We start from the raw sequence: 72,089 nt of genomic DNA, 5'->3' as shown, positions 1-72,089 counted from the left end.
GCATAACTTGTGAAATCTGCATAATTAGTAATTATTATATATCTGTATATGGGTCAAAGACTGAAATATCTATTTTTAGTACAAAGATTAATTCTGTACTTTTATTACTCTTTTTCTACTTTTATTCTTTTGGAGAAATAATGTTAGACTTGTAATGCAGATCATTATTCTGATATTATTTTGCTTTGGAGAACTTATTGTTTCTACTGTTAATATAGATTTTATCATATAAATTTCTATATTTAATAAAGTTTTTTTTTCCTTTTATAGCATCTTAATCTTAGACCAGTGGTGGCTCAGCGATTAAGGCCCACGACCTGTTCAAGCCCCAGAGCCTTAATCATTGAGCCACCACTCCTGGCCACTGTTGGGCCCTCGAGCAAAGCCCTTAACCCTATCTGCTCCATAGGTGTGTTATCATTGCTGACCCTGTGCTCATTGTGCTGTAATGTATATGTGACAAATAAAGGCAGGGAAAAAGACAGCAGGGAAAAAGACGGCAGGGAAATGGGAGCGGCATGATATTTAGACACATTTAATAGTTTTCTACAAAATTAACAGATTTAAAAAGTATTTGGAGTCATTTGATCTTTCTTGCTTTTTTTATATACAGTATATAAAAAAAACTTATACCCTCTAAAATAGATTCAAATAATTTCTTTAAATTTAAATCATGTTAATAATATGAATAATTTTGTTTGAGTACTTTAACACTGTTTAGATAGATAGCCAGACTGATCGTGTAATTGGGGTATAACAATGTGGTCTGTAATGCTGCTCATTTTTGACCATTTTTTTTAAAAACACACACACAACTAAAGTAAATTTTAAACAAATAAAATAACTTAAAATATAAAAAAAAAAATTCTCACTTAAAAAAAAGATACAGTTGCAGTCAAAATGACTTAATCCCCATTGCAAATCGGGTTTATTGTCAAAATTTGCAGACTTTCAGCTGTTTGCAATGAACAGACCAAACAAAAGCGATTGGAATAGTTCTACACAACTTGCTTGAGCTGTAACACATGAAATATCTGAACAGGCTAGGGGCAGAAAATACATGAAATACCTGCAAGCAGATTTCTTAGAAGGCAGGTTGTGAAAAACCCTCGAGTGACTGCAAAAGACCTGCAGCGAGACTTGGTGGCAACAGCACTGAGGTTTCAGTGAGCACAGTAAGGTGTGGATTATACATAATACATTATGATTGTTATTGTTATTATAAAACAAAAATAAAATAGCTCAATAACTAAATATTTTACTTACTTTTGTACAACATTTATGCCAAGGAATATTAAGTAATGAAAAAAAAGGTAATCGCAGTGGTACAAAGTGGGCTTGTGATGGTAACTTGCATATGTCAAAAGCAGAGTACATGCTGCTCACCTCCAAATAGAAGAATGATGTCAATTTCTTCCAATCGTCATTAATACTGATGACAATCAACGTTGTATGTGGTTTGTGGTTTGCATGATTTCCTCCCTCTGCAGGCTCTCCACATATAAGTGCTTCTCTTCAGAGTTGCCAGAGTTCATTCACACAGCCTGCAGGAGCCACCTGGGATTAGCTGAAGTGTTCACAGATCAAAGCAAGAAACACTGAAGGAAGGTGAGCACGATTTATTCTCTCCTCTTTCAATTCTTTTATATCCGTTGGGTCTGTGATTATATTTTTATTCGTTCTAGCATTGCTCCACTGGCTATGAAATATTATTACTAGTTATTACAATCTCTTAATAACATGAAGCCTTCATACGTCTCTGAATGCCTGATCATCAACGTTCCAAATCATGTGCTAAGTATATCTAGTGTTAACCTTCTCCATGTTCCATGTAGGAAACATTAAAAAGAGTGATGAAACAGCATTTTGTTTGTGCGCACTAAAGATGTGGAACGTTATCATTGAATATTTGTCAGAACACATTTATTCATTTCAGCTTTTAACTAGTTTTTAGTTTATTTTCCTTACTTTTACTGGCACATTACATTTACCTTTATGTTTATATTATTTGAATGATTTCACTTGTATTCTTTTTTTTTATTTTTATTTTTTTACACATTTTTATAATAATTTTATCATTTATATAATTCGTATAACATATAATTTAGTCTTTTTTTTGTGAAATTAATTGATTGATTGATTGAATGATTTCAATGTTATATTTTATTACTAGTTCTTATAGTTATCAGCCTGTCTGACTGGTCATTTGAATTGAATGAGTTTAATGAAAACCTCGATAACTCAAAAACAAGTACAATGTACAATGTCCTTTTGTGTTCGGGAATAAAGCGCACCATCGTTCCAACAAATTACTGCGGCACACATTTGAAAAATAACCTTTTTCCGTTGATGATCTCTCTGTGTCTTGTTTGAATCGTCTTAATATGCACGGCATGGAGAATGTGCTCTGTAGCGGCCTTTCTCCGAGATGAAAGAGTCTTCCCTTGTCATTTTTAGACATCCGAAGCACATTGATTAACACAACGCATCTCACAAATAACGCCACATAAACCAACTGTGTCTGATTGATTGTAGCAACTCCATCCTCAGTGTAGTGTAAGCTATGGGAAGCCAAACAACTCAAAAGCTGGTCCAAACTGAGCTACACAGAAATAAACACACGTTTATTTTGAGTTGTTTGGCTTCCCATAGTAAGCAGCACATAAAACAGTAAATAGTTTGGTTTCAGTGCATTTCTTTGTGCAATACATCTATCCATCCATCCATCCATCTTCTATACCACTTATCCTTCCTTTCAGGGTCACGGGGAAACCTGGAGTCTATCTCAGGGAGCGTCAGGCACAAGGCGGGGTACACCCTGGACAGGGTGCCAGTCCATCACAGAGCACAATCACTGTGTAATACAGTTGAGTGCAAAATTTAGCATGCGCTGTGTTTGTGAAAAAAGGCAGGTGTACCTATATTTTACAGTTTAACTTGTAAAAAAAAGAAGAACTCAAAAACACAGTTAACAATTTTAGTTTACCAGAAGATTTTTCAAACTTTTGTTTACATCTGTAAATTTTCTAACAACATTGCTGCAAAATGTTTACTTATAGCAATACTAACACGTTGTATAACTGATTTTAGACTTACTGGAAGCATTGCGTGAGTAATGTCCTTATATCACCATCAAGCAAACCGGTATAACAGCAACCTTTGAACATTGCATGAAGGGTATCTCTGGAATGTTACAGCATAAGGGTGCTTTCAAAAGTCAGGAGAATTTGAGTTGCTTATGCAAACTGAATGTAGCATGCAATAGGTCAAGAGAGATGCTACATCACGTACTGGTGGACAGTGTTATTTTTAATGATATTGCATCTTTGAAATATTGGCAATGAAATATTTTCAATTCAATTTAGCGTAGAAATTTCCACTTCCCATTGGATTACATGTAAAAGATGTGTTAGTGGTTGGACAATTGTCAATAAAGTGTGGAAGCAGCTTAACTGTTGTTCTGATAATGTTTGTTGTTAGCTGCGAAAGAAATGTGACGTGACGACAGTTCAAAACCAAAGGCCGAATTAACAGAAAAATAGGAAGTCAGGAAAAATAGTAATTGAGGCGATCTGAATGATCAGAGGATACAAGAAATGTTGGAAGGCATTATGAAGTTAATCAGGGGGTACAAACTTCTAACATCATTTATTTTTTCCCTCTTATTATGGGTCTTAAAATCCCACCTCCCGTGTGTGTGGAGGTTGTATGTTCTCCCCGTGTTTCATGGGTTTCCTCCCCCAGTCCAAAGACATGTGTTGTACTCTGGTTGGCATTTCCAAATCGTCCATAGTGTTCTTGATTGTGTGTGCGATTGTGCCCTGCGATGGGTTAGCACCCCATCCAGGGTGTCCCCCACCTTCTGCCCCAACTCCCCAAGGATAGGCCCCATGCACCATTTGACCATTTTTTGTTACCTGTACTAATGAATGAACCTCCATGAAACCTAACTCTAAATATCTTCTTAAAGTAAATTGCTTTAAAGTCTTTTTCAGTTTGTCCAAAGGGTGTGCAAACTTTTGCACTCTGAGGAACTCAGTCTCTATGATCTATTATCGTGCTTGATTATCATATCCATTAACCACTACTTTTTTTAAAACTATATATATATATATAAATTTATGCAGAGTGAAAGCCTCATGAGATGGAGGGTCAAGAGAATCATATCCGCATTCACATGATTGAGGACGTGGGCCATGTGAATGGGACGTCTAGACAAAGAGTCATCACCAAAGATCCGGTTGCACGGCAGCACGGAGCCACTGTGAGCTTCCACAACATCCAGTACAGTGTGACGATAAAGAGTAGCTCCTGTAAGAAGAAGAGCGTCACTAAGGACATCTTGGTGGACCTGAAGTGAGTCTAATCTCATGCTCATCTCATTTAGACTGAGTAGTAGTAATAATAATAATAATGCATGTAATAGAAAGTGTGACTGAGCATTCATTATACACACAATAATGTAAACACAAAGGTGTGCGGTCACTCCACACCTTAAACAAGCAGGTGAAAAGCCATTGCTGTTCTGCCCTGGTTAGGTAACGTGTTTACGCCACAGTACAGAGGAAAACACATGACCTGTCACAGCCGATCTGATCTCTGTGTGATGCTGCACTCTGCCCACATCTGATTAGATCGACTCCAGTCGGCATACGATTGGCATTTCTTTAACTATTAAGATAACATCTTTCATCTGGAAGAATATACCACAGCAGTACAGCTCCAGTTTTATCCTCACAACTGTATACAGTTCAATCCTGAGCTCAGTTTAATGTCTATGAGGAGTATCGATTGATTGTTCTTCCATGTCAGCATGGGTTTACTCTGGGCTCTTCAGTTTCCTACAGTCGCCTTCCTACAGTCAGTAATTGTACACCTACAACGTGATTTACATAGTAGGTTTACCTAATAAAGCTGGAATAAACACCACACTATACGGCCAAAAGTTTGTGGACACCTCACCATTACACCCATATGTGCTTGTTGAACATCCCAGTCCAGATTTAGTCTCCATTTGCCATTATAATAAGCTCCGCTCTTCTGGGAAGGCTTTCCACTAGATTGTGGAGAGTAGCTGTGGGGATCTGTGTTCATTCAGCTACAAGACCATTAGTGAGGTCAGGTACTGATGTCGGGATGTTGAGGAGGTCTGAGGTGCAGTTGGTATTCTAGTTCATGCCAAAGGTGTTGTGGGGTTGAAGGTCAGAGTTCTGTGCAGACCCCTTGAGTTCTTCTACTCCAACCTTGGCAAATCATGTCTTCATGGGGCTCGCTTTGTGCACAGGGGTGTTGTCATGCTGGAACAGGTTTGGGCATCTTAGAGATCCAGTAAAATGAAATTATAATGCTTCAGCATACAAAGACATTCTACACAATTGGGTGCTTCAAACTTTGTGGAAACAGTTTGGGGAAGACCCACATATGGGTGTGATGGTCACAAACCTTTAGCCATCATCCAGTCAACTTTTCCTTTCAGTCCCTCGTTCACGTTTTAATACCAAAGGTGACCAGGCTTTCTCAGTAGCTGCTCCCAGGCTCTGGAATAGTCTCCCTTTTCATATTAGATCTTCCCCCTCTATTGCTATGTTTAGACCCACTTCTATACGATATCTTTTAATTCAATCTTAGGGTGTAGAATTTTCATTTGTCCATTAGTATTTGATACTATTAAATGCTTGTTTATAAATCTGTTTTGTACTACTTGTACAGCACTTTGATTTCAACTTCTGTTGTTTTTAAATGTGCTTTATAAATAAATAAACTAACTAAATGCGCTTAGTGGTTAGCACGTTTGCCTCACACCTCCAGGGTTGGGGGTTCGATTCCCACAGGGCCCTGTGTGTGCGGAGTTTGCATGTTCTCCCCGTGCTGCGGGGGTTTCCTCCGGGTACTCCGGTTTCCTCCTCCTCGGGGGTTTCCTCCGGTTTCCTACCAAGACATGCATGGTAGGCTGATTGGCATGTCCAAAGTGTCCGTAGTGCATGAATGGGTGTGTGAATGTGTATGTGATTGTGCCCTGCGATGGATTGGCACCCTGTCCAGGGTGTACCCCGCCTTGTGCCCGATGCTCCCTGGGATAGGCTCCAGGTTTCCCCGTGACCCTGAAAAGGATAAAGCGGTATAGAAGATGGATGGATGGATGGAAACTAACTAAATCATATAGGGTATAAGGCAGTTTTCTCATACTGTATGTAGTCTGTCACACAACGTGGCCTCAAGGACAAACTTGGCTCCATAAAACAAAAAATGCAACTTCACATATTCCTGATAAAAATGTTCCTGGCACTTCAGCAAATTCCTCTAAAATGAGTGAATGACTGTGATCTGTTTCTCCACAGCGGAATTATGAAACCTGGTTTAAATGCCATTTTAGGCCCTACTGGAAGTGGCAAATCTTCGTGAGTACCAATATGACTCTCTCTTTCAAGTTCAGCTGAAATTACATGCTTGGAATGGAAAAATTGTCCCTAGAAGTTTGATTTATTCCAACTAAGATCACAATCTTTAGCTATTTAGATGCAGTTGAGGGCAAACATTTGCATCCCCATGTTTTTATATTTAGAAAAGGTAATTTGTAACTTGAATTCCAGTTATAAAGTTTGGTGATATAGGTTATCAGAAAATATTTATATTACGTTTAGAAAGGGAAATATATATATATATATAATTTTCTTAAATTTATACAAACCTTTGTACTGGACTGTATACTGTATAAAGCCCCTTCATCCTATTCAAGAGCTGATATTGTTCAAAAATGTGTATTATTTGAAACGTACTGTATGTGGTGATCATTTCTGCCATCTCATTTTCAGGTTTTTGGATGTGCTTGCAGCAAGGAAGGACCCCTCAGGTCTTTCTGGTGAAGTCCTGATCGATGGAGCTCCACAGCCATCCAATTTCAAATGTCTCTCGGGCTACGTTGTACAGGTACAACAACACACATGAGCTTCACTGGAAAAAAGAAAAGAGGAAATAGTTTAAAATGAGTTGAATTTATCGAACATTGTGAGGTTACAATAAAACAAATCTAAGATAATTAAGCTAGTTTTTACTTGCCTAGAAAATTTCGCGGTTGAAACGGTCTTAATGTATTTGGTAGTTTAGCTTCTTTCTAAAAAATAAATAAGTTGAAATTAGTAAAAATATCTAGAAATAGTCTAGATAAGTCAAGACAACTTATTTATAAAGCACATTTAAAACACTACAAGGGCTGCCAAAGTGCTGTACAGTAGAATTAATAACTCTACAAATGATTCCATAGGCATAAGACCGAATAACATTAACCAACACAATAAGACAAGATAAAAGTTAATAAATCCACAAAATCAAGAGAATGGTCTAGTACAGGAGTGTCCAATCTTATCCAGTAAGGGCAGGTATGGGCGCAGGTTTTCATTCCAACCAAGCAGAAGCCACACCTGAGTCTATTGAAAGCCAAGCTTTGATTAAACAGGTGGAATCAGGTGTGGCTCCTGCTTGAGTGGAATGAAAACCGGATAGGTTTGCAGATAAGTTTGGACACCCCTGGTCTAATAAAATTAGGTACCTGTGACTCAGGTGGTAGAGCGGGTTGTTCACTAATCGTAGGGTTGGAGGTTCTATTCCCGGCCCACGTGACTCCACATGCCGAAGTGTCCTTGGGAAAGACACTGAACCCCAAGTTGCTCCCGATGACAAGTTAGTGCCTTGCATGGCAGCTCTGCTACCATTGGCGCGCTTTGGAACCGCTAAGGTTAAAAAAAAGTGCTATATAAGTGCAGACCATTTACCAAAATAAGATTAAAATAGACTAAAACATTAAAAGAGAATAAAATAATCTTCTGTTAACAGGCTTGGTGGGGTAACAGAATACATGTAAAGGCGTTATGTAATCAGGATACAAAAAACTGGTAACTGTATTCCGTGAAAGTTATGTCAAAAACAAAGTAATCAGATTACAGGTACATTTTGTAAAAAATGGGAACACGATCAGGATAAAAAAAATAATTCATTTAAAACCAAAGAAATGAATAACACAATATATACAGCTGCTTGATTATAGTTCTGGTTCTCTTTTGCCAGTCGTGGCTCAAATGAGCAACCTCCCGGAGCAAATACATTTTGCGCAAAGTTAATGTGGTAGAAATGAACACAAATTGTTCTGTGAAATGCTTTTGTTAGGGTGACCATATGTCCTCTTTTTCCCGGACATGTTCTTAAAAAAAAAATCGTCCGGCCGGGATTTCTAGATTTGAGAAAATGTCTGGGATTCAGCTTTAGTTTCATTATGATGTGCTTATGGTCTAATACTGCATCATGTGTGTGCATGTTTGCATTGCTTTAACCCCTCTCTGTGATTCCCACCTTCTCGCACACCAATTGGTCGAATATAAAAGGCTTGTAGCGACTATCGCTTAAATTCTTGCCTCTCAGCCATTAGCGTAGTCTCAGTGAACGCTCGAAGGTGAAGCGCTGTTGTGTACAGCGTCAAACAGTTCATCAAACGCCAGCTGTCCTGAGTCGAAACAATGCCCATGGCCATATAAGGTCATTTTTATTTCATGTTATCACATTGCTTCATATCACATGGTCATTCAAATGTGTAAATGATTAAATGATGGTAGAAGGTTCACTCACAGCATCTGATATTTTATTTTATTCCATGGACATTCAAAAGAATGTAGGAAAAAATGTAATATGTGGTCAGAGTGAAAACTATATATATATATATATATATATATATATATATATATATATATATATATATATATATATATATATATATATATATATATGTGTGTGTGTGATGCTAATCGTGTGTATTTTTCAGTGTATTAAAGCCTGCATTCATAGTAACACTGTTTTGAACACTAAGAGCCCCCCCCCCCATGTTTTAGTCTCTAAAATAAACTCTAAATAAAAGTATTTTAGATCGTATTGCTTTTCTCTTAACTTTATTTAAATATGTGACCTCAAAGTAATCTGACAATAGTCAGATTACATTATTTTCATATTGGATTACGTTACTGATTACATTTTTTATGAAGTAATTTATAACTGTAACTGAATGCATTTTTACAGTGACCCTCCCAACCCTATCTGTTAATTAATAAAATAATCAACAATGGCATGGTGTGATGAAGTTGAAATATTTCCATTAACATCACATCCCAAAGCATTTTATTCCTCTTATACAACAGCAGCAATATTGTATTCATTTTAAAAGAACGTCATGTTGAACTTTTTTTTTTCTTTTTTTTTATCAGTTTATAGTTGTGTTTAATGTTATGGAATGTCCATGAAACAAGTTAATTCCTGTTATCACTTACGTTCTATCAGTTATAATCAGTCGTTCCATCAACAGCCTCTCTCTTTCTCTCTGCAAACTTGTTGCCTCAAAAATACAATGCTCCCTTTGTAAGATGTTACTACAGAAACAACAACTTATTCAAATGAGCGCATTAATTTAAACCTGTGATTTGCCTAACAGCCAGAACTACTGCCACAGCGGCTCTTATAAAAAATTAGTCAATTCCTTCTGACCAATCCAATTCAAGAGTTCTGTGGTATAATGAGAAATTACCGATAGATTAGACCAGGCGTTCCCAAACTTTTCCAGGGCAAGGCCTCCCAAATGGCATTAACATTTGACCGAGGCCCCCCTTTTGCAAGATGTCTTTAAAACACATTAAAAATACAGACTTCTGAATATATCCCCCTTTTTTTTATATTAATAATTACATCTTACATCTTTACATTGCATTAGATTAGGAATTGATTGTGTGTGTGTGTGTGGTTGTCTGAGAGTGAGAAAGAGAAAATCATGTATTTATTTATTTTTCACACCAAATTGTTGAGCAGGCCCCCACTTTGAAAACCACTGGGTTAGACTATATTCCAAGGTATTTTCACATGCTAAGGTATATTTTTGCTGTACTTTGAGGATGAGTGTTACTGTTACTGTATGTAAATCTTTGCTGTTTGTGTGGATAGGATGACGTGGTGATGGGCACTCTGACCGTGCGAGAGAATCTGTGTTTCTCGGCTGCACTTCGTCTTTCATCCACTGTAAAACAGAAAGAAAAGGAGGACAGAGTTAATCGTCTCATTTCCGAGTTAGGCCTCAGTAAAGTGGCAAACAGAAGGGTACTTGCACACATGCAAACAGACACCTGCACTTTACATCTAGCCACGCTCAACAGAACTGTGCAAATAGTATGAAAATGAATCAGGGTAATTGTTTTTTGTTGTTGTTAATCTATACACTAAAACAAGCAAATTCTTGTAAAGCTTAAAAAAACTTTAAATGTAGAGGTTGGTCTGAAAGTATCTAAAACATTCCTTCTAACATCTGGATAATCCTGACATACTTTCCTTAGGTGATAAATGAATCCCATTCCTTACCAGTGTTTGGTTTAGCAAAGATAATTGTTTTACTACAGAATGGCAAATTAATATATTGTATTTATTGCATAGCATGCATTGTGATTTACAATATCATGCTTTTGGTCATTCAGGTGGGCACTCAGCTGATTCGCGGCATCTCTGGAGGTGAACGAAAGAGGACCAGCATTGGCATGGAGATGATCATTGACCCCTCTGTACTGTTCCTGGATGAACCCACTACAGGCCTGGATGCCAGCACCGCCAACTCTGTTCTACTGCTGCTTAAACGGTCAGTGGTCATGCTGCTTCTCCTTGCTGCAAAGAGAAAACAAGGCCACCTGCCAGAAACACAGTAGAATAATAAACATCTTGAGGTTCACTGTAATCCTACGTTCTCTGTTTCGTGATTGATTTGTTAGTGTTTTATACCACAGCGCTGCTCAATTCTCAATTTTGATTGATAAAATTTCTATAACTGGAAGGCAAATTTCTCAGGCTGCAAGGCAAATCACATTGTGTATTAATCCATTTGCTCCAATACATTATCGTTTCTATATTAACAACATACACCGATGAGCCAAAATATTATGACCTTTAACAGTTGAAGTGAATCGCATTTGATTATCTCATAACAACAGGACAAGTCAAGGTCAGGGAATATATATATATATATATATATATATATATATATATATATATATATATATATATATATATATATATATATATATATATATAGCAAACAGGTCAGTTCTCGTAGTCGACGTGTTGGATGCAGGAAAAATGAGCCAAATCGTTATAGCCAGATAACTGAGTTGGAGCATCATACTAACAGTCAGAGGTAAAACTGTAACTAAGTTTTCTAACATGTGGAAAGTCTTCAGGACAGAAGACTTGACAAGTAACAGGACAAGCTGCATTTCTTTTTGTCTTATTAACTTCAAGAAAATGTGAGGGAACAACTGGTTATAGCTATTATACCTTGATCAGTGCAGTGGTAATTTAGTGGTTAAGACAGCTGGGCTACAGATCAGAAGGTCGTGATTTCAAATCCCAGTCCCACCAACGTGCCACTATTGGGCCCTTGAACAAGATCCTTCAACTGCTTAGGTGTATCCTGTATCAATTTTACTTTGGATAAAAACATTGTTAAATTTGCACACAAAAAAAAGCCAAATTGCTGTGGTATAAAGAGGAATAAAACATTGCTGACATGCTGTTATAGGAAAATAATCACAATAATGCTGCTAAGTTGGATAATTAACACCTAATTAAGTGTTGTTTGATTAGTTAAGTGGGTAGTGTTTAATGTTTTCCTGTCTTCAGAATGGCCAATAATGGACATACCATTATCATGTCCATCCACCAGCCACGCTACTCCATCTACCAGCTCTTTGACAACCTTACACTGCTGGTCAGCGGCAAACAAGTCTACCATGGACCGGCCCACAATGCACTGGACTACTTCGCCAACATTGGTACACTAAGAAATACACATGCCTTCAAAACACATGGAGTAAATAAACTAATAAGGGGTCAATCAATTAGCATTAGTAAGGGGGACATTATCATAACTATACGGCAGTCTGGGAAAGCCATTCACATGGTGAAATTTTGCCATTTTCTACTATGAACAGTTCTGAAATATGAGAAAATTGCACTTAAAAGTCCATTTGGAAAGATTAGTCCATTTTTTTTTTCAAGATTAGCTCTCTGATGGTTAACACACACACACACACATACACACAAACCCCACCCATGCTTCCAAATCTCTGCCCCCAAATTATCTACAATGACCTGTAGAGTGTCTATAAAATGAATAATGGGAAGTCCATCCAAACACAAGCAGAAGTCAGTTTTCCAAATGGTATTCTCAGCTAAATAATACTTTTTTCCTAAGATGATTTGTGTAAACCATTATTTTTTTATCACATTCTACAAACTTTGTACATGTACGGAAAAAAACAACAACTATTGGTAAAAGGTGAGGATGATAAATCTTACAGTACACTTGGACCCTCCCATTTATGATGTTTGCTTTTGATATTGTGTTCCAGGTTATGAATGTGAAACCCATAACAACCCAGCAGATTTCTTCCTGGATGTCATTAATGGAGACTCCATAGCTGCGTCTATGGCCAAGCTGCAGACTGCAGAAGCAGAAGGTATTCATTTACATTTCACAGATGCTTTTCCCCAGTGTGACCTTGCACCTACAGAAAACAACACTATTGGATAGCTTGTTTCGGGGCACAGCGCCAATAGCCAGAAGTTTAAATCATATACAAAACCCATGACATCTTGAATTTTAGCCAAATTTGCCTGTGGCCTACCACCACCATTTTCAGTTTCACACTCTTCATTGCTTTAATGTCAGGTTCTGGAATCCTTTGGAAGTGATCAAAGACAGAATTAATCCAAAATGCTTGATTTAATTAGATTATTGATTACTGTGAAAGGCTTTTCATGTCTAGCCATATCTAAGGCTCATGTAACTGTTACTATTTTCAAATATGTAGAGCTTTGGAACTATAAGATAGTGTATTGTAATAATCTGACTGTTTGTAATGGTGGACCAGTGCATGTACGTGGTTTAACCATAGGCCTCTGTGATATCTAGTAATTTGCTTTGCATAAACTTGCAAATTTATGATCAGAATTTATATAACATCATTATTCCAGTGCTGTTTATGTATAGGTATAGTGAGAGGACTATTCTTCATTTTGCATCTTCCATCCAGTGTTGCCAACTTAGTGACTTTATCAATAAATGTGGTGACCATTTAGATCCCTTTAGCATAGTTATTTTGCCTAACAACAAATATGGTGACTTTTGAGCACACTTTAGCTATAGTAAAACCTGACTGACTTACACTTGTCTCAGCCAATGTTCCCAATGACCAATCACTGACCACTATCGTTCCCAGTGACCAATCACTGATCACCATCGTTCCCAATGACCAAGCACTGATCACATCGTTCCCAATGACCAATCACTGATTACCATAGTTCCCAATGACCAATCACTCATCTTCCTGGCAATATTTATAAATAAAAGTAATAACCACTGCTTCTTTTTATCTGCAGTCTTGATAGAAATTCTAATATTTTATGAATATATAAATAGTTTTTTTTTTATAAATAATCTTTTCATTTCTATTTGGATCATTCTCTACTGTATTCTGTTCTGTCCTCAAAGTCTTTTGAAAATCTTCCTCCTTCATATAACACATTTTGACATTATGATATAAAAAAAAAAAAAAAAAAACACGTCATCATCAGGTGACTTCTAGCAACTTTGGAGAATACCTTTGGCTAATTTCCCCTGAAAAGAATTGGCATCTGAAGTTTTGTGAATCTTGATTTCTCACTTCATGTGTCGATATTCCTGATTAAATGTGATCCTCTCAGTGAGTCAGACTGGTTTACTTGTACATTTAGTAGCAAATATATCTTCTAAAATCCTGCATGATCCTGTGATGCAGATATAGAACTTGAAGAGCCTGGAAGCACAAGGCAGAACATTGAAGAGTATCTGGTGGAGGAATACAAGAAAAGCAGCTATGCTCAGGAAACCAAGGCTGAACTAGAGCGTATCATGAGGGGCAAAGAGTACAGCACCAAACCCAAGTCCCGCACCATCACCTACAACTGCGGTTTCTTCCACCAGCTAAACTGGGTTGTGAAGAGAACTTTCCGGAACTTGATGCTGAACCCTCAGACCTCCATTGCACAGGTTTGGGCATTCATGATGTGGCTAATTGCTAAAAGTAGGTTTATGATGTTGCACACTAGGGGCCATATTCAGAGTTTCCAAATGAAGTCCAAAAGCTACACCAACATTTACATTTACAGAAATGTAGTCTGGGTACATACCGTACATATACATGCTTAAGTTGATTTTCTGGGCTCCTCATTCAGATAACCCATGTGTGTCAAGTCAAAGTGGCGAGATTTTCAAAAGCATCTAGACCACCACTTTTAAGCACAAGCACTAGCCTTAGAAAAAAAAAATCAAGCATAGAAGAAGAACTGAAGAAGGACGAAGCACTGAAATCTAATAGGAATCTAGTATATTGCCAATATATTGCTGTATGAATAGTCTCAGTATGCATTCTTTATGCTTTTTAAGTTATTATGGAGGATAGATTATTATTTTTTTTTTTGCATTTTTATTAAGAAGTTTAACAAAATAAATCAGTTCATAAACATTTATCAAAAAATTTACCTCAGTTCCTGATACTGCAATCTCATTTAAATTTGAAGTAACAGATTAATCTGTTTTGGTACAAACATGGAAACTTTATCCATCAGAGACATTTATTACATATTCTCTTTTATCAGCGACATTCCTAGCATCTTAAACCCATTCAGTCCGCATACCCTTTTCTTCCATACAGGGACATTACACGCTCATTACCTGTCAAATGCACCACTGAAACCTCACTTTAAGAATTATTAACACTTAACCAGCCCCAGCTAATTGAGGCTAATACCCCAAGCTAAGGGGCCAGCTTAGCTAAGCGGATTGCCTCGTTCTTGCCTGAACTGATACAATGAGTGAGAGTGGGAGGAAGAATGGCTGGAGAAAAGCTAGACAGAGCTGGCCCGCTTATCACCTGACTGTGTGGCTCCCACATACAGAGAAGAATGCCCCTTTGGTCCTATTTGCTCAATTAGCTTAGCCTTTCACACTGCAAATGCTTTTGTGCCACCAAGTCACCTGTCAGCATCTATACTTATTTAGGAGATTACTGCTCCAAACTCAGAAGGTCTCACAGCCTTATTCTCACACTGTCATTTTATATACTAGTCCTAATGTGCAGGGATTTACTATTCTCACACTGTGAAACATACCTTATAAGAATAAAAATGTGCATATATATATATATATATATATATATATATATATATATATATATATATATATATATATATATATATATATATACATACATACATACATGTATATATAAAATCCGTATAACTACATACAGTATTTATGCCTTTTCACCCCAAGCCTATTCCACACACTTTTTAATCATGATTGACATGCCTGATTTTCCTGTGAGTTGAATAGTGAGGCTTGACATTGACCCTTGTACACACCCTACAGTTGGCAGTGACCATCTTCTTGGCACTCATTGTTGGTGCCATTTTTTTTGGAGTGAAATACGACCAAAGTGGCATACAGAACAGGTAAGTGAGATCATGCTGACACCTGCAATCACAATCATGCACTACACTGGCAACCTTTAGCAATGGTGACTCTAAGGTGATGAAGGTCTAGGAGTCTAAGGGCCCTGAGTAGACTGGAAACCCAAGGAGAACCTACTGAATAAAAATTGGACAGAGAAAATTGTCTACAGCTATGGCCCAAATTTCTTACTGGCACTCTAATCTTCAAGGACCTGGTTAGACTGTAATGTTACAAAAATGGTGTCATTGAGAACTTTGCAAGGGAAGATGTCATCTGGTTATTGTACAGTATATATAGACTACTAAATGGTATATGCTGCCAATTCAAACACAGTTAGTTTCTTTGTATAACCGAGTGCAGCATTACCATATTAATTTAGACCATATAAGGTTTTATAAAGAATCATAGGTTTGGCAATGACAACAGAATGCTACACAGGAATCCAGCCAGCGAGTACCACATGCGCCCACAGCCTATGAACCACAGTGAACTTAATCGTAATTGGTCTGCACTTATATAGTGCTTTTCTCCAAAGCGCTTTACACTGTGTCTCATTCACCCATTCACACACACACTCCCACACCAATGGTAGCAGAGCTTCCATGCAAGGCGCTAACTTGCCATCTGGAGCAACTTCGGGTTCAGTGTCTTGCCCAAGAACACTTCGGCATGTGGGCCAGGAATCGAACTGCCAATCCTATGATTAGTGGACAACCTGCTCTACCACCTGAGCCACAGCTGCCAACTTAACCGGCTGTAATGCCAAATACCAAGGAATAATCCATGCATTGGCATCCTTCATGCTGTGGATCCTCTGAAGGTCATCACTCATTCAATGATCTTCTCGTGGGGGGCTGGGTCCAGTTTCAGCAATCACTTGGATTCTAATAGTCTCGGGCGAAGGTAAAGAAGTGGACCCCCTTCCTCCAGCGTTGTGGAGCGGAAGCACCGGCAGTGTCCCTCCAGAGACCCACATGAACACTGCTCTCTGGACTGCCAGATAATCCAGCTGGCACTCGGGCGGCAGTCCGTGTACTGCCAGCTGGGTTTCTCCCATCAGGAGGGCTTTAATCAGAAGCCCCTTCAAGGCAGTGGCCTTGAATGTGTCCAGGCATGCTTTTGCATCATTTGACTTTGAGAGCTTAACGACAGGCTTGCAGGAAAGGGCAAAGATACATTTCAGCGCGGCTTAATCCACAACCTGCTTGTTCACTATTTGGGTGAATGTGTCTTGATGTTTCCATTGCAGTTTGACAAGAGCCTGATGATGTTGCTCCTGCATTTGGGCCAATGACTGGACTATTTGTGCGAAAACTCTGCTCCATTTTGCATCTCTTGTGGTCTGAGTAGCTTTTGGTTTTCGGCACTAGTATTGCAGTGACAAAGGAATTGCTACTCAGGAATCCAGCAGATTTGGGGTGATTGCACACGTGAGCTTTTATTTGAGTGCATGCTGTGGCACTATACTTCAGAAACAGGAACAAAAAGAAAGCAAAGGAAAGAAGAAAGTAAATGGTGCTTTGATCCACTGAAACTTGAATCTTGGCTGCTTCAAGTGCTATGGAATTACCTCATCATACTTATGAACAAAACACCCACACTCAGCTCGCTGACAGAGAGAGAGTGAGTGATAAATAGCGTTATGTTCACAGCTCTGAGGACCCAGGTTCGATCCTGAGCTTGGTTTTCTCTCTGTGTATTAGCGCGTCATGCTGGAGTGTTCCTGAGATAGGTGATAAATTGGAATAACAAAACCTTACTTGACTGTACTGCACCTCTGATAATTCCTGCAGTGATTAGCAGACATGCAACATACATTTTAGACTTTGTTTGTATCTCCATTACTACCTACCTATACATGAACAGCTGTGTGCACGTTAGGCTGTGCCAGGTACTGTAACTTTAAATTATAAGCTAAAAGAGACCCATGTGAAGTTCTAGCACCTTATCATTTATCATTGACGATGCTGATGTAACTTATGGAGACTCCAGCCCTTTATGGTTCACATATATTTCATGTATTGTGTTTGAAATAACTACATGACCAACATACACTTGATGAGCACTTTGTTAGGAACACTATACTGATAGTAGGTAGGGCCTCAGTTTTGCTCTCAAAACAACCTCAATTCTTCATGGCATGGATTCCACAAGATGTTGGAAACAGTCCTTTGAGATTCTGGTTCATGTTGACATGATTGCATCACACAATTTCTGCAGATTTTTCAGGTGCACTTTCATGCTGTGAATCTCCCATTATACCACATTCCCAAAAGTGTTGTATTGGCTTCAGATCTGGTGAATGGGGAGGCCTCTGAAGAAGACTGAACTCATTGTCATGTTCATGAAACCACTTTGTGACTTTTGCTGTATCACACATGGCACTATCATGCTGTAAGTAGCAATTAGAAGATGGGTAAATTGTGGCCATGAATGGGGTGCACATGGTCAGCAACAATACTCAATAGGCTGTAACATTCAAGCGATGACTGATTGATTTGGTATTAACGGGCCCAAAGTGTGCCAAGAATACATTCCCCACACCATTACACCACATCCACCAGTCTGGACTGTTGATACATGGCATGTTAGGTCCAGGGATTCATGCTGGTGCCACTAGATGCTGACCCTACCATCTGTGTTCCTCAGCAGAAATCAAGACTCATCAGCCCAGGCTACTGTCCAGGTTTGGTGAACCTGTACCCACTGCAACTTCAGCTTTCTGTTCTTGGTTGACAGTGTAACTAGACATGGTCTTCTGCAGTTGTCCCCCAAGGGGCGGCTGTGGTTCAGTTGGTAGAGCGGGTTGTCCACTAATCGTAGATTTGGAGGTTCGATTCCCGGGGCACATGACTCCACATGCCGAAGTGTCCTTTGGCAAGACACTGAACCCCAAGTAGCTCCCGATGGCAAGTTAGTGCCTTGCATGGCAGCTCTGCTACCATTGGTGTGTGTGTGTGTGAATGGGTGAATGAGACACAGTATAAAGCGCTTTGGATAAAAGTGCAGCATTTACCATCCGCCTCAAGGTTTTGTGTTGTGCATTCTGAGATGCTTTTCTGCTCATAACAATTGTAAAGAGTAGTTATCTGAATTACTGTAGCCTTTCTGTCAGCTCGAACCAGTCTGGCCATTCTCCATTGACCCTCTCTCATCAACAGGGTGTTTCCATCCTTCCATTTTTTCTTTATTGCACCATTCCGAGTAAACTCTAGAGACTGTTGCGCATAAAAAATCCCAGGAGATCAGCAGTTATATAAATACTCAAACCCGCCTGTCTGGCACAATCGTGTTGGCCCGTATCTGCATGATTTGATTCACTGCACTGCTGCCACATGATTGGCTGATTAGATAATTGCATGAATGACTAGGTGAACAGGTGTTCCTAATAAAGTGAGTCAGCGAGTCTACATGGATTACATGCCAGTAATAAGATAAACATATGTGTAATTATGTGAAGTTTTGCTTTCAGGTTCGGAGCTCTGTTCTTTATCACGACAAATCAGTGTTTCAGTACACTGTCAGCTGCTGAGCTTTTCATCACTGAGAGGAAGCTCTTCATGTACGTGAGATGCTCACCATACACCATTCGGGTGCATTTGTTTGCATGTTTCAGCTATCATTTATCTAACTGAGATACAATCCTGCCATTCTTCCATTCATTCCTTCAGACATGAGTACACCAGCGGCTACTACAGCGTGTCTGTATACTTCCTGTCTAAGATCCTGTCTGACATAATCACTCTGCGCACGATTCCTGCTGTAGTCTTCACCTGTATCGTCTACTTTATGATTGGTGAGAAATAGAGCTGGTGCATAATAACGTTAGATTTTGATGTCGGTCGCTTTTTAAACGCAGAACCTATATTATTGAATGTCTTCTCACAGCAGCATGATGTGTGTGTGTGTGTGTGTGTGTGTGTGTGTGTGTGTGTGTGTGTGTGTGTGTGTGTGTGTGTGTGTGTGTAGGATTCAAGCTCACACCAGCAGCATTCTTCATATTCCTGTTCACAGTGATTCTAGTGGCGTACACAGCCACAGCTATGACCATGGCCATCTCTGTTGGTCAGTCTGTTGTGGCTGTCGCAAACATCCTCCTGACCGTGGCCTTTGTCTTTATGATGGTAAGTTGGTGTAGTTTAAGAAGGTTTACAAAGTGTAAAGGTGTGTGCCAGATATTTAGTTTTAATACAGACTTATGAAACTGTTTATGTACAAAAGCTATTACTGAGCCAGACTAATCAAACTTTTTTTACTCACTTGCATGAGAGCTTTATTTCATCCCTTTAGTTGGCACGTGGTGGGACACGGTGGCTTAGTGGTTAGCACATTTGCTTCGCAGCTCCAGGGTTGGGCTTCGATTCCTTCCTCTGTCCTGTGCATGCAGAGCTTGCGTGTTCTCCCTGTGCTTCGGGGGTTTCCTCCAGGTACTCCGGTTTCCTTCCCCAGTCCAAAGATATGCGTTGTAGGCTGACTGGCATTTCTAAATTGTCCGCAGTCTGTGAATGTGTGTGCGATTGTGCCCTGCACTGGGTGTCCCCCCCCTGCCTTGTTCCCCAAGTCCCCTGGGATAGGCTCCAGGCTCCCCGCGACCCTGTGTAGGATAAGTGGTATAGAAAATGGATGGATGGATAGTTGGCATGTTTGTTACATCTTTTTTTTGGCTCTTCCTTCAGTAAGAGCTTTTTGCATAGAGCAGTTGTCTAACTGTAAGAAATTGGTTATTTGTAGATCTTCTCTGGTCTGCTGGTGAATCTGGAAAGCGTCATGGCCTGGCTCGCCTGGCTTAAGTACTTGAGCATCCCGCATTACGGACTCACGGTAACAATCGCTCACAACCTAACATACAGAGAACATTTATATACAGCAGAAATCAATGCTACATATTTACCTTCACTGCATCACACTGGTGCTAGTGTCAGCTTCATATGCTCCGCCCCCTGGGGTTCAAAGTAAATTATATCTATTGTACACTTTTCTGGCCACACGCTTTAGGATCTTGCAGGCTGCAATCTGATTGGCTGTTCTCACTTGCATGTACAGGATTTGCAGTTCCATTTCACAATAAAACCCCTATTTCCTACTCAAACAATTTCAAACACTACATTTGTCTATAATCACATATTTGTCATTAGACAGCTTCAGGTCGATCTAAATTCCTACCAAATCTAGACTTTAATAGATGGGACAGCGAGAATGAAATGCATACAGGTACAAGCAAAAGTCTGTGGGTAGTCATCAACTATGTCAGTCAGATTGCCTCTTCCTGTGAAAGTAGGCGTTTTATGGACACGTTTATTGACGAAATGTACCAGACTCTCTAGTGAAGCTACACTTATGATGACAAATGCGTAGTTTGAAAACATCTACTAGCATACCTAACATATTCAGTCTTTATTTTCTAATCGTCATTTGCCAGAATGTTCTTTCAAAATATACGCCCAAAGACACATGTTGGACCTTTGCATTAAGACGTGCAGCATGATGATTGTGGTGTGTCTCAACAGGCTTTGGAGATCGTAGAGTTTGTGGGACTGAAATTCTGTGGGAATCTCTCTGATGAACTAATATCCAACACCACTCAGGGAATCATGTATGTAAACACATACACACATACACACACTTACTCAGTACTTAAAGCCAGTTTCCATGTGACTGAGTGCTGTAATAGCCTTTGAAATATGAATGTTGCACCACCCACTGGCTGAGATTTGTCAGCTTCGACATGTCCAGACAAACAAAAATTTATTCACATCCACCAGTAGCACTGCCTTCTTTTACAGCATCAATAGTTTGTGCACCCAGATGAATGTAACGTTGTGATCATATCCAAGCAGAACACAACACAACACTGGCACTGGCACTGGCGCAGAACACAACACTGGCACAGATCCATACAGATTAAAGTATTTTTATCATATTAATACCTTTAGTAATAAGTCATGGGAATACACACGTTTACCCTTCTCTGATTACAGCCACCCCCTCATGTATGGCTTATGACTGTGACTATGGCTGTGACTGGACAGTGATTGCATTTCAGTGCAGCACAACTCCGTCATGCTGATTAAACTGGAATGCAATGCAACTGGGAATTACAGTCACTTCTGACTCAGATTCCGTGTTTATTTCTTTTTAAAAAAAAAAAAAAGCAACCCTCTTCTGATTGTATTTCACTTAATGCGAGACATAATGTGACGTAAGGTTTTGTTTTTCAGCGTGAGACGAATGTAATATACTGTAATAATGTTAAAACTACTTTCCCCCTAATCAAATAACTGGACATTTATACTGCTTCAATGTTTTATACACTACCAGTTAAAAGTTTGGGGACACTCGACGGAAATGTTTCTCATGATCATAAAATCCTTTTGATCTGAAGGTGTGCGATTAAATCTTTGAAATCGGTGTTGTAGACAAAAATATTATCGTTCCAATGTATTCATTTCTTTCATTAGAAAACTAACATTTTATTTGCAAAATTTTTTTTTTTAAACGGACGACTCAGAGAGAAATATTCTGAAAAGCAGCCGATAAAAGTCCAGCGTAGGTGGGAACTCCTTTAATACTGTTTAAAAAGCATCTCGGGGAAATTCCTCAAGAAATCGGTCGAGAAAACGCCAAGAATACATTTCTGGAAATTCTAGGCAAAAAGGGCGTCTACTTTGAAGATGCTAAAATACTAAATTATTTTGATTTATTTTGGATTTTTTGTCACAACATAATTCCATTTGTGTTACTCCAGAGTTTTGATGACTTATTATTATTATAAAATGGGGGGGGGGGGGGGGGGGGATAATACACAATGAGTGTGTCTAAACTTTTGACCGCAAGTGTACATTTTTAATGTAGTCCTTCTTGAAAATGTAAGCAAAATTATGAACATGGAAATTATAAATTTTTTTTCCCTCTCAGCTGCACAGGTGAGCAACATCTCAAGGCCCAAGGAATCGACTACTCTACATGGGGATTATGGCAGAACCACATGGCCCTGATAATTATGACCATCATATTCCTCATCATCGCCTACATCAAGCTCAGGTTCATGCGCAAGTTCTCCTGAGTGCTGAGATGCCTGTTCTGTTGACTTGTCTTTCCTGCAGATTCGCTGCATTCTTTTGTTTTTGGCGGGATTTTTGAAGATTTCAGGAGTAACAAGAACACTTAGAGTTCCCATGTTGAGGCCTACAGCTTGAAAGGTTCTGCATTTGGTCAAATTGCCACAAGTTGATTGAAACGATGAAGGATATTTATTCTAAATGATGTAACGTCACGTAAATAATACCTTGTGGCCAGTTGTCTACACAGTTAGCAGCTAAATTCTCCGTATTTATTTTGAAGTTATGAAACAAAGTATTTAGAGTTGTGCTTTTTCTGTGTAGATTCTTAATAATGTTTTTTTTTTTTTAATTATTATTATTTTAGTCCAATTAACATAATTGTAAATCGTGAAAATGATACAGATTTTATGCTTTGTAGCTTTTATTTTTTTAATGTTGTAATTCGTGCTCACAATTCTATTTTAAACACATATACATTAAATGAAGTATCGCTCAACTTGCACACACAATGTTTGGTTGAACCTCAAATTTGTGTTTTATTCCTGATTTTGTGTTCCTTGATGTTTTGAAAGGAGTGTTACTTCATACTGAACAGGTCTACTTTTAACAGTGTTAAATCAATTTTGATCAATTTCTCTGAATTCCAATCACTAATAACAATCCCTGCTGCATCTCCCTTTAATTTGACATCTTCTAGATTTAAACAGAACATTATTATTAACTATTATTGTAGTTTTTGAGTTACATCGATACAATCTTTCATTAACGTAAAACTCATGTAAATAGCTGAACAAAACTAATTATTGTTATTAAACTCTGCTCAAACTCAGGATCGAACCTGGAGCAGGGCCAGTTAGCCGCCCTTATACGAGACATCACGTAGCTTAATTATTTGACGTTCTGCACAAATCTTACATTGAGAGTTTCTACAAAACACAATACTCCCAGGACACAAATACTTCAAATACTTGGGATTTGTAAATGTGAGAGCACAGTCCAGACCTAACCTATTTAATCCTGCACTTCAAAGCAGACTAATCTGTTTTAATATGGCCTAATTCCTCACTACACCTCAGTCACACTGGAAATCATCTCAGCCTCACACAGACACACATTTTCACACAAAATCCAGCAATAATAGCTGCCTAAATCTGCTCCTCACTGTGCCAAAGGTACACCAATCAAATCTGCTGAGGTGATCGTTGACCCTTGTTGATCATGGGTATCATTTATGACTTGGCCCTCTATTCCTAGCTCGTCTTCTTTGACGTATTTGACTGCCTGCACTGTTGTGTGTTTGTGTGTGTGTAATAGGAATATCATAGACTAGTCACTGTTGTGAAGATGTCCACTAGTTTGGGTGGTGGGAAAAACCAGTAAGGCTGATGGTTAAGAAAGCAGACTAAATGTATCCTGAGATGGCAGCCGTGGTGTTTTGGTGCTCCATCTTTATATATTTCAGTCTTGATGAATCCAATTCCAGATTCAACCACAAACTGTACAACTTAGTTTTTTTAAAATGTTCTTTTTAGTGTAACCGTTTCATATCACTTTGTATGAAATGTAGAGGTGTGCACTCGACTGCGCCTCCCAGTCACTGCTGTATACATCATATTCTCCTTCCACAGAAGGCCAGTCATTGAGATGTAAGTAGGGCTTGGATAATGGACATGAGCTTCCATGCTGCGCGCTCTCAGTTCCAGAATCAAATATTTGAGCTGAGCTTAGTGCATTTTAAGCTATAGTATTAAGATTGTGTAACATTTACATTGATTGCATATGGCAGACGCCCTTATTGAGAGCGACTTACATTTATCTCGTGTATACAACTGAGCCATTGAGGGTTAAGGGCATTGCTCAGGGGTTCAGCAGTGAAAGTTTGGTGGTCCTGGGATTTGAACTCATGACCTTCTGATCAGAAGTCCAACATCTTAACTGCTGAGCACTGAAAATAGCACTGAAGTTGGAAATGTCATTTGTAGGTACGTGTGGCTGTTAATTGAAGTGTGGTTTGATTTGCTGCATTCCTTGCTGTTTTTCATTTTAACCTTGGAAAAGATGACTAGTCGACTAGTAACTGTTTATCAGCAGCACTCTCTGTCTCTCCATGTAACTGAGATTAGCTCCCATTTTCTATCCAGCTGCTGGTTCTGTTCAGTTGACACAGCTTTTTTTATTTTATTTATTTTTACCAACGTTATTCTTGGATTGGTGTCTGCTTCCCCCGTTCTTCTAACTCACCTTCCTGATTCATAATCTCACCTGGATACTGCAGACTTCTATCTTACTCTCTCACTATTCAGTGTCATGGTTCAGGGCAACACACACGGTTTTCTATCCCTGTGGAAAAACACCCAGCACTGTGACTATGTGCAAATATTTTATTCTCAAAACAATTCAGATATTAAAACAGTAATACTGATTAAAAACATTCAGAAATACAGAGCCAAATCTCCAGAGCTGTTTGCTGATAGAAGTTCTGCTCTCACTGTAATGAGCACACATTATACATATTGTAAGGGAAATAGCCCGGGGAAGGGCGGAGCACAGATACGCAGGAGACTGGTTGTAGTGATACAGTGATTAAGGTTTTATTTTTCTTACTCCGTGCTGTCTGCAGTGAGGAGGCGTGTGTGGGTGAGTGTGAGAGGTTTTGTGGGGGTGTGGCTGGCGTTGCGATGCTCTCGAGGTCGTGTCGGGATTCCCAGGAAGTGTGTGGGGGTTTTCCGTGCTGTCATCCACCGTTGTGTGTGATCTCACCAGCTGGCATCTTCGTCCGCACCCGAACCTTCGGGAAGACAATGAAAGAGAGAGAGAGAGAGAGAGAGAGAGAGATTAGAGAAATTATGTTGCTGTGTCTGAGGTCGGAATACCTTTATGCAGCAAAAGGACGCGCACGTGGTCTGTGAGTTAGTACTCTTCCTCGCGCGGGCGGAAGAGCGTCCTCTTATACTCTTCCCTCGTCGCCTGAGTGGTGGAATTCTCCCGACTGACTCCCCAATCGCCAACTGGTGTAATGTCGGCGGTTCCGCCCCACCGTGACGGTCCTTCCAGCTGATGGTGTGTTTGGCACGAGGCTGTCCGCTTCGTGCCTGTGCGGCAGTCGGGGAAGGAGCAACTTTCTTATCATGCGCACCGGCTATCGGTCCGTCGCGACAATACCCCCCCCCCCCCTCAGCTCCGAGCCTACTGCCATTGGGTGGCGGGCCCAGAGCATGTCTTGCCACGAGAGCCCATCTGCATTCCCATGTTGGGCCCCCGCCCGGTGTTGGACCTGATATGAGAAGTCCTGTAAGGCGAGGAACCAGCGGGATACCCTGGCATTCGTGCCTTTGGCCTTGGCCATCCACTGTAAGGGGGCATGGTCCGTTACTAGGACGAAGTGCCGGCCAGCCAGGTAGTACCGCAGCTCCTCGATGGCCCACTTTATTGCCAGGGCCACTTCCGGCTGATATAGAGGATCGGGTCTTCTTCTCCATCGAAGGTTTGTGAGAGAACTGCGCCAAGCCTGGTTTCGGATGCATCAGTGTGCACCATGAATGGGAGGGTGAAGTCCGGGTTGCACAGTACCGGCGCACAGGTGAGGGCACATTTCAGGGCTTGGAAGGCCCTCTCCGCTTCGGCTGACCACTTAACCCGGTCCGGCTGGCCCTTCTTTGTGAGATCTGAGGGGGGGAAGCTACAGCAGAGAAATTAGGCACAAACCTCCTGTAGTACCCCGCCAACCCCAAGAAGGCACGTACCTGTTTCTTTGATGTGGGTCGAGGGTAGTCCTTTACAGCTTCGATTTTCTTTGTTTGTGGCTTCAGCATCCCCCGGCCAATGTGATATCCCAGGTACTGGGCCTCGGTCAGCCCTAGGTGGCATTTCTTGGGGTTGGCTGTCAGGCCGGCCTCCTGGAGCGCCTTCAGGACCTCCCCCAGATGAAACAGGTGGTCCGACCATGTGGAGGAGTGGATGACTACGTCGTCCAGGTAGGCAGCTGCAAACATGCGGTGGGGCCGTAGGAGGATGTCCATCAACCTCTGGAACGTTGCAGTTGCCCTGTGTAGCCCAAAGGGGAGAACCCGGTACTGCCAGTGGCCGGTGGCCACGTTAAAGGCCATCTTGGGCCTTGCGTCCGGCGCTAGCGCGACTTGCCAGTAACCTTTGGTCAGGTCCAGGGTAGATATGAACCGGGCCCTCCCCAGTCGCTCCACGAGGTTGTCCACTCGGGGGAAGGGATAGCTATCGAACTCCAATACCTGGTTCAGCTTCTGGAATTCACTGCAAAGCCGCATACTCCCATCTGGCTTAGGTACGACGACGATGGGGCTGGACCAGGGGCTGCGGGACTCTTCTATGATGCGATCCCTCAGCATTCAGCTAATTTCTTCATCGATGGCTTTGTGATGGGCCTCTGGAATACGGTAGGGCCTTTGTCTTACCACTACGCCGGGAGGAGTTTTGATCTCGTGGTGGACCAGCTGTGTCATCCCTGGGGAGGTAGAAAACACATCAGAGAATTGGTCCACCAACTCGGTGAGCTCCTGTTTCTGGGCGGGGGTAAGGTCCTCCCCCAAATTGACCAAGGTACGCTTGCCGTGATCTGTGTCTCGGGACGCATACGCCAACACTACCGGTGCCGGTTCCACCCACTTCTTCAGAAGGCTCATGTGGTAGAGCTTCTCCTCCACGCGCTTACTGGGCTGTTTCAGGCAGTAGTTGACGGGGCCTCGGCACTCGAGGACTGTATACGGGTCTTGCCACCGGGCCAGGAACTTGCAGGTGCTGCTAGGTACTAGTAGGAGGACTTAATCCCCCGGATGGAATTCTCGGGGCTGTGCCGGGTGGTTGTATACCCTTCGTTGTTACTCCTGCGTGGTGCGCATGTGCTCCTGGACTATTGGGGCTACCCGGTCAATCTTCGCTTGCATTTTCTGCACATTTTCGATAACTGAGTGAAATGGGGATGGTTGCTCCTCCCAGGCTTCGCGGGCCACATCCAACAGTCCCCGAGGGCACTGTCCAAAAAGGAGCCTAAAGGGGGTGAAGCCAGTGTACGCCTGGGGGCACTCTCGGACGGCAAAGAGCACGTAGGGAAGGAGGAGGTCCCAATTCCTCCCTTCCTCGTCCACCACCCGGCGTAGCATTCGTTTGAGCGTCTGGTTGAATCACTCGACCAGCCCGTCGGTTTGTGGGTGATAGACAGACGTCTTAAGGTGCTTCACTTGTAACAGTCAACACAGATAGGACATTAGTTTGGATACAAAAGGCGTACCTTGGTCGGTCAACACATCCTTTGGGATCCCCACCCTATTGTACAGGAGTACCAGCTCCCTGGCGATGTTGTGGGAGGTGGCTTTGTGCAGCGGCACCGCCTCGGGGTACCGGGTGGCGTAGTCGACAATGACCAGGATGTACTCATGGCCCCGGGCAGACTTGGGAAGGGGGCCCATGAGGTCCATGCCCACTCACTTGAAGGGAACACCGATAATGGGCAGAGGGATAAGGGGTGCCGGCGGGGGCCTCCGTGGGGCGGTGCGCTGGCACTGAGGGCATTGCTGGCAGAAGCCCCAGACCTCCGAATCCATCCCGGGCCACACAAAGCGATCCCTCGGCTTCTCCAAGGTGTTTCGTGGCCCCAGGTGGCCGCCGAGGGGATGGTGTGGGCCAGATGCAATACTGTTTGGGTCTTTGATTTGGGTACCACCAGGAGGTCCACCTGCTCCCCGCGCCGGCAGGCCCATTGATAAAGGAGACCGCTTCGGACGAGGAAGTACGAGGTAGGGAGTCTCAGGTCAGGGCTCTGGTCGAGTCCCTCTATCACTCGCACCTGGGCCCAGCAGTGCTTCAGGCGGTCGTCTTCCTTCTGCTCCCGTCCAAAGTTCCCCTCCCGGTTCACCTGGTGAAAGACAGAAGACAGAGGATTAGTGTGTAGGGGGCCTTACCTTCCGTGGCGGCGTCTCTGTCATCCTGGGCCAGGTAGGCCGGCCGGGCCCGGGTCCTCTTCATGCGTTGCCGCGGCCTGCCAGATTCGATGGCCAGGCCCATTGGGAATCCTGGCCAGTCCCTTCCAAGGAGCAGGAGTATGGGGAGCTCGGGAATCATGCCCACCTGGAGGGAAGTTCCAGCAGCCGAGGTCCAGATTCGGGGCTTTACCCCGAATCTGGACCTCGGCTGCTGGAACTTCCCGGGTGTCCCCATGGATACAGATTACGGTGAGAACCCCCCCCCCCCCCGGGCAAAGTCCTTTGGGTAGAGTGGATGGTTGGGCGAGGGTCACCGTGCTCCCGGTGTCCAGCAGGGCAGTTACCGGGCTCCCCTCGACCCACACCATCAGGGTGGGGCCATCCGGCGGCTGCCGTGAATGGAGGGCGCACCCCGCTAACCACAGCTTCTGGGTCGGCCTGGCTGTTCCATCTCCGGCTCTGTGGGCATGGGCTCGTCCACGGGGGTTACACGGACGGGTGACCTCTGGCGGGTCCTCCAGGTGCCGGGACGGTGTTGGCGGTCGGGCCGGGGGCCAGAGGCATCAAGGGGCGTGCCAGGGAGCCGCTGTTCACCTTGGCTGAGCTCGAGGGTGGCCATTGTTCACTCGAGGGCAGTTAGGAGCTCTTGGGGCGTTGCCGGTGTTTGCACCCCTACGGCTTGGCGTTCTGTGTGGGGCAATGCCCTCAGGAAATGGTCTACGGCCACTTTTTCCACCACCTCCGCAGCGGTATGCCGGTCCAGCTGGAGCCACCTTTTGGTTATCTGGACGAGGGTGTTCAGCTGTCCGCGTGGTCGTGCCCCAGACCGATAGGCCCAGTGATGGAACTCCGTCGCCGCCTGGTAGGGGGTTCGCCCACACCACGCCAGGACTCCCTCCTTCATCGCCCCGTAGTCAGCAGCCTCCTCCGGCTCAAGGGCATAGTAGGCCGTGCGTGCCTCTCCTGTGAGCAGTGGGCCGAGAGCACGGGGCCAGTCGTCCCGGTCCCATCCCTGGCAGGCAATACTCTCAAAGGCATTGAAGTACGCCTCGAGATCTTCCTCGGGGGAGAGGGGGGAAGCAGGTGGCGGATCTCACATCCCGGATCGGGGAGGGGCATGGAGGCAGCGGGGGTCTCGGTCCTCAGGGCAACCAGTATCTGGGTCGCGACCTGGAGGCTTTCGGCGAGCTGCTGTGTAATGGTTTGCTGCTGGATGCTAGTTTCCAGCAGGTGTTTCAGTGCGGGGTCCATGTTTCTTTGTCTCTCTTTTTTTTCTATCTTTCTCTCTCTCTTTTTTTGTAGTTGTTGTTGTTGGCGGGTCTGTGCTCTATGCCCGCATTCTCCACCAGTGTAAGGGAAATAGCCCGGGGAAGGGCGGAGCACAGATACGCAGGAGACTGGTTGTAGTGATACAGTGATTAAGGTTTTATTTTTCTTACTCAGTGCTGTCTGCAGTGAGGAGGCATGTGTGGGTGAGTGTGAGAGGTTTTGTGGGGGTGTGGCTGGCGTTGCGACGCTCTCGAGGGCGTGTTGGGATTCCCAGGAAGCGTGTGGGGGTTTCCCGTGCTGTCATCCACCGTCGTGTGTGATCTCACCAGCTAGCGTCTTCGTTCGCACCTGAACCTTCGGGAAGACAAAGAGAGAGAGAACCAAGCAACAGTTACTTTCCCACTGCTTTTCATATCCTCAGTCAACTGAACAAGTGTATAAATACTGCAGAGAAGCCATTATGATGACACGTAAGTCTGTACATCATCTGCTTCTCTCAACTTCCCGATCTCACAACCGCCATCTTTTATTGATCCCACAAAATTATCTGAACTTTCACCTGCTCGTGTAGACACAGCGGCGTCAGGCGGAGTAAATTTATAATAATGCTAACGCTACACAAGGTGGGTTTAATTCAAACTTCTTTATTAAATAATTCCTCACCAATCATAATCAAGGTTAGCAACTGTTCAGAAGGAGTACGCTGCTGCTCTCCTTCACGCTCTTCACTAACTCAAATACATAGCGTATTCACTTCATTTAAACTTAGGGTTGCCAGATATCACTAGAAAAGTTTCCATATTTTGGTTTATACCCCAAAAAACAATATTATCAGCAGACATGGCAACACTGTACTGGGGAACCGATCTAAAAGGAACAAATGATAAACAAACAAACAGAAAACTAATGTAAATGTAAAGACAGAAAATGTGCTTAGTTGTAAATAAATAATTTAATATTTAAAAAAATAGATATTTTAATAACTTCATAAAATATAAATAAAATGAGAAATGAAGTAATATTTAATTACTATGGGTTGTATATAATATCAATTTGACATTAAGCTTAGTTCGCTACTTCCTTAGAAGGCTATTAGCCTTTTTCCTAATATAGATCATGCCTGTGTTAGTCTACTTTTATTTAGGACTATTGTTTAAGATATTCAAAAATAAATATTTTATGCTTCTTTATTTATCAATTAACCAACAGTATTTCTCATTGCTGTTATTTTAATTCAATTAACAGTGACCATGAGCAGAGATCTTACATTTAACTGTTTATGACAGACCTACTGATTGAAGCTTAAACAAAAAAAAGATTGTTATCTGGATCGGTTTGGGCCGTAAAAATCCTGATCGGTGCATCTCTAATGAACACCATTAAACTAAAACGCTTTGCATCTGACTGGTAACTGAACTCACCAAATCACATCCTATATGAGATTATTCCGATATATACACAATATACACAGAGAGGTTCGAGAATTGGCTCCAGCCCAGAACCATGACAGTTACATTTAGTTTATCAGAAGGTAAATTAATTTGTCATGGCTCACACTATGTTCCTAAATTCTGTCATAATTGACCAGCTCAAGTTTTCTCATGCCTACTTGTGTGTTATACTGTGGCACATTAATGGTACCATCTCTAAAAAAAAATAATAATATTAATACATTTTTAAAAAACCCTCCACTTCAACTGTGCTCCTAAATTTTTGTAATTAAAAGAAATTGTCTTGTGTCTCTCCTCTTGTAAACACTGTTATTGCCTTTTCTGTATATGCCTGAATTGTTTTCATTTGGTTGCATATTGTTATATTTGCATATTCCATTTGGTTGATGGCATTTTTATTTTTACTCATCCTATATTTTGGGTACAATTTTATTAATATTTGGCTTCTACAAGATGATGCACTTTAAAGATCAGTCTAATTTGATGCAAAGATTTGTACATTAGCAGGAATGTAGCACAACATGGAGGTGAAAGCAGCGGTCTGTTTATTTAAATGTGAAAGTACAATAAAAATATGTTGTCCCTAAAATCAATGAATAATCATGACAAATAATCAAGATCTCAATATTGATCAAAATAATCGGGATTATCATTTTGGCCATAATCGTGCAGAACTACTAGAAGTGCCTTAGCAATGAACATATACATATGCAATTTCCTCTTATGATGCAAAGATGTCCACACCAATGATATATATATATATATATATATATATATATATATATATATATATATATATATATATATATATATATATATATATATATATATATATATATATATATATATACATATACATATATATATATATATATATATATATATATATATATATATATATATATATATGTATATGTATATATATATATATATATATATATATATATATATATATACATATACATATACATATACATATACATATATATATATATATATATATATATATATATATATATATATATAAAGAGATGTCACGAAAACCAATACTTCGGTACCAACATTCTTAAAACGTGATGGTACTAGTTTTTCTGCAGTAGCATAGGTACGGTTATTAATGAAGTTACCAAGGTTACCAATTCTTCCAGAACTGAAGGGGGCAGCAAATACACGCAAGTGCTTTAGTCGATCCACAAGTGGTAAAGAAGAAGAAAAACGCCAACAAGCACATGGGAAAAAATACAGTTTAGCACTGCCCCGACTTGTTAAGAGGCAGAGAGAGGAAAGCTCGTTGAGAGGAAAGGTAGCATCGGTTACACACCGGCAACGTTCATTACAAACAAAGCGAGGAAACACCTGGAATTTGGCGAAGCACCTGAAAGAAGGTCCCTATATTATGTTTGTTTGGGGCAGCTGACATTGTGGCTGTGAAACCAGCTAACATTATGCTCCATGTATTGTTAGCGATAGCCAGTTATTTGTTAACGACACTAATGAATTGCAGTGTTATAAAATACCTCCTAATGGACCACCATGCATTGCCATTCAGCCCGTGTCCTGTCAGCTGTATGTAGCCTAATGTCGCTAATAATTATTCAAATGTTCATGCTTTTAATAAATCTTTTTGGCCTGCCACCATATCAGTGAATTTAAACTAATGCTTGCATTCAGATTATAAGAGGTGTGTGCGTGTGCACGCGTTTAGGAGTGCACCCTAGCACTTGTTATTAGCACATAGCACTGTTTTATTAGTTTTTGTTTTATTTAGTGTTTGATAACTAAAATCTCTCTCTCTCTCTCTCTCTCTCTCTCTCTCTCTCTCTCTCTCTCTCTCTCTCTCTTTTATTTTGCCAGTATTAGCCAGAGGATGATGTCCTCCAGGAGTTTTTAATTTAATTTTTTATCTTTATTTACTTTTGGTGGTATTGGTACTGACTACTAGATTTTTGGTATCGTGACATCCCTTATATATATATATATATATATATATATATATATATATATATATATATATATATATATATATATATATATATATACATACATACATACATACATACATACATACAGTGAGGTAAAAAAGTTCCCCTGCTGATTTTGTACGTTTGCCCACTGACAAAGAAATGATCAGTCTATAATTTTAATGGTAGATTCATCTGAACAGTGACAGACAGAATAACAACAAAAAAAAATCCAGAAAAACGCATGTCAAAAATGTTATGAATTGATTTGCATTATAATGAGGGAAATATGTATTTGACCGCTCTGCAAAATATGACTTAGTATACTTGGTGGCAAAACCCTTGTTGTCAATCACAGAGGTCAGACGTTTCTTGTAGTTGGCCATCTCAGGAGGGATTTTGTCCCACTCCTCTTTGCAGATCTTCTCCAAGTCATTAAGGTTTCGAGGCTGACATTTGGCAACTCGAACCTTCAGCTCCCTCCACAGATTTTCTATGGGATTAAGGTCTGGAGACTGGCTAGGCCACTCCAGGACCTTAATGTGCTTCTTCTTGAGCCACTCCTTTGTTGCCTTGGCCATGTGTTTTGGGTCATTGTCATGCTGGAATACCCATCCACAACCCATTTTCAATGCCCTGGCTGAGGGAAGGAGGTTCTCACCCAAGATTTGACGGTACATGGCCACGTCCATCGTCCCTTTTATGCGGTGAAGTTGTCCTGTCCCCTTAGCAGAAAAACACCCCCAAAGCATAATGTTTCCACCTCCATGTTTGAGGGTGGAGATGGTGTTCTAGGGATCATAGGCAGAATTCCTCCTCCTCCAAACATGGCGAGTTGAGTTGATGCCAAAGAGCTCCATTTTGGTCTCATCTGACCACAACACTTTCACCCAGTTGTCCTCTGAATCATTCAGATGTTCATTGGCAAACATCAGACGGGCATGTATATGTGCTTTCTTGAGCAGGGGGACCTTGCAGGCACTGCAGGATTTCAGTCCTTCATGGCGTAGTGTGTTACCAATTGTTTTCTTGGTGACTATGGTCCCAGCTGCCTTGAGATCATTGACAAGATCCTCCCGTGTAGTTCTGGGCTGATTCCTCACTGTTCTCATGATCATTGCAACTCCACGAGGTGAGATCTTGCATGGAGCCCCAGGCCGAGGGAGATTGAAGGTTCTTTTGTGTTTCTTCCATTTGCGAATATTCGCACCAACTGTTGTCACCTTCTCACCAAGCTGCTTGGCAATGGTCTTGTAGCCCATTCCAGATTTGTGTAGGTCTACAATCTTCATATGTTCATATGTTCATGCTTTTAATAAATCTTTTTGGCTTTCCACCATATCAGTGAATTTAAACTAATGCTTGCATTCAGATTATAAGAGGTGTGTGTTTGTGTGTGTGTACATGCGGATGATGTCCTCCAGGAGTTTTTAATTTAATTTTTAATCTTTATTTTACATTTTTTTTAAAACCACACCGTCGTATCGACTTTGGTATGGATTATTGTGTACTCTTGGTGGTATCGGTACCGACTACTAGATTTTTGGTATCGTGACATCCCTTATTTATTTATATATATATATATATATATATATATATATATATACCTACATACATATATTATGTATGTATGTATGTATATGTATAAATGTGTGTGTGTGTATATATATATATATATATATATATATATATATATATATATATATATATGTGTGTGTGTGTGTGTCTGTGTGTGTGTGTGTCTACAGCTCCAAAGTCCCAGATTCGGTCCTGGACACTGTCTGTGTGGAGTTTCTATGCATGTTCATACGTGCCCATGTGGGACTCTTCCAGGTTTCCTCTCACCTCTCAGAAACGTGGTGGTCGGTAGATTGGTTTCTCTCGAACGTCTACATGTGTGCCTAGTGTTCCTGGGATAGGTTTCAGATCCACCATGACCCTGATCATGATAAAGCGGTTACTGAAAAGTGAGTGATACTTTAAGATGTTTCCAAGGCTTTAGCGCTCTTTAGTTGATTCTGTGTGTTGACGTATTTCCTTCTGAAATAGGACGTCGGAGTAAGGTCGTGTTGAAGCTATCGACTGATTTACAAAGTCAGCGAGTGAAGAGAAAAGATTAACCAGAGTTTTTTTACTCACGCTTACTCATGGTGAAGCCCTGAGGGTGTATGAAGAAGAAATTGAAGAGTACCATGTTGACAAACCTCTGTCAAGAAGCCACGTAAACGTGACCTCGTACGGATTCCTCCCTGTTGAAAGGGAATGAAATCCAGCTGTTACAGTTCATGGTTGTCATTGAGCATTTTAAAAACACACACGCTATAATAACGAACATAAAAATTCATGATGAAATCTTTGTATTTCTCTGCGCACATCTTGTGCATGTTACCGAAAGATCGAATCCCTTTCTTAGAAAGGTGTTATTGATTCGGAATTCAGAATTCGATGGAGTAGGACGCGAAGTTGGAGGCTCCTGCTGATTTTGATTAAAATTGTAATAAATTTGCGCTTTTTGGTCATACAATATATTTTGACTTATTCTACTCCGTTTCCTTATTTGCACTTTTAACTTTGTGGCACATTAAAATGTCTGGAAAGAACACGAAAACGCGTGGTAGCATTCAGACACAACTGAGGCCTAGTGTGCGCGCCGTGAGCGAGCCCCCTTCTCCCCCTGAATCCGTGTTGCCGAGCGGTGACCCTGATTTCGCTGCACTCAGGCTTGAGTTGCTGGCTTTACTGAGGAAGGACATCGCCGATATTTTTTAAAAGATGCTCCAGAAGCTCCAGGAGACTCTCGGGGGTGCTCTGTCTACTATTCAGCTTGACCTGCAGGCCATGAAAACACAGCTGGCTAGTGATAAAGTTGCTACCGAGGCTACCATATCAACACTGAAAGGTACTGTTGGGGAAATGGAGCACGCTCTCTCCGGTTGCACCGATGACATAGCTCATATGAAGACTCCTATTGAGTCGCTCACTGCGACCGTGACTCAATTAGAGAATAAATGAGAGGATTTGGAGTCGAGGTCACGGCGTAATAACGTTAGGATAGTTGGAGTTCCAGAGGGCACTGACACACGTACAACTGCTGCTGTTGCAGCCTTGTTAAAAGAGGGGTTTGGTCTGGAGAAGGAGCCGGTTTTTTCGACCGGTCCCACCGGACCCTTCAGCCGAAGCCCAAGCCTGGTGAATGACCACGAGCTATTGTGTGCAGATTCCACCATCACAGTGACTGTGTTGACATTTTACGCCATGCGAGAGAGCTCCAGCGGATTAAAATGAGGGATTTGACCATCTCCGTTTTCCCTGACTACACAGCCAAGACAGCCCGGGCCCGGGCTTCATTTAATGAGGTTCGGCGTCAACTTCGTGATATTGAGGGTGCTCGCTATGGAATACTTCACCCAGCTCGGCTTCACGTTACATATAACGATGTCCTGAAGGACTTCATTTCAGCGGAGGAAGCAGGAGACTATGTTAAACTCTTCATATCGGGGTGAACTGCATCACCTACACAGCGGCGTCTTTTTCGCTCTTCTATTATTTTTATTTTCTTGCACTCGGCCTTCCAGCTCTACAGTATTCGGATTTTGATTGAAGATATTGTCGTTGCATTACTTCACCTAGATTTTGTGGACTTACTCCTCTTAAAATTTACTTCTGTGTTAATGTGCTTATCTGTTTTGATGTTCTGACCGGGTTAGAGTTTCTGTTTATTTAATTGTATTAGTGTTTTTTTCCTCGGCTTTACGTGCAACACTGTTATATTATTTGTTACAAGTCTTTAAAAGGTAAGGACATTATATTTATTATTGTGCGCAGACTGTTTATCAGACTTGAAGTCAGTAGGGGCTTTTTCTCTTACTGGAACTTTTTGTCTTGGTAATTTTTTGGTTAGTTCAGCTTGCTCTCCGAGTTGTTTTCACATTGTGGACAATGTTCGGTTTTTGTAGGATACACTGCTGTCTCATTTGTTTATGGAGACTTTGGGTGTGTGGGTTTTTGGTGGATTGTGAGAGTAAGCAGAACATGCCAATGCTTTGAAGGATGTGAATTGGAACAGAGTAATGTTATTTAATTGCGAATCTGTTTTTAGAGGATTTAAACCTAACATGGTGAACAAATTATATTATAGAATTCAGGCAATTTTACTGGGGTTATCTCATACAGTATAGTAAGTATTAATCTGGGAAGACCTTATATTACAGTCTAAAACTGGATTTAAAGAGTAGCAAATCAGTAAATGAATCATACGTAAATGAATCACATGAAAATGAATCATACTTAAAGGAATCACATGAAAATGAATCACATGTAAATGAATCACATGTAAATGAATAAAATAAATTAAAGACAAAAAAAAGGTGTTATTGAGTCTGTATTTATCACGTCATCATTATAAGCTGAAAGAGAGAGGGGCTGAGGGGGAAAGGTAGTGTGCTTGGCCAAAAAATAAATAACTAGAAATAAATAAAATAACTAGTATGGCAGTGTACATGGCTTATCCAAAAGGTCAGCAATGCCTTGTTGTTCTTTGTGTTTGATAGCGGTCATGTGAGATAAAGTTAGGAACATAGCAGAGGTATCAGTGTCACTTGTTTACAAGTAACAGGTTAAAGGGTTTTCAGTGTAGTCACGCCGCCTGTACAGAGAAACGGAGGTTGCTGTGGTATGATTTAGATCCAGAGGAAAGAGGTTGGGAAATGTTTGTGGCATCGTAGCCAGACACTAAAGGAATGAGAACCAGTGGAGTAAGGAATTAAGGAGACGGTAAAAGACAGGAATGCAGTTTGACACTAACATATGTTTTGACAATAACTACTGTAAGTACCTTTATATGGACAACAATAATCCGATATTAACCCGATTAAGATGATACTCTGATTAAGAAACTAGCATGTAAACAGCGATTATTGATTACCTTAATCCGACTAAAGTCATACTCGAAGTAAACACAGATTGAATTAAGACGTGGAGTATTCCTGTTTTAGTCACATTATCGACGTGTATTACAGACTTGTACACACCTTAATCACACTATTAACGTCGTATGGGAGATTTCACCGCATTTTGTGACAGTACACGTACACACATGGCAGTGCTCAACCATTTGACGGCAAAAAGAGCACGGCTGCGTCCAAAACCGTGTACTTACCTACTATATAGTAGGAGAAATACATGCATCTGAGCTACTATACAGTAGGTAAGTATGCGGTTTGGGAAGCAGCCCATGGCTTCAAGCAGTCGTCTATTTGCATGTATAGCATGACAAATAATTAACTGCACTTGAAGCTTTCGTAAAAATCAAAAATAAAAACAGCCAAAACTGTATACAGTACCATAACAAGGACGAACTGTATGTCGATACGTGAAATTCTGGAGGGGACAGTGTGACGCGGTGACGTAATGACGTGTGCTGTTAATCAATCTATGTTCTATAACATGTAAAAAGGGTACATGAAAGGAGTATTCTAAAAGTGACTCATGTAAACACCTTAATCAGAATATCGTCTTATTCAGAATAAGGTCAATAATTAGATTACTGCTGTCCATGTAAACATAGTCAGTGATAATTGTCACCTTGCTGACGCCTTTTAAGGCTTTAGTTCAGTGAAGTAAAGTGAAGCACAGTGAAGTTTACAGGTTGCATCATTTGTGTGCCAAGAACATGCCATAAGTCTCATTTAGGCTTGTGTTTATATATAAGCGTATTGAAGAAGTGAATGCCAGTTGTTACTTTAAAGAGTCTGGAGTTCTTACTGAGGACTAGGAATCCGTGATATGGCCTTCAGAAAAATATTCATAACGATATTTTTTAATAATATGTAAAACACTTTGAAAACATTTACTACAAAACTCTAGGTTACTGATAAGAAGGTCGGGGGTTAAGAAGCCTTTGAGCAAGACCCTTAACCCTCTCTGCTCCAGGGGGGCCGTATCATGGCTGACCCTGTGCTCTGACCCCAGCTTCCTAACAAGCTGGGATATGCGAAAAAAGAATTTCACTGTGTTGTTATGTATACATGACAAATAAAGGCTTCTTAAGTAATTTCATTCTACTGCTTGTTTTGGCTTTTTCTGTCGTATGGTGTTTAACTCACGAAAGGTTGTGGTATGATTGTCTGAGTTAATTTGTTGTTTAATGTTGACTGACAAACATGTTGGAGTTTGACCTTTGTTCTAGGAGATTTGGATCTTAGGAATTTGTAGTCTCAGCCCTGCCGTTATTATGCCGGTGTTTCTTGCTTAATGTAAATACAAGTTGATATAATATGTTACGTTAATATTATGTTATAACTGCCTTGAAAAATGTGTTATGATTAAAGTATGTAAAAAACCTCAACCTTGACCGCCCGGGGAAATACAACCGCGTCAGGAGAAAAAGAGGGCCAAGAAGGTGCAAGGAAAAAAGCCAGCCCCGAGGTACCCAGCAATATGGAGGAAGACAGATTGGAAAATCTTTGGGTTCGGGAGCCGGTAAGAAAGCTGATCCTGATGTTATGCTCCTCCAGCGAGACCCTGACACGATGGCCGAATAAATTTCTTGAGCCTAATAATGTAGTGTGTACTGTATATGTCAATGCATCTAGTGTCTATTTGTATGTGACTTGCCTAAAAATCTCCTTAAAAGTATTTTTATATTGAGTTTAACATGGCATGTTTAAAATTCTGATTAGACAACAACAAAAAAAAGCCACCTATACTTTTACCCTAATCAAGAAATCCAAATTTGCATATTAAAACATGATGGTAATAACATATGGTAAAGCATGCTGTTACAAGATGATAATAATGTCATATTCAAGTTAAGTATTATTATTATTATTATTATTATTATTATTCAAATGAGTAATAAATATTAAAGTTATGGGAAATATTTTCCCATAACAGCATGTGTTGTTTGGAAGTGTTTTATTTCTCTTATACCACAGCAAATTGTGATCACTTGTGTATTCATTAAAGAAGGACACAGTGTGTGTGTGTATATATATATATTTTGGCGACAGGCCCGCCGCCGACGCACAAGAAACAGAGATCGCTCCTCCCGCGACTGCCGCTGTAGTGCTGAAGTGACAGCTCCGCTTCAGCACCACCAATGTTTTGGACAACCGGAGAACGCGTGCTGGTGGGGCGGGGCCGCCGACACACACACAGCTGCTGAATGGCGGGCAGCACGGGAAAATTCCACCATCCAGCAGGCGACGGGAGAGTATAAAAGGGCCGATACTCCATTCGCAAGGGAGAGAAGGCTCTCCGGGCACGTGCACTAATCCATGTTGTGGTTTTTTCTGATGAGACCGATCCGATCGGAGACTCCGCTCCCCTGACTGCACCCGCGGCGCTGCCTGACGGAAAAAAACAATCCCTGCCACTCAGGAAAACCCCAGCACAACAGCGGCAGCCCCGCTACGACTGAGCACTTAATCTCACGGTCACCCTTGTGTGCACACACATACATACACACTCTCACGGACTTTTGTAAATAAAATTCGTCGAACGGTTCAACCGGACCTTAAAGCAGATGTTGTGCTGGGTGGTAGACGAGGAAGGGAGGAACCTGGACCTCCTCCTGCCATACGTCCTCTTCGCCATCCAAGAGTGCCCCCAGGCATCCACGGGCTTCACACCCTTCGAGCTCCTCTTCGGACGGCGACCTCGGGGACTGCTGGACGTGGCATGGGAAGCATGGGAAGGCCAGCCTTCCCCATTCTGCTCGGTCATCGAGTATGTACAGGAGATGCAGGAGAAGATCGACCGAGTGGCCCTGATTGTCCAGGAACATATGAGAGCTGCCCAGGAGGAACAGAAGCGAGTGTACAACCATCCAGCACAACCCCGCGAGTTCCAACCTGGTGATCAGGTACTCCTGCTAGTACCCAGCAGCTCCTGCAAATTCCTAGCTCGGTGGCAGGGCAAATATACAGTCCTCGAGAGGAGAGGTCCCGTGAACTATCACCTGTAGCAGCCTGGTAAGCGAGCAGACACAAAAACGTACCACATAAACCTGCTGAAGAAGTGGATAGAGCCAGAACCTGTATTGTCTGCGTTTGTGGCCCTAGGCACAGATCATGACCAGGGCACCTTAGTCCAACTGGGCGAAGAGCTCACCCCCACACAAAAGCAGGAGCTGACAGAGTTGGTGGGTCAATTTACCAATGTTTTTTCTATCTCCCCAGGCATGATGCAGCTGGTACAACACGAAATCAAGACGCACCCGGGAGTGGTGGTGCAGCAGCGGCCCTATCGAGTCCTGGAGGCCCACCGTAGGGCTATCGAGGAGGAGGTCAGCTGGATGCTACAGGACAACATCATAGAGGAGTCCAACAGCCCATGGTCCAGCCCTATCGTAGTTGTACCAAAGCCCGACGACAGTATGCGCCTATGCAACGACTTCCAGAAGTTAAACCAGGTCTCGGAGTTTGACTGCTATCCCCTCCCCTGGGTGGATGACCTAGTGGAGCAATTGGGGAGGGCTCGGTTCATCTCCACCCTAGACCTAACAAAGGGGTACTGGCAAGGGGCGCTGGCCCCAGAGGTGAGACCGAAGACAGCCTTCAGCACGGTGGACGGCCACTGGCAGTACCGGGTTCTCCCCTTCGGGTTACATGGAGCACCTGCAACGTTCCAGTGGGTGATGAACATTGTCCTGCGACCCCATCGTGCCTTCGCGGCCACCAACCTGGACAATGTGGTCATCCACTCCTCCACTTGGTCGGATCACCTGTTCCACCTGGGGGAGGTCCTGAAGGAGCTCCATAAGGCCGGGCTGAAGACTCTAGGCACAGTACCCCAGGTACCGTATTGGCCGCGGCTTACACAAGCCCCAGACAAAGGAAACTGAGGCAGTGACCTACGTCAAAAAAACAAGTACGTGCCTTCTTGGGGTTGGCGGGGTACTACCGTCGGTTTGTGCTTAACTTCTCCTCTGTAGCCCCCCCCATCTCACAAAGAACGTGCACTAATCCATGTTGTGTTTTTTTCCGACGAGACCGATGCGATCGAAGACTCCACCCCCTGACTACACCCACACTACTGCCTGATGGAAAAAAAAAAGGATCCCCACCACTCAGGAAAATGCCAGCACAATGCCGGCAGCCTCACGACGACTGAGCACTTAATCTCACGGCCACCCTTGTGCACACACACATACACACACACTCTCACGGATTTTGTAAATAAAATTCCCCATGTGCTCACCAGAAGCAGCCTGCTGTGTGTCTGTGATCTGACCACCGCTGACTAAATTCCCTTATATATCTGTTCATAGTTAGTATAGTCATTTAATTATGTGGAACATCGCCAAAACAAGTTATTACCTGTTATCACTTGTGATATGACAGCTGTATACAGTTTACACCTTCTTCTGTTGGTCCCCCCCCCCAGTCTTGAAGTTGAAAAATTTGCAGCTTATTCATTGTTACAGAGAAACTGTAAAGCCCTCTATACTGAGGACTCTCCTGTATATGACAGCTTAAGAAGAACGTAAGGGAACAGCTTTACCACTGACACTGGAGACTCCTTCCATAAAATCGAAATAAACTTTTGTATAGCAGCCAGAACTACAATACTGTTAATAAACCTTCTGACAAGTCAGATTCGAGAATTCAACAGTGCTGTGGTATAAGACTTATAAAAACACCTGAACACTGATTTCTTCACTGACCAATTCAGTGGCAATTTTCAACCAGTCTCACTTGGAGTAATTCCCACCAGAAGGGTTTAATGAATGAATGCACTAATTTTATAATTAAACAGTAGTTGAATTGGTACATCCTGAAAAGAAATAATAAAAAAAGCCTGCTCAGTGATGCATTGGCAAAGCTTCTGCTTTTGCTGTTTGGGTTCACACAGTTGTCCTTTCTCACGAATGCTGTGAACACTATGTTTAGAATAGTGTTTTTGTAATATTAAACATTCTACCTTAAAGAGTGAAGGTGTATACTTTTTCATTATTGATTTAGCCAGTTAGTTTCAAAAGCTACAAAATAGGCCTACACAAGCCCTGCAAATCGAAACGTTAGGTATAATTAACCCTCACTATGTCACTCTTGTACTGTATGGCCCGATCATGGCCTTGGTGCCTGCAATGTACAACCTTGCCCTTTGTGTGTGTGTGTGCGTGTTATGACAGCTTCGGACTCAGCTAAGAACCCATAAGAGCTGCAGCTCCGCGCTACCTTTCTGGAAGGCGAGGAGCTAGATTGGTCCAGCAGGTCCTTGTGTGGACTTCTGGACGTTTCCTCAACTTTCTCTCCCTTTCTTTCTGAATCTCTCTCTTCCTCCAAGTGTCTCCTAGCTACTCCCTTTTTGTCCTCACATAACTGAAAAAAAACAAAAACGACTAAAGTGCTTACTAAAGATGTGTTAAGGGTTTGTTGTGTTTGTCACACAATGGATACTGAAGAAAGAAACTGCACTTACTTATTAGTTTATTAGATACATTTACGCTATACAATAGATATAAAAAGTCTACACACCCCTCTTAGAATTGCAGGTTTTTGTGAGAAAACATCTGAAATCATGTCCAACCTTTTTTTTACCCACTTTGTACCTGAAATAGAAACCATCGAAACTTAAATGAAAAGCAAATAGAAACGGTTTAGGCAGGAAAAAAAGAAAAAATTGCAATAACCTGGTTGCACAAGTGTGCACACCCATTTATAATGGAGCATGTGACTGTGCTCATGTAACTGGTTGTAGTCTAGGAAAGGAAAAATACTCAGACAAACAGACAGCCACAACAGGTACACATCTCCTTTTGTGTAATTCTACACATTAAATTTATGGAATTTTTTTCATACCTGTTACACTCAGAATTAACCAATCACATTCAAAGGCATGTTCAACAATCACATTCAACACATGTTCGTTCCTCTGCAGTTTGGCATGCTGTACTTGCAATCATCTTCTTTTCTTTCTCTCTTAGTAATTTTCTCTACCTAAGATACTGTTTTATCCTGCATGTGTAATGTTTTTTTTTTTCTTTCCCCATACTCTCTTTTGAAAGTATCCCTGAACACTTCCTCTCTGCTAGTATTTTTCTATGGAGTTCATCAAAGCTGTGTGTGAGCGAGCATAGCGACCTGTGTGAATACAACAGTGTGTGCAAACACAACAGTGTTGTTGATGTGTATTTGTGTGTATCTACGGCTACGGTGGCGCTGCTGCGGGACGGCATCGAACTAGTGGTGGCCAGTGTGGGAGACAGTTGTGCCATGCTCTGCTGGAAGGGCAAGGCACTTAAACTCACCGTGGACCACACACCTGAGAGGAAGGATGAGAAAGAGAGGTGAGGGATGGCCACCGATGCCACATGCAATAGTTCATTCCTTTATAAAGGCAATTTTTATTCACCTTTTAATAGTATATACAGTGCTGCACTCTTATAAACAAATCCACCATTTCCCCACTTACAACTTGTGTCTAAGATCTGTAAAACCTGTAAATATCCTAACATTAAACAGTGACACAGAGACCTATAGTCCCAATCAATTTAAACTAACATCAAACATGACAGTTTTTCCTATTCTAGCCTATCACTCTGTGAATATTAGGGGTGTAGCACAATTCCTGTATCTGTTTAGTGTTGCAAATATCCATATTTGCATCTGTATTCAGAATTGGGTGTTGCCTAAAGCAAAAGGGGTTTTGTTTTGCTAGTCACACTGCCCCTGTAAACACTGGGAAAAACCAAGAGGGGGGAGATACGATGAAGGTTAGTGTGATATGTACATTTTTGGCTCTGGGACAGTTCTACAACCTCTTCATTTTAATCATGCAAGCACACTTATGTTTGTTTGTACCTGCCCGAAATATACTCTAGTAGCCTAGTTGGTTCTATTACCCAAATTATACACAAACTAATAGCCTAATTGAAACCACTGTGACCTTGACCAAGCATTTACTAAAGATGATTGAAGACTGTAAATGCATGTCAATGAACATGAGGTGTGGGGGGAAGGCGGGCAGGGGGGGGGGGGGGGGGGGGGGGTTAGAGCACCTCCTATTCATACATGCACTTGTATTTGTTTCAATCACACTATATGACTATATGAATAATTTATTTGATAGGTGGAGCTAAAACAGTTTATACCCAAGTCTCACCCTTGCGTCAGTGAATAAGATCATTCGGATACTGTATGTACCTATGAACTACTGCTGCAGCCACGAGACTATCCTGTGCTCATCCCAGGACTCTTGCATATCTCAGGAGTCATCTAATTTGAATTAGGCTACACTGAATGTGTTGCGCTGCCCTGTGACGCAGCAGTTAAGAAGGAAGCTTGGAGGAAGGATGTGTTAGTGTTACACCTTCCCCAGGTTGTAGCTGTTCTATGATAGAGAAGAACTGGCTAGTGACTGCGAATTGGACAAGACCAAATTAGGTAGAAAGGACGGGGGGAGATGGGGGGTGACAACTGATGATGAAGGATCAGTATCAGAAAGTTCAAACTTCAAAAGTGTTTCCTTTCTACAAATACATAACAGCCGGCACAGATGGTCTACCAGTGTTTTGGCAGCTGGTAACTTTTCAGACCAAGCTTGTTTGTTATATGTCTTCATGTTTTTCCTCCATTTTACTGTTCCTGCTTCCTCTCGGAGCCCTCGGTACTAAACATACGTCCGCTCTATACATTTAATGCACAGTCTAACTGGTAGAGAGAGTGTTTAATGCAATGCTCAATCTCAATCCCTTTCGATTTTAACTGATTGTTTTAGATCAGGGGGAAATGTGCGGGAATCAACTCATCGTCCCTACAAGTGATGTATCACTCTGTCATCGTTATCATCACTCCATGCTCTGTTGAAATAAAATGTGAACATTTGAAGAAAAGTGTAAGACAGTCACTGTGCCTTTCACTGTCTCTGTTTTGTAAGAAACGTTAATCTTGCTTCACGTGGTGTTAATGAGCTCAAAACTCGACGTCAGAGGTTATTTAATCAGTTTCATAGCTTCCTGTGTGAGAGGCATGAAAATGAAGATTATGTGGTTCCTTCCCCCTGAAATTTATTTACATTCCGTTAACTGGTCGTATGTGTACACTAAGCAAGAATGGACCACGCCAATAACTCGCACTCGCAAGCATAAGTCTTCAGACATTCCAACCCATTCTTAAACTGTCAGCTGTGATGATGATGATGATGATGCCAGGATAATGAAGAAGAAACTGCGATTACAGGTTCCAGGTGTGTACATCTTTTTCTTCTGTAAGTTGATATTTCTAGATGTCTCTAGATGGAGATTATTTTTTTTTAATTTATGAAGGGGGGACAAAACTGATATACACACTCAGGCTTGCTTTTATTACTGATCATTTGTAGACTTTGACTTTTTTTAAATTATATTTGTTACATAAGCATAACTTGTGAAATCTGTATAATTAATAATTACTGTATATCTATATGGGTCAAAGACTAAAATATCTATTGTTGTATATAAAATATACATGAAATAAACACGAGGGAGACCTAGTATGAGTAATATGTAATTTTATTCAGAATTCACTGGGCTAGTGGACTATTAGAACAGATGTTCACCTAATACACAACACACAGATAAGCAGGGGGATAACAATACATGTATTTAATTAGTGCGGCAGGCCTCAGAGCATAGGTGGAGTACATCTGCACGCAGGCAGAAGGTCAACTAAGAGACATGCACACACACTGGCCTGGTATGTATGCAGAAAACAGAAATTAATCTGTTTCATATTCTGTTTCATGAAAAACTATTATAGGGTAATGTACATGCAAGCACTATAAAAAAAAAAAGAAAAAAAAAAGAAATGTAGAACGAACATAAAACTTACTCATAATGTAGAGATGGTGTGTTTGAAAGTGTCCTTTTTCGAGGAAAATCCAGTCAGGAGGCGACACAAACAAGGTGAGGTTATTTTTAAAGAGTGAAACAAGGCAAAATATATTTCTGAGCCAAGCTGTACCTGTGAGATAAGGGTTAACGAACATAATGTTCTGGGACAGCTAACTCTAAACATATTGGTCTCTGGCTCATCCTGACCCTAAGAAAACCGTATAAATAGAAGAGCTTCAGCTCTGGTTTTTTTAGATCACCCTTGGGACATCTCAACTGTGTGATCTCATGCAACAATAAACTTGGACCCTTGCCTCTCACTCACGGGCCCGGTGTCTTACTTTCGTCCTTCAACTGGTTAATGTATGTGAGTATCTGTTTCTATGTTAAATATTAATTGTTTGTGTAACAGGCAAATTTTGATACAACACTATTTTTGGTACAAAGATTAATTTAGTATTTTCATTCTGACATCTTTTGGAGAAATAATGTTAGACTGGCAATGCAGATCATTATTCTGATATTATTTTGCTTTGGAGAACTTATTATTTCTACCGTTAATGCAGATTTTATCATATAAATTTCTATATTTAATATAGATTTTTTTTTTCCTTTAATAGCATCTTAATCTTAGGCCAGTGGTGGCTCAGTGATTAAGGCTCTGGGGTTTGAACCCCCAACCTGTTCAAGCCCAAGAGCCTTAATTCATTGAGCCACCACTGCTGGCCACTATTGGGCCCTTAACCCTATCTGCTCCAGAGGTGCGTTATCATTGCTGACCCTGTGCTCATTGTGCTGTAATGTACATGTGACAAATAAAGCCTTCTTAATGAGATGGCAGGAAAACAGGAGCGGCATGATATTTATACACATTAATAGTTTCCTACAAAGTTAACAGATTTAAAAAGTATGTGGAGCCATTTGATCTTTCTTGCTTTTTATTTATTTATTTTTATTTATTTTTTCTTTCTACACTCTAAAATGGTACAAATAATTTTTTAAAAAATTTTAATCATTTTAATAATATGAATAATTTCGTTCGTATACTTTAACACTGTTGAGAGATAGCTAGACAGATTGTGTAATTGGGGTGTAACAATGTGGTTTGTAATGGTAATAATTTTCGACCATTTTCTTAAAAAAAAAACAAAACACTAAAATAAACTTTAAAAAATAAAATAACTGTAGTTTCATAAATTTATTGATTTTTTTTCTCACTTAAAAAAGATACAGTTGCAATCAAAATGATTTAACCCTCATTGCAAATCAGGTTTATTGTCAAAATTTACAGACTTTCAGCTGTTTGCAATGAACAAATCAAACAAAAGCAATTGAAATAGTTCAACACAAGTTGCTTGAGCTGGAACACATGAAATACCTGAACTTTCCTAGGGCTAGAAAATACATGAAATACCTGGACAGAGCAGAAAATACATGAAATACCTGAACTGGTTAGGGGTAGAAAATTCATGAAATACCTAGACAGAGCTGAAAAAGGAAGCTATCAATGGCTGCAAGCAGATTTCTTAGAAGGCAGGTTGTGAAAAACCCTCGAGTGACTGCAAAAGACCTGCAGCGAGACAAGAAACACTGAAGGAAGGTGATTTATTCGATTTATTCTCCTCAATTATAAAATAACTATCATTTGTTAGTCATATGGAAGACATATGATATCAGGAACGACCTTGTCTTTAACCTTTATCTCTCCTCTTTTAAGTCAGATGTGTTCTTTTATATCCGTTGGGTCTGTGATGATATTTTTATTCGTTTTAGCATCACTCCACTGGCTATGAAATATTATTTACTAGTTATTAAAATCTCTTAATAACATGAAGCCTTCATACGTCTCTGAATGCCTGATCATCTATGTTCCAAATCATGTGCTAATTATCTCTAGTGTTCCATGTAGGAAACATTAAAAAGAGTGAAAAAAAGGATTTTGTTTGTGCAGATGTGGAAGATGTGGAACGTTATCATTGAATATTTGACAGAACATATTTATTAATTTCAGCTTTTAACTAGTTTTTAGTTTATTTTCCTTACTTTTACTGGCACATTACATTTACCTTTATGTTTATATTATTTGAATTATTGCACTTGTAGTCTTTTTTTTCACATTTTTATAATAATTTTATCATTTATATAATTCGTATAACATATAACTTAGTTTTCTCTTTTTTCTGTGAAATTAATTAATTGATTGATTGAATGATTTCAGTGTTATATTTTATTACTAGTTCTTATAGCTATCAGCCTGTTTGACTGGTCATTTGAATCGAATGAGTTTAATGAAAACCTCGTTAACTCAATAAAAGTACAACGTGCACCTATTGTGTTCAGGAATAAAACACGCCATCGTTCCAACAAATTACTGTGGCACACATTTGAATAATAATCTTTTTCTGTTGATGATCTCTCTGTGTCTGGACGGTGTCATTAGTCTTGTTTGAATCGTCTTAATATGCACGGCATGGTAGAATTTGAGTTGCTTATGCAAACTGAATGTAGCATGCAATAGGTCAAGAGAGATGCTACATCACGTACTGGTGGACGGTGTTATTTTTAAATATATTGCATCTTTGAAATATTGGCAATGAAATATTTTCAATTCAATTTGTCATAGAAATTTCCACTTCCCACTGGATTACATGTAAAAGATGCCTTGATGGTTGGAAAATTGTGAATAAAGTGTGGAAGCAACTTAACTGTTGTTCTGATAATGTTTGTTGTTAGCTGCGAAAGAAATGTGACGTGACGACAGTTCAAAACCAAAGGCCGAATTAACAGAAAAATAGGAAGTCAGGAAAAATAGTAATTGAGGCGATCTGAATGATCTGAGGATACAAGAAATGTTGGAAGGCATTATGAAGTTTATCAGGGGGTACAAACTTCTAACATCATTTATTTTTTCCCTCTTATTATGGATCTTAAAATCCCACCTCCCGTGTGTGTGGAGGTTGTATGTTCTCCCCGTGTTTCATGGGTTTCCTCCCCCAGTCCAAAGACATGTGTTGTACTCTGGTTGGCATTTCCAAATCGTCCATATTGTTCTTGATTGTGTGTGCGATTGTGCCCTGCGATGGGTTAGCACCCCATCCAGGGTGTCCCCCACCTTCTGCCCCAACTCCCCAAGGATAGGCCCCATGCACCATTTGACCATTTTTTGTTACCTGTAATAATGAATGAACCTCCATGAAACCTAACTCTAAATATCTTCTTAAAGTAAATTGCTTTAAAGTCTTTTTCAGTTTGTCCAAAGGGTGTGCAAACTTTTGCACTCTGAGGAACTAAGTCTCTATGATGTATTATCGTGCTTGATTATCATATCCATTAACCACTACTTTTTTTAAAACTATAGATATATATATTTGAGTGAAAGCCTCATGAGATGGAGGGTCAAGAGAATCATATCCGCATTCACATGATTGAGGACGTGGGCCATGTGAATGGGACGTCTAGACAAAGAGTCATCACCAAAGATCCGGTTGCACGGCAGCACGGAGCCACTGTGAGCTTCCACAACATCCAGTACAGTGTAACGATAAAGAGTAGCTCCTGTAAGAAGAGCGTCACTAAGGACATCTTGGTGGACCTGAAGTGAGTCTAATCTCATGCTCATCTCATTTAGACTGAGTAGTAGTAATAATAATAATAATGCATGTAATAGAAAAAGGTGACTGAGCATTCATTATACACACAATAATGTAAACACAAAGGTGTGCGGTCACTCCACACCTTAAACAAGCAGGTGAAAAGCCATTGCTGTTCTGCCCTGGTTAGGTAACGTGTTTACGCCACAGTACAGAGGAAAACACATGACCTGTCACAGCCGATCTGATCTCTGTGTGATGCTGCACTCTGCCCACATCTGATTAGATCGACTCCAGTTGACATATGATTGGCATTTCTTTAACTATTAAGATAACATCTTTCATCTGGAAGAATATACCACAGCAGTACAGCTCCAGTTTTATCCTCACAACTGTATACAGTTCAATCCTGAGCTCAGTTTAATGTCTGTGAAGAGTATCGATTGATTGTTCTTCCATGTCAGCATGGGTTTACTCTGGGCTCTTCAGTTTCCTCCCACCTTCCTACAGTCAGTAATTGTACACCTACAACATGATTTACATAGTAGGTTTACCTAATAAAGCTGGAATAAACACCACACTATACGGCCAAAAGTTTGTGGACACCTCACCATTACACCCATATGTGCTTGTTAAACATCCCAGTCCAGATTTAGTCTCCACTTTGCCGCTCTTCTGGGAAGGCTTTCCACTAGATTGTGGAGAGTAGCTGTGGGGATCTGTGTTCATTCAGCTACAAGACCATTAGTGAGGTCAGGTACTGATGTTGGGATGTTGAGGAGGTCTGAGGTGCAGTTGGTATTCTAGTTCATGCCGAAGGTGTTGTGGGGTTGAAGGTCAGGGTTCTGTGCAGACCCCTTGAGTTCTTCTACTCCAATCTTGGCAAATCATGTCTTCATGGAGCTCACTTTGTGCACAGGGGTGTTGTCATGCTGGAACAGGTTTGGGCATCTTAGAGATCCAGTAAAATGAAATTATAATGCTTCAGCATACAAAGACATTCTACAAAATTGGGTGCTTCAAACTTTGTGGAAACAGTTTGGGGAAGACCCACATATGGGTGTGATGGTCACAAACCTTTAGCCATCATCCAGTCAACTCTTCCTTTCAGTCCCTCATTCTCGTTTTAATACCAAAGGTGACCAGGCTTTCTCAGTAGCTGCTCCCAGGCTCTGGAATAGTCTCCCTTTTCATATTAGATCTTCCCCCTCTATTGCTATGTTTAGACCCACTTCTATACGATATCTTTTAATTCGATCTTAGGGTGTAGAATTTTCATGTGTCCATTGGTATTTGATACTATTAAATGCTTGTTTATAAATCTGTTTTGTACTACTTGTACAGCACTTTGATTTCAACTTCTGTTGTTTTTAAATGTGCTTTATAAATAAATAAACTAACTAAATGCGCTTAGTGGTTAGCACGTTTGCCTCACACCTCCAGGGTTGGGGGTTCGATTCCCACCGGGCCCTGTGTGTGCGGAGTTTGCATGTTCTCCCCGTGCTGCGGGGGTTTCCTCCGGGTACTCCGGTTTCCTCCCCGAGTCCAAAGACATGCATGGTAGGTTGATTGGGGTGTCCAAAGTGTCCGTAGTGTATGAATGGGTGTGTGAATGTGTATGTGATTGTGCCCTGCGATGGATTGGCATCCTGTCCAGGGTGTACCCTGCCTTGTGCCAGATACTCCCTGGGATAGGCTCCAGGTTTCCCCATGCCCCTGAAAAGGATAAAGCGGTATAGAAGATGGATGGATGGATGGAAACTAACTAAATCATATAGGGTATAAGGCAGTTTTCTCATACTGTATGTAGTCTGTCACACAAAGTGGCCTCAGGGACAAAATTGGCTCCATAAAACTAAAAATGCAACTTCACATATTTCTGATAAAAATGACTGTGATCTGTTTCTCCACAGCGGAATTATGAAACCTGGTTTAAATGCCATTTTAGGCCCTAGTGGAAGTGGCAAATCTTCGTGAGTACCAATATGACTCTCTCTTTCAAGTTCAACTGAAATTACATGCTTGGAATGGAAAAATTGTCCCTAGAAGTTTGATTTATATCAACTAAGATCACAATCTTTAGCTATTTAGATGCAGTTGAGGGCAAACATTTGCATCCCCATGTTTTTATATTTAGAAAAGGTAATATGTAACTTGAATTCCAGTTATAAAGTTTGGTCATATAGGTTATCAGAAAATATTTATATTACATTTAGAAAGGGATATATATAATATATATATATATATATATATATATATATATATATATATATATATATATATATATATATATATATATGTGTGTGTGTGTGTGTGTGTGTGTGTGTGTGTGTGTGTGTGTGTGTGTGTGTATTTTTTTTTTTCTTAAATTTATACAAACCTTTGTACTGGACTGTATACTGTATAAAGCCCCTTCATCCTACTCCAGAGCTGATATTGTTCAAAAATGTGTTTTATTTGAAACGTACTGTATGTGGTGATCATTTCTGCCATCTCATTTTCAGGTTTTTGGATGTGCTTGCAGCAAGGAAGGACCCCTTGGGTCTTTCTGGTGAAGTCCTGATCGATGGAGCTCCACAGCCATCCAATTTCAAATGTCTCTCGGGCTACGTTGTACAGGTACAACAACACACATGAGCTTCACTGGAAAAAAGAAAAGAGGAAGTAGTTTAAAATGAGTTGAATTTATCGAACATTTCTCATTGTGAGGTTACAATAAAACAAATCTAAGATAATTAAGCCAGTTTTTACTTGCCTAGAAAATTTCGCGGTTGAAACGGTCTTAACGTATTTGGTAGTTTAGCTTCTTTCTAAAAAATAAATGAGTTGAAATTAGTAAAAATATCTAGAAATAGTCTAGATAAGTCAAGACAACTTTATTTATAAAGCACATTTAAAACAATACAAGGGCTGCCAAAGTGCTGTACAGTAGAATTAATAACTCTACAAATGATTCCATAGGGATAAGACCGAATAACATTAACCAACACAATAAGACAAGATAAAAGTTAATAAATCCACAAAATCAAGAGAATGGTCTAGTACAGGAGTGTCCAATCTTATCCAGTAAGGGCAGGTATGGGCGCAGGTTTTCATTCCAACTAAGCAGAAGCCACACCTGAGTCTATTGAAAGCCAAGCTTTGATTAAACAGGTGGAATCAGGTGTGGCTCCTGCTTGAGTGGAATGAAAACCGGATAGGTTTGCAGATAAGTTTGGACACCCCTGGTCTAATAAAATTAGGTGGTAGAGCGGGTTGTTCACTAATCGTAGGGTTGGAGGTTCTATTCCCGGCCCACGTGACTCCACATGCCGAAGTGTCCTTGGGAAAGACACTGAACACCCAGGTTGCTCCCGATGACAAGTTAGTGCCTTGCATGGCAGCTCTGCTACCATTGGCGCGCTTTGGAACCGCTAAGGTTAAAAAAAAGTGCTATATAAGTGCAGACCATTTACCAAAATAAGATTAAAATAGAATAAAACATTAAAAGAGAATAAAATAATCTTCTGTTAACAGGCTTGGTGGGGTAACAGAATACATGTAAAGGCGTTATGTAATCAGGATACAAAAAACTGGTAACTAATCCGTGTGCGTTTTATGTCAAAAACAAAGTAATCAGATTAAAGGTGCATTTTGTAAAAAATGAGTACACGATCAGGATAAAAAAAAATAATTCATTTAAAACCAAAGAAATGAATAACACAATATATACAGCTGCTTGATTATAGTTCTGGTTCTCTTTTGCCAGTCGTGGCTCAAATGAGCAACCTCCCGGAGCAAATACATTTTGCGCAAAGTTAATGTGGTAGAAATGAACACAAATTGTTCTGTGAAATGCTTTTGTTAGGGTGACCATACGTCCTCTTTTTCCCGGACATGTTCTTAAAAAAAATCGTCCGGCCGGGATTTCTAGATTTGAGAAAATGTCCGTAATTCAGCTTTAGTTTCATTATGATGTGCTTATGGTCTAATACTGCATCATGCGTGTGCATGTTTGCATTGCTTTAACCCCTCTCTGTAATTCCCGCCTTCTCGCACACCAATCGGTCGATTATAAAAGGCTTACAGCAACTATTGCCCAAATTCCTGCCACTCACCCATTAGCGTAGTCTCAGTGAACGCTCGAAGGTGAAGCGCTGTTGTGTACGACGTCAAACAGTTCAGCAAACGCCAGCTGTCCTGAGTCGAAACAATGCTCATGGCCATATAAGATCATTTTTAATTTCTTGTTATCACATTGCTCCATATCACATGGTCATTCACATGTGTAAATGATGGTAGAAGGTTCACTCACAGCATCTGATATTTTATTTTATTCCGTGGACATTCAAAAGAATGTAGGAAAAAATGTAATATGTGGGCAGAGTGAAAACTATTTTATTATATATATATATATATATATATATATATATATATATATATATATATATATATATATATATATATAATGTATGTGTATATTTATGTATGTATATGTGACGCTAACCGTGTGTATTTTTCAGTGTATTAAAGCCTGCATTCATAGTAACACTGTTTTGAGCACTAAGATACCCCCCCCCCCTGTTTTAAATCTCTATAATAAACTCTAAATAAAAGTATTTTAGATCGTATTGTTTTTCTCTTGACTTTATTTAAATATGTTACCTCAAAGTAATCCAAAAATATACAGATTACATTACTTTCATATTGGATTAAATTACTAATTACATTTTTTATGAAGTAATTTCTAACTGTAACGGAATACATTTTTACAGTGACCCTCCCAACCCTATCTGTTAAATAATGCAGTAAGCAACAATGGCAAATATTTCCATTAACATCACATCCCAAAGCATTTTATTCCTCTTATACAACAGCAGCAATATTGTATTCATTTTAAAAGAACTTTTTTTTTTTTTTTAATCAGTTTATATTTGTGTTTAATGTTATGGAATGTCCATGAAACAAGTTAATTCCTGTTATCACTTACGTTCTATCAGTTATAATCAGTCGCTCCATCAGCAGCCTCTCTCTGTCTCTCTGCAAACTTGTTGCCGCAAAAATACAACACTCCTTTTGTAAGATGTTACTATGGAAACAGCAACTTATTAGAATGAGCGCATTAATTTTAACCTGTGATTTACAGCCTTTTAACCTTAGAGCCAGAACGACTGCCACAGTTGCTCTTATGGAAAATTAGTCAATACCTTCTGACCAAACCGATTCAAGAGTTCTGTGGTATAATGAGAAATTCCAGATAGATTAGACTATATTCCAAGGTATTTTCACATGCTAAGGTATATTTTTGCTGTACTTTGAGGATGAGTGTTACTGTTACTGTATGTGACCTTTGTTGATTATGTGGATAGGATGACGTGGTGATGGGCACTCTGACCGTGCGAGAGAATCTGTGTTTCTCGGCTGCCCTTCGTCTTTCATCTGCTATAAAAATGAAAGAAAAGGAGGACAGAGTTAATCGTCTCATTTCCGACTTAGGCCTCAGTAAAGTGGCAGACAGAAGGGTACTCGCACACATGCAAACAGACACCTGCACTTTACATCTAGCCACGCTCAACAGAACTGTGCAAATAGCATGAAAATGAATCAGGCTAATTGTTTTTTGTTGTTGTTAATCTATACACTAAAACAAGCACATTCTTGTAAAGCTTAAAAAAAACTCTTTAAATGTAGAGGTTGGTCTGAAAGTATCTAAAACATTCCTTCTAACATCTGGATAATCCTGACATACTTTCCTTAGGTGATAAATAAATCCCATTCCTTAGCAGTGTTTGGTTGAGTAAAGATAATTGTTTTACTGAAGAATGGCAAGTTAACATAATGTGTGTGTATATGTGTGTATATCACTGTGATTTACAATATCATGCTTTTGGTCATTCAGGTGGGCACTGAGCTGATTCGCGGCATCTCTGGAGGTGAACGAAAGAGGACCAGCATTGGCATGGAGATGATCATTGACCCCTCTGTACTGTTCCTGGATGAACCCACTACAGGCCTGGATGCCAGCACCGCCAACTCTGTTCTACTGCTGCTTAAACGGTCAGTGGTCATGCTGCTTCTCCTTGCTGCTAAGAGAAAACAAGGCCACCTGCCAGAAACACAGTAGAATAATAAACATCTTGAGGTTCACTGTAATCCTACGTTCTTTGTTTCGTGATTGATTTGTTAGTGTTTTATACCACAGCGCTACTCAATTCTCAATTTTGATTCTATAACTGCAATGCTGACTTTAGTTCAGGCTGCAAGGCAAATCACATTGTATATTAATCCATTCGCTCCAATACTTTATCGTTTCTATATTAACAACAGTATCTCAAAACAATGTTGAGGCCTACAGCTTGAAAGGTTCTGCATTTGGTCAAATTGCCACAAGTTGCTTGTAATGATGAAGGATATTTATTCTAAATGACATAAAGTCACGTAAATAATACCTTGTGGCCAGTTGTCTACACAGTTGGCAGCTAAATTCTCAGTATTTATTTTGAAGTTATGACACAACGTATTTAGAGTTGTGCTTTTTCTGTGTAGATTCTTAATAATTTTTTATTATTATTATTTTATTCCAATTAGAACAATCGTAAATAGTGAAAATGATTCAGGTTTTATACTTTGTAGCTTCTATTTTTTTTATGTTGTAATTCGTGTTGACAATTCTATTTTAAACACATACAGTATCTCACAAAAGTGAGTACACCCCTCACATTTTTGTAAATATTTGATTATAACTTTTCATGTGACAACACTGAAGAAATGACACTTTGCTACAGTGTAAAGTAGTGGGTGTACACCTTGTGTAACAGTGTAAATTTGCTGTCCCCTCAAAATAACTCAACACACAGCCATTAATGTTTAAACAGCTGGCAACAAAAGTGAGTACACCCCTAAGTGAAAATGTCCTTAGGTGTATCCTGTATCAATTTTACTTTGGATAAAAACATGGTTAAATTTGCACAAAAAAAAAACGCCAAACATGCTGTTATAGGAAAATAATCACAATAATGCTGCTAAATTGGATTATTAACACCTAATTAAGTGTTGTTTGATTAGTTATGTGGGTAGTGTTTAATGTTTTCCTGTTTTCAGAATGGCCAATAATGGACATACTATTATCATGTCCATCCACCAGCCACGCTACTCCATCTACCAGCTCTTTGACAACCTCACACTGCTGGTCAGCGGCAAACAAGTCTACCATGGACCGGCCCACCATGCACTGGACTACTTTGCCAACATTGGTACACTCAGAAATACACATGCCCGCAAAACACATGGAGCATATAAACTAATAAGGGGTCAATCGATTAGCACTAGTAAGGGGGACAATATCATAACTATACAGCAGTCTGGGAAAGCCATTCACATGGTGAAATTTTCTACTATGAACAGTTCTGAAATATGAGAAAATTGCACATAAAAGTCCATTTGGAAAGATTAGTCTTTTTTTTTTTTTTCAAGATTAGCTCTCTGATGGTTAACCCACACATGGTTAACACACACACACACATACACACAAACCCCACCCATGCTTCCAAATCTCTTCCCCCAAATTATCTACAATGACCTGTAGAGTGTCTATAAAATGAATAATGATACTCTTACAGTACACATGGAGCCTCCCATTTATGATGTTTGCTTTTGATATTGCATTCCAGGTTATGAATGTGAAACCCATAACAACCCAGCAGATTTCTTCCTGGATGTCATTAATGGAGACTCCATAGCTGTGTCTATGGCCAAGCTGCAGACTGCAGAAGGTATTCATTTACATTTCACAAATGCTTTCCCCCAGTGTGACCTTGCATCTACAGAAAACAACACTATTGGATAGCTTGTTTCGGGGCACAGCGCCAATAGCCAGGAGTTTAAATCATATACAAAACCCATGACATCTTGAATTTTAGCCAAATTTGCCTGTGGCCTACCACCACCATTTTCAGTTTCACACTCTTCATTGCTTTAATGTCAGGTTCTGGAATCTTTCGGAAGTGATCAAAGACAAAATTAATCCAAAATGCTTGATTTAATTAGATTATTGATTATTGTGAAGGGCTTTTCATGCTTAGCCATAGCTAAGGCTTATGTAACTGTCACTATTTTCAAATATGTAGAGTTTTGGAACTATAAGATAGTGTATTGTAATAATCTGACTGTTTGTAATGGTGGACCAGTGCTTGTACGTGGATTAACCATAGGCATCTGTGATATCTAGTAATTTGCTTTGCATAAACGTGCAAATTTATGATTAGCATTTATATAACATCATTATTCCAGTGCTGTTTATGTATAGGTATAGTGAGAGGACTATTCTTCATTTTGCATCTTCCATCCAGTGTTGCCAACTTAGTGACTTTGTCGATAAATGTGGTGACCATTTAGATCCCTTTAGCATAGTTATTTTGCCTAACAACAAATATGGTGACTTTTGAGTACACTTTAGCTATAGTAAAACCTGACCGACTTGCACTTGTCTGAGCCAATGTTCCCAATGACCAATCACTCATCACCATCGTTCCCAACGATCAATCACTGGTCACCATCATTCCCAATGACCAATCACTGATCACATTGTTCCCAACGACTAATCACTGATCACCATAGTTCCCAATGACCAAGCACTGATCACATCGTTCCCAATGACCAATCACTCATCACCATCGTTCCCAACGACCAATCACTGACCACCATCAAATCCCAATGACCAATCACTCATCTTCCTGGCAATATTTATTAATAAAAGTATTAACCACTGCTTCTTTTTATCTGCTGTCTTGATAGAAATTCTAATATTTTATGAATATATAAATAGTTTCTTATGCCATGACCAAAGGCTTATTTTTTGGTATAATCTTTTCATTTCTATTTGTATCATTCTCTACTGTATTCTGTTCTGTCCTCAAAGTCTTTTGAAAATCATCCTCCTTCATATAACACATTTTGATATTTAAATGATCATGACAAAAAAAAAAAAAAAACGTCATCATCAGGTGACTTCTAGCAACTTTGGAGAATGCCTTGGCTAATTTCCCCTGAAAAGAAATGGCATCTGAAGTTTTGTGAATCTTGATTTCTCACTTCATGTGTCGATATTCCTGAGTAAATGTGACCCTCTCCCCTCTCAGTGTGTCAGACTGGATTATTTGCAAATTTAGTAGCAAATATATCTTCTAAAATCCTGCATGATCCTGTGATGCAGATATAGAACTTGAGGAGCCTGGAAGCACAAGGCAGAGCATTAAAGAGCATCTGGTGGAGGAATACAAGAAAAGCAGCTATGCTCAGGAAACCAAGGCTGAACTGGAGCGTATCATGAGGGGCAAAGAGTACAGCACCAAACCCAAGTCCCGCACCATCACCTACAACTGCGGTTTCTTCCACCAGCTAAACTGGGTCGTGAAGAGAAGTTTCCGGAACCTGATACTGAACCCTCAGTCTTCCGTTTCACAGGTTTGGGCATTCATGATGTGGCTAATTGCTAAAAGTAGGTTTATGATGTTGCACACTAGGGGTCATATGTAGAGTTTTTAAATTAAGTCCAAAAGCTACATCAATATTTACATTTACAGAAATGTAGTCTGGGTACTGGGTACATACATATACATGCTTAAGTTGATTTTCTGGGCTCCCCATTCAGATAACCCATGTGTGTCAAGTCAATGTGGTGAGATTTTCAAAGCATCTAGACCACCACTTTTAAGCACAAGCACTAGCCTTTAGGTCTGAGAAAAAAATCAAGAAGGACTGAAGGACATAACCTTCTCTTTTTTTTCTCTCTTTGCTGTGGAATATAATTCATGTAGCACAAAATTAAAACTAAAACAAAAATAAATAAATAAATAAAATGATATATGAATGAGAATTCATATATATAATCTAATGATGAGATTTTAAGCACTGAAATCTAATACGAATCTAGTATATTGCCAATATATTGCTGTATGAATAGTCTCAGTACGGATTCTTTATGCTTTTTAAGTTATTATGTATGATAGATTTTTTTTGCACTTTTATTAAGAAGTTTAACAAAATAAATCAGTTCATAAACATCCTGATCAGGTCTTTACAAGAATGGCCTATATTGCATAAGCACATTTAAAAATTGACCTCAGTTCCTGGTATTGCAATCTCATTTAAATTCAAAGTAACAGATTAATCTGTTTTGGTACAAACATGGAAACTTTATCCATCAGAGACATTTATTACATATTCTCTTTTACCAGCGACATTCCTAGCATCTTAAACCCATTCAGTCCGCATACCCTTTTCTTCTATACAGGGACATTACATGCTCATTAGCTGCCAAATGCACCACTGGAACCTCACTTTAAGAATTATTAACATTTAACCAGCCCCAGCTAATTGAGGCTAATACCCCAAGCTAAGGGGTAAGCTAAGCTAAGCGGATTGCCTCGTTCTTGCCTGAACTGATACAATGAGTGAGAGTGGGAGGAAGAATGGCTGGAGAAAAGCTAGACAGAGCTGGCCCGCTTATCACCTGGCTGTGTGGCTCCCACATACAGAGAAGAATGCCCCTTTGGTCCTATTTGCTCAATTAGCTTAGCCTTTCACACTGCAAATGCTTTTGTGCCACCAAGTCACCTGTCAGCATCTATACTTATGTAGGAGATTACTGCTCCAAACTCAGAAGGTCTCACAGCCTTATTCTCACACGGTCATATTATATAGTCCTAATGTACAGGGATTTACTATTCTCACACTGTGAAACATACCTTATAAGAATAAAAATGTGCATATATATATATATATATATATATATATATATATATATATATATATATATATATATATATATATATATATATATATATATATATATATATATATATACCTCAAACCTATTCTACATACTTGCCTGATTTTCCTGTGAGTTGAAAAGTGAAGCTTGGCATTGACCCTTGTGCACACCCTAGTTTGCAGTGACCACCTTCTTGGCATTCACTATTGGCACCGTTTTCTTTGGAGTGAAATACGACCAAAGAGGCATACAGAACAGGTAAGTGAGGTCATGCTGACACCTACAGTGCATCAGGAAAGTATGCACAGCGCTGCACTTTTTCCACATTTTGTTATGTTACAACCTTATTCCAAAATGGATTAAATTAATTATTTTTCTCAAAATTCTACAAACAATACCCCATAATGACAAAGTGAAAGAAGTCTGAAATCTTTGCAAATTTATTAAAAATAAAAAAACAAAAAAAGAACATGTACATAAGTATTCACAGCCTTCACCATGACACACAAAATTGAGCTCAGGTGCATCCTGTTTCCACTGATCATCCTTGAAATGTTTCTACAACTTGACTGGAGTCCACCTGTGGTAAATTCAGTTGATTGGACAGGATTTGGAAAGTCACACACCTGTCTATATAAGGTCCCACAGTTAACAATGCATGTCAGAGCACAAACCAAGCCATGAAGTCCAAGGAATTGTCTGTAGACCTCTGAGACAGGATTGTATCGAGGCACAGATCTGGGGAAGGGTACAGAAACATGTATGCAGCATTGAAGGTCCCAATGAGCACAGTGGCCTCCATCATCCGTAAATGGAAGAAGTTTGGAACCAGCAGGAGTCTTCCTAGAGCTGGCCGCACGGCCAAATTGAGCGATCAGGGGAGAAGGGCCTTAGTCAGGGATGTGACCAAAAACTCGATGGTCACTTTGTGTCTCTGTGAAGAGAGGAGAACCTTCCAGAAGAACAGCCATCTCTGCAGCACTCCAATAATAATGCCTGTATGGTAGAGTGGCCAGACGGAAGCCACAGCTGAAGGACTGAAGGACCCACCTGAAGGACTCTCAGACCATGAGAAACAAAATTCTCTGGTCTGATGAAACAAAGATTGAACTCTTTGGCCTGAATGGCAAGCGTCATGTCTGAAGGAAACCAGGCACCAGTCATCACCTAGCCAATACCATCCCTACAGTGAAGCATGGTGGTGGAAGCATAATGCTTTGGGGATGTTTTTCAGCGGCAGGAACTGGGAGACTAGTCAGGATCGAGGGAAAGACGAATGCAGCAATGTACAGAGACATCCTTGATGAAAACCTGCTCCAGAGCGCTCTGGACCTCAGACTGAGGCGAAGGTTCATTCACACACACACTCACACACCAATGGTAGCAGAGCTGCCATGCAAGGCACTAACTTACCATCGGGAGCAACTTGGGGTTCAGTGTCTTGCCCAAGGACACTTCGGCATGTGTAGTCATGTGGGCTGGGAATCGAACCACCAACCCTATGATTAGTGGACAACCCACTCTACCACCTGAACCATAGCCACCAACTTAACCGGCTGTAATGCCAAATACCAAGGAATAATCCATGCATTGTCATCCTTCATGCTGTGGATCCTCTGAAGGTCATCACCCATTCAGTGATATTCTCGTGGTGGGCTGGGTCCAGTTTCAGCCATCGCTTTGAGTCTAACAGTCTCGGGCGAAGGTAAAAGAGTGGACCCCCTTCCTCCAGCGTTGTGGAGTGGAAGCACCGGCAGTGTCCCTCCAGAGACCCATTTGAACCCTGCTCTCTGGACTGTCAGATAATCCAGCTGGCACTCAGGTGGCAGTCTGTGTGCTGGCAGCTGGGTTTCTCCCATCAGGAGGGCTTTAATCAGAAGCCCCTTCACTTCTTGGCCAACCACAGGCCGAGGCAGTGGCCTTGAATGTGTCCAGGTATGCATCTGCATCATTTGAGTTTGAGAACTTAACGACAGGCTTGCAGGAAAGGGTGAAGAGACATTTCAGGGCAGTTTAATCTGCAACCTGCTTGTTCATTATTTGGGTGAACATGTCTTGATTTTTCCGTTGCAGTTTGACAAGAGCCTGATGTTGCTGCTCCTGCATTTGGGCCAATGACTGCACTATTTGTGCGAAAACTCTGCTCCATTTCGCATCTTTTGTGGTCTGAGTAGCTTTTGGTTTTCGGCACTAGTGTTGCAGTGACAAAGGAATTGCTACTCAGGAATCCAGCAGACTCGGGGTGATTGCACACATGAGCTTTTATTTGAGTGCATGCTTTGGCACTATACTTCAGAAACAGGAACAAAAAGAAAGCAAACGAAAGAAGAAAGTAAATGGTGCTATGGAATTATCAAGTGCTATGGAATTACCTCATCATACTCATGAACAAAACTGACAGAGAGACCGAGAGTGATAAATAGCATTATGTTGGGTAAATAGCACTGACACCTCACAGCTCCGAGGACCCAGGTTCGATCCTGAGCTTGGTTTTCTCTCTGTGTATTAGCGCGTCATGCTGGAGTGTTCCTGGCATAGGTGTTAAACCAGAATAACAAAACCTGACTTGACTGAACTGCACCTCCAATACTTCCTGCAGTGATTAGCAGACATGTAGCATACATTTTAGACTTTGTTTGTATCTCCATTACGATCTACCTGTACATGAACAGCTGCATGCACGTTAGGCTGTGCCAGGTACTGTAACTTTAAATTATACACAAGATAAGCTAAAAGAGACCCATGTGAAGTTCTAGCACCTTATCTAGGTCTTTATCATTGATGATGCTGATGTAACTTATGGAGACTCCAGCCCTTTATGGTTCACATCTACTGTGTTTGAAATAACTACATGACCAACATACACTTGCTGAGCACTTTATTAGGAACCCTATACTGATAGAAGGTAGGGCCTCCATTTTGCTCTCAAAACAGCCTCAATTCTTCATGGCATGGATTCCACAAGATGTTGGAAACATTCCTTGTTGAGATGTTGAGATAATTGCATCACACAATTTCTGCAGATTTTTCAGGTGCACTTTCATGCTGTGACTCTCCCATTCTACCACATTCCCAAAAGTGTTGTATTGGCTTCAGATCTGGTGAATGGGGAGGCCTCTGAAGAACACTGAACTCATTGTCATGTTCATGAAACCATTTTGAGACTTTTGCTGTATCACACATGGCACTATCATGCTGGAAGTAGCAGTTAGAAAATGGGTAAATTGTGGCCATGAATGGGGTGCACATGGTCAGCAACAATACTCAAATAGGCTGTAACATTCAAGCAATGACTGATTGATTTGGTATTCACGGGCACAAAGTGTGCCAAGAAAACATTCCCCACACCATTACACCACATCCACCAGTCTGGACTTTTGACACATGGCATGTTGGGTCCAGGGATTCATGCTGGTGCCACTATATCCTGACACTATCATCTGTGTTTCTCAGAAGAAATCAAGACTCATCAGACCAGGCTACTGTTCAGGTTTGGTGAGCCTGTACCCACTGCAACCTCAGCTTTCTGTTCTTGGTTGACAGTGTAACTAGACGTGGTCTTCTGCTGTTGTAGACCATCCGCCTCAAGTTTTTGTGTTGTGCATTCTGAGATGCTTTTCTGCTCACCACAATTGTACAGAGCAGTTATCTGAACTACTGTAGCCTTTCTGTCAGCTCGAACCAGTCCGGCCATTCTCCGTTGACCCTCTCTCATCAACAGGGTGTTTCCGTCCTTTCCATTTTTTCTTTATTGCACCATTCTGAGTAAGCTCTAGAGACTCTAGAGATCAGCAGTTATATAAATACTCAAACCAGCCTGTCTGGCACAAACAATCGTGTTGGCCCGTATCTGCATGATTTGATGCACTGATCTGCTGCCACATGATTGGCTGATTAGATAATTGCATGAATGACTAGGTGAACAGGTGTTCCTAATAAAGTGCTCAGCGAGTCTACATGCATTACATGCCAGTAACAAGATAAACATATCTGTGTAATTATGTGAGGTTTTGCTTTACAGGTTCGGGGCTCTGTTCTTTATCGTGGCAAATCAGTGTTTCAGTACACTGTCAGCTGCTGAGCTTTTCATCACTGAGAGGAAGCTCTTTATGTACGTTCGATGCTCAACATACACCATTCGGGTGCATTTGTTTGCATGTTTCAGCTATCATTTATCTAACCGAGATACAATCCTGCCATTCTTCCATTCATTCCTTCAGACATGAGTACACCAGCGGCTACTACAGCGTATCTGTATACTTCCTGTCTAAGGTCCTGTCTGACATAATCACTCTGCGCACGATTCCTGTTGTAGTCTTCACCTGTATCAGCTACTTTATGATTGGTGAGAAATAGAGCTGGTGCATAATAGCGTTAGATTTTGATGTCGGTCGCTTTTTAAATGCAGAACCCATATTATTGAATGTCTTCTCACAGCAGCATGATGTGTGTGTGTGTGTGTGTGTGTGTGTGTGTGTGTGTGTAGGATTCAAGCTCACACCAGCAGCATTCTTCATATTCCTGTTCACAGTGATTCTATTGGTGCACACTGCCACAGCTATGACCATAGCCGTCTCTGTTGGTCAGTCTGTTGTGGCTGTCGCAACCATCCTCCAGAACCTGGTCTTTGTCTTTATGATGGTAAGTTGGTGTAGTTTAAGAAGGTTTAATACAGACTTATGAAACTGTTTATGCACAAAACGTATTACTGAGCCAGAATAATCAAACTTTTTTTACTCACTTGCATATTTATTTATATTCATTTATTTTATCCCTTTAGTTGGCACGTGGGGGGGGGGGGGGGGGGGGGGGGTACGGTGGCTTAGTGGTTAGCACGTTTGCTTCGCAGCTCCAGGGTTGGGCTTCAATTCCTGCCTCTGCCCTGTGCATGCAGAGCTTGCGTGTTCTCCCTGTGCTTCGGGGGTTTCCTCCAGGTACTCCGGTTTCCTTCCCCAGTCCAAAGATATGCGTTGTAGGCTGATTGGCATCTCTAAATTGTCCACAGTCTGTGAATGCGTGTGCGATTGTGCCCACACATTCACAGGGTGTCCCCCCCTGCCTTGTTCCCCAAGTCCAGGCTCCAGGCTCCCCACGACCCTGTGTAGGATAAGCGGTATAGAAAATGGATGGATGGATAGTTGGCATGTTTGTTACATCTTTTATTTGGCTCTTCCTTCAGTAAGAGCTTTTTGCATAGAGCAGTTGCCTAACTGTAAGAAATTGGTTATTTGTAGATCTTTTCTGGTCTGCTGGTGAATCTGGAAAGCGTCATGGCCTGGCTCGTCTGGCTTAAGTACTTGAGCATCCTGCATTACGGACTCACGGTAACAATCACTCACAACCTAACATACAGAGAACATTTATATACAGCAGAAATCAATGCTACATATTTACCTTCACTGCATCACACTGGTGTTAGTGTCAGCTTCATATGCTCCGCCCCCTGGGGTTCAAAGTAAATTATATCTATTGTACACTTTTCTGGCCACGCTTCAGGATCTTGCAGGCTGCAATCTGATTGGCTGTTCTCACTTGCATGTACAGGATATGCGCTTCCATTTCACAATAAAACCCCTATTTCCTACTCAAACAATTTCAAACACTACATTTGTCTATAATCACATATTTGTCATTAGACAGCTTCAGGTCGATCTAAATTCCTACCAAATCTAGACTTTAATAGATGGGACAGCGAGAATGAGACATGTACAGGTACAGACAAAAGTCTGTGGGTAGTCATCGACTATGTCAGTCAGATTGCCTCTTCCTGTGAAAGTAGGCGTTTTATGGACACGTTTATTGACGAAATGTACCAGACTCTCTAGTGAAGCTACACTTACGATGACAAATGCGTAGTTTAAAAACATCTACTAGCATACCTAACATACTTCAGTCTTTATTTTCTAATCGTCATTTGCCAGAATGTTTTTTCAAAATATACGTTCAAAGCCAGAAATGTTGGACCTTTGTATTAAGACGTGCAGCATGATGATTGTGGTGTGTCTCAACAGGCTTTGGAGATCATAGAGTTTGTGGGACTGAAATTCTGTGGCAATCTCTCTGATGAACTAATATCCAACACCACTCAGGGAATCATGTATGTAAACTACACACACACACACACACACACACACACACACACACACACTTACTCGGTACTTAAAGCCAGTTTCCATGTGACTGAGTACTGTAATAGCCTTTGAAATATGAATGTTGCACCACCCACTGGCTGAGATTTGTCAGCTTCGACATGTCCAGACAAACAAAAATTTATTCACATCCACCAGTAGCACTGCCTTCTTTTACAGCATCAATAGTTTGTGCACCCAGATGAATGTAATGTTGTGATCATCTCCAAGCAGAACACAACACTGGCACCCCTAGATCCCAGGATAAAAGTATTTTTAATCATATTAATACCTTTAGTAATAAGTCATGGGAATACACACGTTTACCCTTCTCTGATTACAGCCACCCCCTCATGTATGGCTTATGACTGTGACTATGGCTGTGACTGGACAGTGATTGCATTTCAGTGCAGCACAACTCCGTCAGGCTGATTAAACTGAAACGCAATGCAACTGGGAATTACAGTCACTTCTGACTCAGATTCCGTGTTTATTTCTTCTTTTTTTTAAAAAAAAAAAAAAGCAACCCTCTTCTGATTGTATTTCACTTAATGCGAGACATAATGTGACGTAAGGTTTTGTTTTTCAGCGTGAGACGAATGTAATATACTGTAATAATGTTAAAACTACTGTCCCCCTAATCAAATAATTGGACATTTATACTGCTTCAATGTTTTATACACTACCAGTTAAAAGTTTGAGGACACTCGACGGAAATGTTTCTCATGATCATAAAATCCTTTTGATCTGAAGGTGTATGATTAAATCTTTGAAATCGGTGTTGTAGACAAAAATACTATCGTTCCGACGTATTCATTTCTTTCATTAGAAAACTAACATTTTATTTACAAAAAATTTTTTTTTAAACGGACGGCTCAGAGAGAATTATTCCGAAAAGCAGCCGATAAAAGTCCAGCGTAGATGGGAACTCCTTTAATACTGTTTAAAAAGCATCTCGGGGAAATTCCTCAAGAAATCAGTCGAGAAAATGCTAAAAATACATTTCTGGAAATTCTAGGCAAAAAGGGCGTCTACTTTGAAGATGCTAAAATACTAAATTATTTTGATTTATTTTGGATTTTTTGTCACAACATAATTCCCATAATTCCATTTGTGTTACTCCAGAGTTTTGATGACTTTATTATTATAAAACGTTTATTAATTATAAAAATTATTTTTTTTTAAAATTTCCCTCTCAGCTGCACAGGTGAGCAACATCTCCAGGCCCAAGGAATCAACTATTCTACATGGGGATTATGGCGGAACCATATGGCCCTGATAATTATGACCATCATATTCCTCATCATCGCCTACATCAAGCTGAGGTTCATGCGCAAGTTCTCCTGAGTGCTGAGATGCCTGTTCTGTTGAATTGTCTTTCCTGCAGATTCGCTGCGTTCTTTTCTTTTCGGCGGGATTTTTGAAGATTTCAGGAGTAACAAGAACACTTAGAGTTCCCATGTTGAGGCCTACAGCTTGAAAGGTTCTGCATTTGGTCAAATTGCCACAAGTTGATTGTAATGATGAAGGATATTTATTCTAAATGACGTAACGACACGTAAATAATACCATGTGGCCAGTTGTCTACACAGTTAGCAGCTAAATTCTCCGTATTTATTTTGAAGTTATGAAACAAAGTACTTACAGTTGTGCTTTTTCTGTGTAGATTCTTAATAATGTTTTGTTTTTTTTTTAAATTATTTTAGTCCAATTAGCATAATCATAAATAGTGAAAATGATTCAGGTTTTATACTATGTAGCTTCTATTTTTTTAATGTTGTAATTCGTGTTCACAATTCTGTTTTAAACACATACAGTATCTCACAAAATTGAGTACACCCCTCACATTTTTGTAAATATTTGATTATAACTTTTCATGTGACAACACTGGAGAAATGACACTTTGCTACAATGTAAAGTAGTGAGTGTACAGCTTGTGTAACAGTGTAAATTTGCTGTCCCCTCAAAATAACTCAACACACAGCCATTAATGTTTAAACAGCTGGCAACAAAAGTGAATACACCCCTAAGTGAAAATGTCCAAATTGAGCCCAATTAGCCATTTTCCCTCCCCGGTGTCATGTAAGTTGTTAGTGTTACAAGGTCTCAGGGGTGAATGCGGAGTAGGTGTGTTAAATTTGGTGTCATCGCTCTCACACTCCCTCATACTGGTCACTGGAAGTTCAACATAGCACCTCATGGCAAAGAACTTTCTGAGGATATGAAAAAAAGAATTGTTGCTCTACATAAAGATGGCCTAGGCTATAAGAAGATTGCCAAGACCTTGACACTGAGCTGCAGCATGGTGGCCAAGACCATACAGCGGTTTAACAGGACAGGTTCCACTCAGAACAGGCCTCGCCATGATCGACCAAAGAAGTCGAGTGCACGTGCTCAGCGTCATATCCAGAGGTTGTCTTTGGGAAATAGACGTATGAGTGCTGCAAGCATTGCTACAGAGGTTGAAGGGGTGGGGGGTCAGCCTGTCAGTGCTCAGACCATACGCCGCACACTGCATCAAATTGGTCTGCATGGCTGTTGTCCCAGAAGGAAGCCTCTTCTAAAGATGATGCACAAGAAAGCCTGCAAACAGTTTGCTAATCCCATGGATTACTGGAACCATGTCGTGTGGTCTGATGAGACCAAGATAAACTTATTTGGTTCAGATGGTGTCAAGCGTGTGTGGTGGCAACCAAGTGAGGAGTACAAAGACAAGTGTGTCTTGCCTACAGTCAAGCATGGTGGTGGGAGTGTCATGGTCTGGGGCTGCATGAGTGCTGCTGGCACTGGGGAGCTACAGTTCATTGAGGGAACCTTGAATGCCAACATGTACTATGACATACTGAAGCACAGCATGAGCAGTATGCAGTATTTCAGCATGATAATGACCCCAAACACACCTCCAAGATGACCACTGCCTTGCTAAAGAAGCTGAGGGTGAAGGTGATGGACTGGCCAAGCATGTCTCCAGACATAAACCCTATTGAGCATCTGTGGGGCATCCTCAAACGGAAAGTGGAGGAGCACAAGGTCACTAACATCCACCAGCTCCGTGATGTCGTCATGGAGGAGTGGAAGAGGACTCCAGTGGCAAGATAGCAAATTTACACTGTTATACAAGCTGTACACTCACTGCTTTACATTGTAGCAAAGTGTCATTTCTTCAGTGTTGTCACATGAAAAGATATAATCAAATATTTACAAAAATATTAGGGGTGTACTCACTTTTATGAGATACTGTACATTAAATGAAGCATCGCTCAAGTTGCACACACAATGTTTGGTTGAACCTCAGATTTGTTTTATTCCTGATTTTGTGTTCCTCGATGTTTTGAAAGGAGTGTTACTTCATACTGAACAGGTCTACTTTTAACAGTGTTAAATCCATTTTGATCAATTTCTCTGAATTCCAATCACTAATAACAATCCCTGCTGCATCTCCCTTTAATTTGACATCTAGATTTAAACAGAACATTATTATTAACTATTATTGTAGTTTGAGTTACATCGATACAATCTTTAATGCTTTCATTAATGTAAAACTCATGTAAATAGCTGAACAAAACTAATTATTGTTATTAAACTCTGCTCAAACTCAGGATCGAACCTGGAGCAGTGCCAGTGAGCCGCCCTTATACGAAACATCACACAGCTTAATTATTTGACGTTCTGCACAGATCTTACATTGACAGTTTCAACAAAACACGATACTCGCAGGACACAAATACTTCACGTGGGATTTGTAAACGTGAGAGCACAGTCCAGACCTAACCAATTTAATCCTGCACTTCAAAGCAGACTAATCTGTTTTAATGTGGCCTAATTCCTCACTACACATCAGCCACACCGGAGATCACCTCAACCTCACACAGACACACATTTTCACACAAAATCCAGCAATAATAGCTGCCTAAACCTGTTCCTCACTGTGCCTAAGGTACACCAATCAAATCTGCTGAGGTGATCGTTGACCCTTGTTGGGTATCATTTATGACTTGGCCCTCTATTCCTAGCTCGTCCATTGACTTATTTGACTGCCTGCACTGTTGTGTGTGTGTGTGTAATAGGAAAATCATAGACTAGAGAGAAGATAGTTTGTATATATTGTAACCGTAGTTTTGACAGGTATAGGTCAAAGGTCAAAAAGATACACATTCTAACTCTCTATATCTAGATCAAAGGTCATGATCATAAAAATATGAATAGTTATGTTAAATCTGGATCACATCCATTCGTGACCATATATGGTGCTGCCATGTGTGTTTTTCCGCCCCACACGTTGCGCACACCTGGTACATCTTTTCACATAGAATATGAATCTCTCTGTGGTAGGACATAAAAATATATATAGTTTTGTTAAATCTGGTTCACATCCAAATCGTGACCATACCTGGTACGACCATTTGTTCACCCCCCCCCCCCCCCCCCCCCCAACCAAATACACACACACAGACAAAAGTTGCATACTCATGTTTTTCCTCTTCACATAGAATATGAAGCTCTCTGTGGTAGGTCATAAGAATATATATAGTTTTGTTAAATCTGGT

General features: G+C 40.7%; 2 protein-coding genes across 4 annotated transcripts in view; both read left to right on the top strand.

Moving 5' to 3' along the window:
• LOC108261237 (broad substrate specificity ATP-binding cassette transporter ABCG2) overlaps positions 1-23,123 on the top strand; it is a 23,512-nt gene extending 389 nt beyond the window's left edge. The window contains exons 2-17 of one of the 2 annotated variants that reach the window (XM_053679878.1): positions 1,491-1,608; positions 4,128-4,356; positions 6,339-6,398; positions 6,813-6,927; positions 9,973-10,125; positions 10,497-10,654; positions 11,692-11,843; positions 12,423-12,530; positions 13,851-14,101; positions 15,482-15,564; positions 19,038-19,127; positions 19,237-19,361; positions 19,535-19,689; positions 20,297-20,386; positions 21,073-21,158; positions 22,481-23,123. In XM_053679878.1, the coding sequence (XP_053535853.1) occupies positions 4,145-4,356; positions 6,339-6,398; positions 6,813-6,927; positions 9,973-10,125; positions 10,497-10,654; positions 11,692-11,843; positions 12,423-12,530; positions 13,851-14,101; positions 15,482-15,564; positions 19,038-19,127; positions 19,237-19,361; positions 19,535-19,689; positions 20,297-20,386; positions 21,073-21,158; positions 22,481-22,628 (1,986 nt within the window). In that variant the 5' untranslated portion in view covers positions 1,491-1,608; positions 4,128-4,144 and the 3' untranslated portion in view covers positions 22,629-23,123. The remainder of the gene's footprint in view (positions 1-1,490; positions 1,609-4,127; positions 4,357-6,338; positions 6,399-6,812; positions 6,928-9,972; positions 10,126-10,496; positions 10,655-11,691; positions 11,844-12,422; positions 12,531-13,850; positions 14,102-15,481; positions 15,565-19,037; positions 19,128-19,236; positions 19,362-19,534; positions 19,690-20,296; positions 20,387-21,072; positions 21,159-22,480) is intronic. The other variant, XM_053679879.1, reaches the window with a different exon arrangement.
• A 25,774-nt stretch (positions 23,124-48,897) lies between these two features.
• On the top strand, positions 48,898-69,140 carry LOC108262959 (broad substrate specificity ATP-binding cassette transporter ABCG2). Of its 2 annotated transcripts, XM_053679876.1 has the most exons (16): positions 48,898-50,671; positions 52,578-52,637; positions 53,169-53,283; positions 56,013-56,165; positions 56,543-56,700; positions 57,745-57,896; positions 58,314-58,415; positions 59,861-60,105; positions 61,590-61,672; positions 65,436-65,525; positions 65,635-65,759; positions 65,901-66,055; positions 66,649-66,738; positions 67,426-67,462; positions 68,494-68,521; positions 68,742-69,140. In XM_053679876.1, the coding sequence occupies exons 1-16, from the start codon at positions 50,463-50,465 to the stop codon at positions 68,887-68,889; spliced, it is 1,950 nt and encodes a 649-aa protein (XP_053535851.1). In that variant the 5' UTR covers positions 48,898-50,462; the 3' UTR covers positions 68,890-69,140. The 2 variants fall into 2 exon arrangements, with proteins under 2 accessions (XP_053535851.1, XP_053535850.1); XM_053679875.1 differs by lacking the exon at positions 68,494-68,521 and having other exon boundaries at positions 48,899-50,671; positions 59,855-60,105; positions 67,426-67,511.
• The last annotated feature ends 2,949 nt before the right edge of the window (positions 69,141-72,089 follow it).

This window comes from Ictalurus punctatus, chromosome 3 (assembly GCF_001660625.3).
Source record: "Ictalurus punctatus breed USDA103 chromosome 3, Coco_2.0, whole genome shotgun sequence".
Classification (NCBI taxonomy): Eukaryota; Metazoa; Chordata; class Actinopteri; order Siluriformes; family Ictaluridae; genus Ictalurus; species Ictalurus punctatus.
The sequence above is the reverse complement of the archived record's forward strand: the minus strand, read 5'-3'. Positions and strand labels throughout refer to the sequence as shown.

What these genes read in the sequence shown, in the direction of transcription:
- LOC108262959 (XM_053679875.1), top strand. Translation starts at nt 50,463, where the DNA reads ATGGAGGGTCAAGAGAATCATATCCGCATTCACATGATTGAGGACGTG. An exon ending in TCTCGGGCTACGTTGTACAG is followed by an intron (nt 53,284 to 56,012) that starts GTACAACAACAC and finishes TTATGTGGATAG; the next exon opens with GATGACGTGGTGATGGGCAC. An exon ending in CAAAGAGGCATACAGAACAG is followed by an intron (nt 61,673 to 65,435) that starts GTAAGTGAGGTC and finishes TTTGCTTTACAG; the next exon opens with GTTCGGGGCTCTGTTCTTTA.